Source organism: Oncorhynchus tshawytscha, linkage group LG06 (genome assembly GCF_018296145.1).
Source record: "Oncorhynchus tshawytscha isolate Ot180627B linkage group LG06, Otsh_v2.0, whole genome shotgun sequence".
Taxonomy (NCBI): domain Eukaryota; kingdom Metazoa; phylum Chordata; class Actinopteri; order Salmoniformes; family Salmonidae; genus Oncorhynchus; species Oncorhynchus tshawytscha.
Genome location: NC_056434.1, coordinates 52,346,899 through 52,418,987, shown reverse-complemented (window position 1 = coordinate 52,418,987; position 72,089 = coordinate 52,346,899). Strand labels below are relative to the sequence as shown.

The following is a 72,089-nucleotide window of genomic DNA, read 5'->3' as shown; positions in this document are numbered from 1 at the left end:
AGACCTGGACTAAAGCATCCGCCAACTCCTGGACAGTCTGTGGTGCAATGTGGCATTGGTGGCTGGAGCGAGACATGATGTCCCAGATGTGCTCAATTGGATTCAGGTCTGGGGAACGGGCGGGCCAGTCCATAGCATCAATGCCTTCCTCTTGCAGGAACTGCTGACACACTCCAGCCACATGAGGTCTAGCATTGTCTTGCATTAGGAGGAACCCAGAGCCAACCGCACCAACATATGGTCTCACAAGGGGTCTGAGGGTCTCATCTCGGTACCTAATGGCAGTCAGGCTACCTCTGGCAAGCACATGGAGGGCTGTGCGGTCCCCCCCACACCCCACACCATGACTGACCCACCGCCAAACCGGTCATGCTGGAGGATGTTGCAGGCAGCAGAACGTTCTCCACGGCGTCTCCAGACTCTGTCACGTCTGTCACATGTGCTCAGTGTGAACCTGCTTTCATCTGTGAAGAGCACAGGGCGCCAATGGCGAATTTGCCAATCTTGGTGTTCTCTGGCAAATGCCAAACGTCCTGCATGGTGTTGGGCTGTAAGCACAACCCCCACCTGTGGACGTCGGGCCCTCATACCACCCTCATGGAGTCCATTTTGTGGCCTGCTGGAGGTCATTTTGCAGGGCTCTGGCAGTGCTCCTCCTGCTCCTCCTTGCACAAAGGCGGAGGTAGCGGTCCTGCTGCTGGGTTGTTGCCCTCCTACGGCCTCCTCCACGTCTCCTGATGTACTGGCCTGTCTCCTGGTAGAGCCTCCATGCTCTGGACACTACGCTGACAGACACAGCAAACCTTCTTGCCACAGCTCGCATTGATGTGCCATCCTGGATGAGCTGCACTACCTGAGCCACTTGTGTGGGTTGTAGACTCCGTCTCATGCTACCATTAGAGTGAAAGCACCGCCAGCATTCAAAAGTGACCAAAACATCAGCCAGGAAGCATAGGAACTGAGAAGTGGTCTGTGGTCACCACCTGCAGAACCACTCCTTTATTGGGGGTGTCTTGCTAATTGCCTATAATTTCCACCTGTTGTCTATTCCATTTGCACAACAGCATGTGAAATTTATTGTCAATCAGTGTTGCTTCCTAAGTGGACAGTTTGATTTCACAGAAGTGTGATTGACTTGGAGTTACATTGTGTTGTTTAAGTGTTCCCTTTATTTTTGTTGAGCAGTGTATATTGTACATATGGTTCTGCCTGGATGGAGAGATTTGGCGGGAGGCAACACAGGCAAGTCGGTGCCCTCAAAATCAGTTTTGTCATTGCTTTCCAGGACTGTGAATTGCAGTGTTGTAGTAGTTGCAAGTCATCCATTGCTTTCCTGTCTGATAGGTGTAAACATAAAAAATATACTGTACATGTCAGTAAGTCTCTGGTGTACAGCTGTATCCTGGAGTCCTGCCCAGCAACGAGCCTTCACACATGGCAATTATGACAAAATAACACATTTGTCAACGTCAAACCCAATCAAAGCTTACAGCTCTCCCTTAAATATGTTATGGAGCATTATGTTGAGTGGAATGATGTACAGCACAAACTCGGGTCAGACTTTGCTGCAGGTATACATTATGAAGATGTAATTAATATTGCAACATAATGCTTGTGGCATGAATGATCTCTCATTGAGTCCTTCCCATTTGAAATCTCTAAATGATGTCACAGGCAACTAAAAGGAGCCCCCAGAGCATGTGCTCATGAGCCTGTGCCACCTGAGACAAGGTGAAAGGTCATCTGGACCGTTATCATATATTGTGTAAGTTCAGCTCCAAAGATTAAGGGTCGGGGGTATATTACTTTTGAGGGTTTTCAGATCAAACTGTTTAATTACTTGAAAAACTGAAATGATGTGGCTTATGTGAGGAAACCTTGACGTTTTTGTGGCGCTGCTTCCATGGTCCCCATGGATCCTCTCTTCCCCCTCCCTGACCAACGGTTTGTCAAAGCCTCTGAAATTTCATCCAGCTGATCTTCTCCCAGGCCCCCAGCCCCCCCTTCCAGGGTGCCATCTGCTCTCTTTCTCCCTCTCTCTCATTCTCACCTCCTTCCTCTCTTACTCACCTCCTTCCCCCCGCCCTCTCTCTCTCTCTCTCTCTCTCTCTCACCTCTCTCCTTTCCCTCAACGGCTCAGACACAGCTCTCAAGATGTCCTGGTCGCATGCAACCTTCCTTGTCGCTGTGCTCCTGTCACTGTCCTGTGAGTGAGTCTGCCTGCAGGGGGACTGTAATGTCAGGGAATAATATATACTTACGAGATGTGAATGAATACTTGAGGAGGATGGTGCATGTTATATTTTCTGTGATATCGCTAGAGAAACCTAGAGTGCAGTCTGAGGGCACAGTGACTCTGTTACTAGTGATAGTGGTATGGGAACATTGTGATAGAGAGGTCAACGCTGATCTGATGTTTTGTCCTATGATCATGTACCTCTGAACCCCTGCAGTATCTCAGGAGGTAGACAGTGCAGCTGTCCCCGATGATAAGGGCACTACCAAGGCAACCGACCCGAGAGGTAAGCAGCGCGACCTTCACTGAACCCTCTTTGTCTTCTGCAGCACATACAACCTAATTTCTTGGTGCGGGCTGAGACTTCAAACCTTACTGAACTCTCTCTTTTTTTTGCCTGCTGTTAAATCTACCCTCCTCTCATCTCTTATGCGATTGTAACAGAATGGAAATGTTTTGTTATGTTTGTTTTCCCTGACCTGGGAGCGAACTCACCACACTCTGCATACCAACACAATGGCTCTCAACTCAGTCTTTTCTTTATCTTTTCTTCTCAGGTCCACTGAGAGAGATCTTCATGACCGAGGCCGACGCAGCAAACTTCTTTAGACGCCGCAGCAGAAGAGCTGCCAAGTCGCAGGACGAAATTGACGGTGATTGAAGCTTTCTCTGTTTGGATCTCTTTCATGTTGCTTGGATGTTTTTGGAGTTGTTTTTCCACCAACGGTCAGTGGTGAACTGGCAATGGAGGGTGTGATGTTGCGTGTCTCTGTCTGTGGATGCCTGAATGAAGCATAGCTTGTGTGTGTAGGCATAGATGGATGGTTTGGTCCCACATCTTCTAGATCGATCAATACTTTTTAAGGTCAGCTGAACGTTTTGGTTGCAGAGGTAGCCTACTACTCCACTACGCCAGACTTTATATTACTGGATGGAGTTTATATTGCTGCAGTTGAATACAGCAATGGCTGAAGTCCCAGTGTTTTATCCGTCTTTGCAATGATTCGGTCCTGTGTGGCTCAGCTGGTAGAGCAACACCAGGGTTGTGGGTTTGATTCCCATGTGGGACCAGTAGGAACAAATATGAACATGTATGCACTCACTACTGTAAGTTGCTCTGGATAAGATTCAGCTGAATAGGTCATGTTATGACACTGAGTAAATACCGTTATGGCTGGACTGAGCTGGAGAATAGTGTTTTTACTGTGAGAAGGCTGGCCGGCGACTGGCAGCTGCAAAGCCTAGAGCACTGGACATCTCAGGTGCTATACCTTTGCCAGACCGCCTCAGACCAGAGTTGTGTTCAGTAGGGCACACTGTAGCTAAATGTTTTGCAACAGAAAACCAAACCCAGTGTTCCCATTGGACAAGTTTAGATATGATACCTCTCTGTTTCAAAAGTTTTCCCCCCACTGAACATGACCCAGCTATAAACGGTAGCATATCGGTGGCTGCCGCAGGAGATACAGGGTAGCATGGAGCATTTAGCTTCTCTCCTCCTTTTATCCTACTCAGCTAAAACCGAGGGGTAGACAAAAATCTCCACTTTCACAAGTACATGTATAATGCAGGGAAAGGTGATACTTACTGTAGTAAGTTGCAAAACTGAATGCATTTTCCACAACCCCTCTGAATCAGAGAGGTGCGGGAAACTGCCTTAATTGACATCATCAAGGTCGGGGGAGAAGTTGTTGTGGGGTTAACTGCCTCGTTCAAGGGCAGAACGGCAGATTCTTCCCACTTTAAGGATTTGAACAAGCAACCTTTCAGTTACTGTCCCAACGCTCTAACCGCTAGGACACGAGAGGAGACCTCGTGAAAGTTCCCATAACTGAGATGTTTGATTGTTCTCTTTAACTACTCAGTTGACGGCCAGGTGAGAGTTTAGCTGGAGAAAGAGAGCCGTTGAGAGGCCAGTTACTTAATGCAGAAACCCAAGACAAATTGAAGTGTTAGCTGAAAAAAAGTTAGAGCAAGAGAAGGAAAAAGAGAGAAAGAGAGCGAGGTGGAGTGATGTTTGTATCCAGTCTGGGTATGGAGAGAGCAGTTAGAAGTTGAGTGTGGAATGTGCCAACACATAGGCACAGTGGAGGGAGGGGGGTCAGAGAGATGGACAGAGTGAGAGAAAAACATGTTTACTTTTTGAAAGCCCCTTTGGCAGCCAGATGTTGACACGACTAAACCACAGTAAAGTCATATGAGAAAATGTGGATAAACCTATAGTGTGAGGCGGTCTGTACATCAACATTGCTTGCTGTTTGGGGTTTTAGGCTTGTGTTTCTGTATAAGCACATCTTTATACATGTATTTGATTGATTGTGTGTGTGTGTGTTTTTGGTTTTACGATCCTTGTGGGGATCAGAATTCACCATTAGAATAGTAAAACATGGAAAATGTAGTCAAGAGGGGACGTTTCACCGGTCCCCACAAGGAAAAAGGCTGTTTTAAGCTTCGGGGTTAGGGTTAGAGGTTAGGAGTTAAGGTCAGGGAAATTAGGATTTTGAATGGGAATCAATTGTTTGGTCCCCACAAGGATAGTATAACAAATGTGTGTGTTAGTTTGTGTTATCTGTGTGACCACTGAGTGGTTACAGTGAGGTTCAGCTCTGTTGCCAGGTAGGTATAATCAACATCAATGTGGCTTTCACCTGTATTCAAATGGGTGAACCTGTTTGACTTTGGGCTTTTATGTGGCGAGGTTATGCCAGGTAGAAGTGAGTGGGTGGGTCAAATACTTTGACAGGAGTTAGAAGCATATCACTCATGTGCCCTGTCACATTATCCTCTCGATGTGTAATTAAGTGACGTGCATACAGTGCAGTATCCCAATTGATTGACATAACCCTTGGTTGACGATATTGGTGGTCACCTTTTTGAGTTTTATTTACACTGGGTCATTAGTTCACAGCTCCCTGACCACCGACCTGCGAAGGAACGCTGCAAGCTTTACCATTTCAACTGTTCATCTGATTGTTTTTCCATTTAGTTGTTATTTACAACTACCTGACTGACCTGAATTCCCAAAATCAAATTCGTTATGCAGGCAAAGACCTGTCCCATAAAACAACAATGACGAAAAGGTCAGAGGTTAGGTGCCAGGATTAGGAGAGGATTCCATGGCCCAAACCCAGCGTCTGCCTGTGCTCTGCAGAGATCCAATCCTACGTAATGTTGTCGGTGCAGTTTGACCGCAAGTGATACAATTGAATTGACTTCCTTTTTCTCCTCCCCTATAGCTGAACAGAGGCAGGTGCTGGCTGCAGATAAGCGGAAGAGAGAGAACCATGAGGAACAGAGGAATGAGTTTGAGAACTACGCTGAGGAGGAGCATGACGGTATAATGATACACAGTGTACAAAACATTAGGAACACCTGCTCTTCCCCTAATAATAATGTATTCCATTTCTGTAGCGCTTTTCAAAATCTCAAAGCGCTTCATACAAAAACAAGCAATGCATCACCATGAGTAGCTTTAACTATAGTTAGGTCGACCAATAGGGGCCAGGTCTTTTGAGTTCATGCATCCTCCAAAGATAGAGAGAGGCAGTTCATCATGGCTTGAGAAGAGAAATGTGGTCAGGGAGATGGTTGATGAAGAAAGGGTCTAGTGGCGATCTTATAGAGGGTTGCTCTGGGAACCAGCCTGATTCATGTAGCGACTGGACTTCTCCTCCTTCGTAATGCATGTCACCCACTTGAGTGATGCCTCGGCAGCCAGAAAGCTCACCACACACCGTTCAGAGTAGTAGCTAGTTGTCCTCACTATGAGCCCTCTGCCTCAGCACTGCATTCCTCTACTGCATCTCCCATTCCTCTCACGCTTCAGGTGACTCTTCATTTGATGCTTTCAAAAGATCAGGAACCAGCAACCAAGTGACACAAAAAAGCTGATAGTGTCCAGATGCATCATTCGAACCATTAGCCAGCTAGTTAGCTAGCTAAGCCAAAAAGAGTTGACCTGCCAGTCCATCTGCAAATCTGTGGATCAAAACCACCACAAACATGCAATAAATCTGCAATAAAAATCAATGTTTTCAAAAACAAAACAGCTGATAAAAAAAACAGTACATATTTACAGGAACTCTTTGCTTAGAGGCTGCTACTAGGGCACCATGGCAACTACCATGACATAGACTGACCAGGTGAACACATGTGAAAGCTATGATCCTTTATTGTTGGATCCACTTTAATCAGTGTATATGGGGGGGGCAGTTTAAAGAAGGATTTTTAAGCCTTGAGACACTTGAGACATGGATTGTGTATGTGTGCCATTCAGAGGGTGAATGGGCAAGACAAAAGATTTCAGTGCCTTTGAACGGGGTATGGTAGTAGGTGCCAGGAGCACTGGTTTGACTATGTCAAGAACTGTGGTGCTGCTGGGTTTTTCCACGCTCAACAGTTTCCTGTGTGTATCAAGAATGGCTTGGCACCTTGTCGAGTCCATGCCCCGACGAATCGAGGCTGTTCTGAGGGCAAAAGGGGGTGCAACTCAATATTAGGAAGATGTTCCTAAGGTTTTGTACACAGTGTAATAATACCCTAATATACAGTATAAACAATAACAGGTTATTTTGTATTCTACTCCTGTAACAGTTTCTCTTTTATTGTTGGTGTATAATCAGAGCACAGTATGGCAGTAGCCTATGTGTATCAGTGAACTGATCCAGTAACACTTCATCCAGTAGCGTGATCGGTCTACCCTCGTCATTCCCTCCCATAACTTACCTCTGGCCTTAGAGCAAGACGAGAGGACACGGGAGAGCACCGAGCAGTGGCGAGAGTTCCACTATGACGGCCTGCATCCCCCCCAGGAGTACAACCGCCAGTCTACCTGAGACATCACCGCCCTACTGGAGAACAGTGGTATTACAGCAGGCAGGACACAGAGGGCTACGCCCCCTACTATAATAGTAAATGTAACTTTTTATAATGTCATGTACGCTTCCATAAATACTTTGGAAAGACTTTAGGTAGGTGTTCTCTTTTAGATATACCTTATAAATAATATTTCTAAAGAAACAAATTAATGTTATTCTTCTGTACTAGTTTGAACGTTTGCATGTGTGTTGCATTTTCGCATGTTGTGTGACTATACAATGATGTAGATTTGAACATGTTTATACTTATATACAGCTTTAGTAGGAAGTGTACATACACTTAGGTTGGAGTCATTAAAACTCATTTTTCAACCACTCCACAAATTTCTTGTTAACAAACTATAGTTTTGGCAAGTCAGTTAGAATATCTACTTTGTGCATGACACAAGTAATTTTTCCAACAATTGTTTACAGACAGATCATTTAACTTCTAATTCCCCGTATCACAATTCCAGTGGGTCAGAAGTTTACATACACTAAGCTTGGAAAATTCCAGAAAATGATGTCATGGCTTTAGAAGCTTCTGATTGACTCAAATGATTTCAAGGCCTATTTCAAGGCCTTCCTTCAAATTCAGTGCCTCTTTGCTTGACATCATGGGAAAATCAAAAGAAATCAGCCAAGACCTCAGAAAAACAATTGTAGACCTCCACAAGTCTGGTTCATCCTTGGGAGCAATTTCCAAATGCCTGAAGGTACCACATTCATCTGTACAAACAATAGTACGCAAGTATAAACACAATGGCACCACGCAGCCGTCACACCTCGCAGGAAGGAAAAGCCTTCTGTCTCCTAGAGATGAATGTGCTTTGGTGCAAAAAGTGCAAATCAATCCCAGAACAACAAAGGACTTTATGAAGATGCTGGAGGAAACAGGTACAAAAGTATCTATATCCACAGTAAAATGAGTCCTATATTGACATAACCTAAAAGGCCGCTCAGCAAGGAAGAAGCCACTCCCCCAAAACCGCCATAAAAGAGGCAGACTTCGGTTTGCAACTGCACATGGGGACAAAGATCGTACTTTTTGGAGAAATGTCCTCTGGTCTGATGAAAGAAAAATAGAACTGTTTGGCCATAATGACCATCGTTATGTTTGGAGGGAACAGGGGGAGGCTTGCAAGATGAAGAACACCATCCCAACTGTGAAGCACGGGGGTGGCAGCATCATGTTGTGGGGGTGCTTTGCTGCAGGAGGGACTGGTGCACTTCACAAAATAGATGGCATCATGAAGAGGGGAAATTATGTGGATATATTGAAGCAACATCTCAAGACATCGGTCAGGAAGTTAAAGCTTGGTCGCAAATGGGTTTTCCAAATGGACAATAACCCCAAGCATACTCCCAAAGTTGTGGCAAAATGGCTTAAGGAAAACAAAGTCAAGGTATTGGACTGGCCATCACAAAGCCCTGACCTCAATCCTATAGAAAAGGTGTGGGCAGAACTGAAAAAGCATGTGCAAAAAGGAGGCCTACAAACCTGACTCAGTTACACCAGCTCTGTCAGGAGGAATGGGCCAAAATTCACCCGACTTATTGTGGGAAGCTTGTGGAAGGCTACCCGAAACGTTTGACCCAAGTTAAACAATTTTAAGGCAATGCTGCCAAATACTAATTGAGTGTATGTAAACTTCTGACCCACTGGGAATGTGATGAAAGAAATAAAAACTTAAATAAATCAGTCTCTCAACTATTATTCTGACATGTCACATTCTTAAAATAAAGTGGTGATCCTAACTGACCTAAGACAGGGAATTTTTGCTAGGATTGTGAAAAACTGAGTTTAAATGTATCTGGCTAAGGTGCATATATATATATATATATAAAATTACACACAGTTGAACCTGGATAACCTTCCATTTATTTATTTATTTATATATATATACACATACATATATACATACACACACACACACACACACACACGCACACACACCAGTGAAAAGTTGACACACCTACTCATTCCAGGGTTTTTCTTTATTTTTACTATTTTCTACATTGTAGAATAATAGTGAAGACATCAAAACTATGAAATAACACATATGGAATCATGTAGTAAACAAAATAAAGTGTTAAACAAATCAAAATATATTTTATAATTGAGATTCATCAAAGTAGCCACCCTTTGCCTTGACAGCGTTGCATGCTCTTGGCATTCTCTCAACCAGCATCATGAGGTAGTCACCTGGAATGCATTTCAAATAACAGGTGTGCGTTGTTAAAAATGTATTTGTGGAATTTCTTTCCTTCTTAATGCGTTTGAGCCCATCAGTTGTGTTGTAACAAGGTATACAGAAGATAGCCCTATTTGGTAAAAGACCAAAACCATATTATGGCAAGAACAACTCAAATAAGCAAAGAGAAAGGACAGTCCATCATTACTTTAAGATATGAAGGTCAGTCAACACGGAAAATTTCAAGAACTTTGAAAGTTTCTTCAAGTGCAGTTGCAAAAACCATCAAGCACCATGATGAAACTGGCTCTAATGAGGACTGCCACAGGAAAGGAAGACCCAGAGTTACTTCTGCTGCAGAGGATAAGTTCATTAGAGTTTACCACCCTCAGAAATCGGCAATTAACTGCTTCTCAGATTGCAGCCCAAATACAGTGGGGCAAAAAAGTATGTAGACAGCCACCAATTGTGCAAGTTCTCATACTTAAAAAGATGAGAGAGGCCTGTAATTTTCATCATAGGTACACTTCAACTATGACAGACAAAATGAGAAAAAAAATCCACAAAATCACATTGTAGGATTTTTAATGAATTTATTTGCAAATTATTTGCAAATTATGGTGGTCAATAACAAAAGTTTCTCAATACTTTGTTATATACCCTTTCTTGGCAATGACAGAGGTCAAACATTTTCTGTAAGTCTTCACACACTGTTGCTGGTATTTTGGCCCATTCCTCCATGCAGATCTCCTCTAGAGCAGTGATGTTTTGGGGCTGTTGCTGGTCAACACAGACTTTCAACTCCCTCCAAAGGTGTTCTATGGGGTTGAGATAAGGAGACTGGCTAGGCCACTCCAGGACCTTGAAATGCATCTTACGAAGCCACTCCTTCGTTGCCCGGGCAGTGTGTTTGGGATCATTGTCATGCTGAAAGACCCAGCCATGTTTCATCTTCAATGCCCTTGCTGATGGAAGGAGGTTTTCACTCCAAATCTCACGATACATGGCCCCATTCATTCTTTCCTTTACACGGATCAGTCGTCCTGGTCCCTTTGCAGAAAAACAGCCCCAAAGCATGATGTTTCCACCCCCATGCTTCACAGTATTTATGGTGTTCTTTGGATGCAACTCAGCATTCTTTGTCCTCCAAACACAACGAGTTGAGTTTTTACCAAAAAGTTCTATTTTGGTTTCATCTGACCATATGACATTCTCCCAATCTTCTTCTGGATCATCCAAATGCTCTCTAGCAAACTTCAGACGGGCCTGGACATGTACTGGCTTAAGCAGGGGGACACGTCTGGCACTGCAGTATTTGAGTCCCTGGCAGCGTAGTGTGTTACTGATGGTAGGCTTTGTTACTTAGGTCCTAGCTCTCTGCAGGTCATTCACTAGGTCCCCCCATGTGGTTCTGGGATTTTTGCTCACCGTTCTTGTGATCATTTTGACCCCACGGGGTGGGATCTTGCGTGGAGCCCCAGATCGAGGGAGATTATCAGTGGTCTTGTATGTCTTCCATTTCCTAATAATTGCTCCCACAGTTGATTTCTTCAAACCAAGCTGCTTACCTATTGCAGATTCAGTCTTCCCAGCCTGGTGCAGGTCTACAATTTTGTTTCTGGTGTCCTTTGACAGCTCTTTGGTCTTGGCCATAGTGGAGTTTGGAGTGTGACTGTTTGAGGTTGTGGACAGGTGTCTTTTGTACTGATAACAAGTTCAAACAGGTGCTATTAATACAGGTAACGAGTGGAGGACAGAGGAACCTCTTAAAGAAGTTACAGGTCTGTGTTGTTTGTAGGTGACCAAATACTTATTTTCCACCATAATTTGCAAATAAATTCATTAAAAATCCTACAATGTGATTTTCTGGATTTTCTTTTCTTATTTTGTCTGTCATAGTTGAAGTGTACCTATGATGAAAATTACAGGCCTCTCTCATCTTTTTAAGTGGGAGAACTTGCACAATTGGTGGCTGACTAAATACTTTTTTGCCCCACTGTATATGCTTCACAGAGTTCAAATAACAGACATTGCAACATCAACTGTTCAGAGGAGACTGCGTGAATCAGGCCTTCATGATTGAATTGCTGCAAAGAAACCATTACTAAAGGATGCCAAAAAACACGAGCAAAGGAAATTAGAGCGGTGGAAATCTGTCCTTTGGATTGATGAGTCCAAATTGGAGATTTTTGGTTCCAACCGCTGTGTCTTTGTGAGACGCAGAGTAGGTGAACGGATGATCTCCGCATGTGTGGTTCCCACCATGAAGCATGAAGGATGAGATGTGATGGTGCTTTGCTGGTGACACTGTAGGGTATTTATTTAGAATTCAAGGCACACTTAACCAGCATGGCTACCACAGCATTCTGCAGCGATACGCCATCCCATCTGGTTTGCGCTTAGTGGGACTATCATTTATTTTTCAACAGGACAATGACCCAAAACACACCTCCAGGTTGTGTAAGGGCTATTTGACCAAGGAGAGTGATGGAGTGCTGCATCAGATGACCTGGCTTCAACAATCACCCAACCTCAATCAGAATGAGATGGTTTGGGATGAGTTGGACTGCAGAGTGAAGGAAAAGCAGCCAACAAGTGCTCAGCATATGTGGGAACTCCTTCTAGACGGTTGGGAAGCATTCCAGGTGACTCCCTCATGAACCTGGTTGAGAGAATGCAAAGAGCGTGCAAAGCTGTCATCAAGGCAAAGGGTGGCTACTTTGAAGAATCTCAAATATATTGTGATTTGTATAACACTTTTTTAGTTACTACATGATTCCATATGTGATTCATAGTTTTGATGTCTTCACTATTATTCTACAATGTAGAAAATAGTAAAAAAGAAAGAAAGACCCAAACTTTGGACTGGCACTGTATGTGTGTATACACACACACACACACACACACGGTCAAAAGTTTTAGAATACCTACTCATTCAAGGGTTTTTCTTTATTTTGACTATTTTCTACATTGTAGACATCACTATGAAATGATGTAGTAACCTAAAAAAAAGTGTTACACTTTTTTGGCTACTACATGATTATTTCATAGTTTATGTCTTCACTATTATTCTACAATGTAGAAAATAGTCCAAAAGAAAAACCCTTGAATGAGTAGGTGTTCTAAAGCCTTTGACCGGTGGTGTAATATTTCTGTTTTATTAGTCACTGCTTTGCAATAGCACTCCACAGTAAGCCCCCTGGAGTTAAGTATATTCTTACTTTTTATTAGATTTTATTCAAGAGTTAGTCATCTTGTAGTCCAATTTATCACAACCTATATACACAGTATCTCTCAAACAAAGTGCTTTTCATGCATGTTTGTAAAAGCTTTATATTTCGTGCTTTGTATCATGCTGTTTTTGAAAAGAACATACAGTATTTGTAACGTAGAAAATCAATAAACACTGCAATCCAAGCAAATATGGTTACTGAGATGTATATCTACAAAAGGACAAGAGGATCTACATCTTCATGAACATATATCTATACTCATAGTTTACTGCCCCTGAGAAGTAGTTTTTCAAGTCCTTTTACATCAACATTGCACATTGAGATCTACAATTGTGCTCAACATCAAAACATACTAATTTCAAGCTTTTAAGTTGCATCCAGGGTTGGGGGTCAATACCATTTGAAATAAAGTCCATTCAGAAAGTAAACTGAATGAAATGAAATCTACCCTGGTTCCATACATGTCGAACAGTGAAATATTAAGCAGTGGTATCACAGGTAAAAACGCTTGCTAGACAGATTTCCCTCCTCCTTGCAGGGTGAAGACCGTTCGTTTTGGGAGAGAGGAGTGAAGACAGAGAGTGAGGACAGCGAGAGAGACAGCAACTGGCTGCTAAATTCAAAGGACGGGTATGAAAGTACACTGACCAAACAGTGTGTGAGCACTTCTGGGAACAGCCAGCGCCTGGGGGGGAAGAAGCAAAGCAGCACAGGTAACTAAAGTTGGCTATACTACACAGGCTCCTACAAAATTATTCTGCAATGGAGCACTGATTATCAAATGACTTCAATCTTTATTTCTTAGTTTGTCATATGTGTTTAAATTGAACTCTATTGCAGCGGTCATTGTTATAATACGCATCATTTCAGTCTCATCCCAATGATTATTTAAAAAAAAACAATGCCCCCAAAATGGGATATGTCAAACTGTCCATTCCACGTAAGGTTCATCCCCACCAAATTGTTTTAATTATGAGCTGAACTGTCCTGACGGGACACGTAAGAATATGCAAAGCTTGCTTTAGTCAATACATGCATCATCATCATAAACGTCAACCTCAGCATCATAACTGGGATTTCATTTCATCAAATTGTCAAAGTATCTCCCTGAGAACAGGTCACAAAGCTATGCTATCTTTATGCTAATGATGGCATCACAGTTACATCGCAATTATTCATAAGTAACAACTATACATTTGAACCTTCTACTGACAAAATATTTGACCGTTTATACATTACAACGTAAAAGTCTTGTGACACATTTACAAATTTTCCCCCTGTAAGTAAAGTTCTTACAAGAGTCAGAATAAGAAAATAAATCATTCAATACCTTTCAATCAGGAAAAGTGTACGATGAATGCATAACTGTCACAACCGGCATTACCGTCACAACCGGCCGTCAAAACTGCTCTTGCCAGTTGTCTCACACTAGTAAAGCAGGTGTGTGTATGATTCTGCAGATAGATGTGTTTCTCTGACATTATATATCCAGAAAACATAAAGCAAATATATATATATAACCGCTATGCCCTACAGTTGGGAATAATGAACCAGTGATTTTACTCAACCTTAACTGCAGCTAAAAATTAAAACTAGAAATTAGGATAAGAAGTCATCACTATTTTAGCCTTGAATGCTGTTTCAGTTTCATAAAAGTAACTCCTCACAATGGTTTCAGGGTGCAATTTTGAACACAAGGCATAGAGGGCGTGATGCCCCTGACACTCACAGTCTCAGAATTACAGCAGTCTCAATAACAAAGACTAATAAAAACATGGTGAGTTCCCATAAGGAGAAGAAAACGTAATAATTCCATGCGGCAGCATTTGAAAAGAAACACATTCATTGGACCAGCGCTGTTTCTGATTTTACAGGAGATAAGCATTGAAAACGTGACCAGCGGTTGGGAAACAAGTAGTAAAGTGTCTGTAGCTCATTTGAAAAAAAAACGTTTAAACGAATAGAATGACAGTAAAACAGTTAAGTTATTTGTTGGCTGAGTAGTTAACAGAAATTCTCTACGATTGTGTTTATTTTCCACTTTGATGGCAAACTTTCTGTATTGCTAACATTCACTTCCAGTCATTTTCGCTCCAGCGCTGGTCCAATGAATTTGTTTATATTCGAACGCATCTGCACAGAATTATTACGTTGTCTTAACCTTCTCCATCTTCAACCTAGCATAGTGTGGCCTCATAACACCACCAATGTCCCATACAAAACAGGTCTTCTTGTCTTCTGGAGGACAGTCTTACAACACGGCAGTGTTTGAAGTGGAATGACAAAGATGCCGGTATTCATTTCAGGAGCCAGGCTCATTTTCATTTTACAGTACAATATTTTCAATGTCCGTGTTCATATTTTAGAGTGAACATTCTATAAGAGGTGAACATTTTGTGTTGCAATCCGTACCGAGTGCACCAACCCAATTTAAACACTGGGAAACTAAACCCTCTGGTCAGTAGACAGAGAGAGAGAGAGAGACAGTATTCTTCCTCATCTCTTCACCACCAGACCTGTGGTCCGTTAGGAAGTAGAATGTTCAAATAGGCATGTATCATGTAGAACAGATATGATTGTCTGTTTGATAGAATAGGAAATCCTGTGAGCTCTCTTCATTATATTTCACATCTCTGAATACACTTACTGTGGTTGGGTACAGACAGAGTGCTGCCCTGAGAACGCAGTAAGTGCTGAGCCATGGTAAATAGAAGGGGTCCTCAAGTCCTCAATCCCAACAGCTGATAATGGGCGGGATGGGCAGACTAGGAGAGAAATTCTGGAATTCTGAGGGGCTGAATTAGAATACCAACTCAAAGCTCTGTGGTCTCCCAACTGACCTCCCGCGGAACCTGACGTCATTTAGTCCCCATGTGGATGGTAGTGACTGTGGAGGGGCGTGGACGGAGTGGCTCCACCGCTGCAGCTGTAGCCACAACCTGTAGTTCTGCCTGTGGTTCCCCTCTGATGCTGGCAGGGGCACTGCAGGCTGCAGTGGAGAGAGGCAGAGTGGGCAGAGGTTGTGGAGGACCTGAGGGGAGAAGATCACTAGAATCACTCAAAAGTTACACATCCTTGATAGATCCAAAATACCAGACTAAACCGGTAAAGTAACATAAAGGCGTCATTCAGTTACCATCTTTGCGTGAGAGGGTGGCACAGTCTACAGACATGCTCTTGGCCAGCATAGAGTTCGGTCCCTGTTGGTCAAAGCTCATACTGCTGCCAAAGCTGCTGTTCAGACTACTGCCCAGCTGCAAGCGCCTCATATGACGAATCACTGCCGTGGCGTTAAACGCTTGCTGTGGAGGAAACAGAGAGGGAGAAGGAGGGAGAGGAGGCAGGTGAGGAGAGATGGCGAGAACAGGCATGTAAAATAGGAAGGATAACTATGTTTATGTTGGACACAATTTAAAATGTGTACATTGTAAATTGGTACTTTTTGCATGCTTGGGTGTTTAATATGAATGTGTTATTTAATACATTTCATGTGGGATGGGCCACAGGGGGTGACAGAATCTCCCCCCCCCCAAAAAAAAAGAGAGAAGAGTAAATTGTGTACCCACCCTCCATTTGCTTTTGGCAAAATTTTTCCTCATCTGCCGACTGACTGATTCATGGATGTTCTTGCAGAGAGCCGTGTCCCCAGCAATCCTGAAATACAATGTCTGTTTATTGGTTAAAAAGTATTGATAAAGAACATGTAGTGTGCAGATGTTTTTCTTTTATCATGGTTAAAAAAATCCTGGCCTGAGTACCTAGATAGGATGTGTACTGACCGGTCTCACGTTATATAATACCCACCTGTTACAACCACCCTTTGTGAGTCTATATAAACTCTATCAAGCCACCTGCCCAAGTCACAATAGGCCCAAGACGCAATGGCTCAAATGCAACGGACAGGCATCATTTATCCTGCAGGTTACCGCTGGATTTCTTAAAATGCTACTAACATGAGATTACGTGCACCTGCGGGCTAAACTAGGCTTGATTGCAGCAAAAAACCCACTAAGGATAAACCAGCAGATCAGTTGATCTCTCGTTGTTTCCATATGAATTGTTTATGATACCAGACAGCTAGTCGAGGTTCTCTGTTTCAAATATCGACCTATCAGGAGCATTGGAAAACGTAAGGCTGATGAATGTGAAAATACTTGTAGTAGTCCTATATTTCATTCAAACATTTCACCTTAAATATGGCAAAACAATATAATATATGCCAATCGAATTAACTTTAGACTACATTTTCCTTTGATAAAAAAATAAAATGTTCAATTTACTTGATTTAGTTACGCATTTCAAATAAGGACTGTCCAGGGATATTTTACCCCCCAATCTTGATAAGAATTTACCATATCAGACTATTTTATTTTAAAGACAGTTGTATTTAATGGACTATATAAATTGGAAACAAATGAAAGAACGAGTAGGCTACACCGTCAACATTAGTATTCCGTTTCATACACAGTGTCGGGTAAACTGCCATAGTAGACTTGCCGTGGTAAAGGAGGAAATGCTTCATTTCAGTTGTACGGAATGATTGTCAAATATAGAAATCGTCCTTAGTCTGCTCATAAAGTAGGACTAAGTTGTTCCAATGATAATAACAACCGGAGGGCAAAATTGTCTTGGCAATGTAATCATGACTAAAAAGACAACATCGACATCCCCGTTAGGGAGAGGTAAATCGCTGGCCAATGTTGGTTGCAGTTGAGATCAGCTGTGTGAGTGATTTTAGCACGTATTGATGGTTTAATGAGACATCAGCTGGTAATAACCTGGTGGCTTTTGATGGTTGCAATTTTGCATAATTTGCATCCGTGGGTCTCTGTCTTCCCAACCCCCGACTGATTCCCCCCCAGTCTCAGACCAGGAGAGGAGAGAGTTTAGGAGGAGGGGAGGGAGTCATGGTGACAGATGACAGTGGGAGGACACGCATGGCACTGCTCTACGTAACACCTGCATCATCCAGGCATCCTCTATCTGCGTCAGCTTTCACCATGGTGCATTGTTCCCTTTGATTGTTTGGTCCCAATTCACTTACCACCCCTTCCCATTGTTCCTAACACTTTGATGTTTACAGATCGGTAAGGTGGAAGAGATATGAGGAGGCTTTAACGGGCTCTACCTACCCAGACCCTTCAGATCTGCAAACATCAATGGGTTAGGGCAAAGAGAAAGGGGTATGGAGTAAATTGGGACCAGTATGATGGTGCTCAGTCAGTCTGGTGGCAATCAGACACTCACCAGGGGTGGGCTAGAGCCTGGTCACAGGTGAATCTCTTCTGTGGATCCTTCTCCATCAGAGAGCTGATGAACTCTTTGGCTGTATGTGGAAGATACACACAATCTCACTCATGGGACTGTATACCATGTGCCATTAATTCAAGATTGCAATTACACACAAACAATTGTATACGTGCACACACATTCATATACAAGCCCAGCTATGTCTTACTATACTCGTGTGGACTTTTTGGAGACCAACAATTGATTCCCCATTCAAAATCTTATTTTCCCTAACCCCCTTTCCATTTCCCTCACCCCTAGTCCTTACCCTGACCCCTAAACCTAACCGTAAAATCTCAATTTTACAAGTGAGGACCGGAGAAATGTCCTCACTTCACTGAATTTCAGTTGGTTTACTATTCTTATGAAGACATCGGGTACTGGATCCTGTGTGGCTCAGTTGGTAGAGCATGGTCCTTGCAATGCCAATGTGGTGGGTTCAATTCCCACAGGAGACGAGTTTGAAAAAAAGTATGAAAATATATGCACTCACTACTTTAAGTAGCTCTGGGTAAAAGTGTCGGCAAAATGACTAGAATGGCAAATGAGCATGTGTACAGATGCAAACACACACGGCTCACCTGAATCCGATATATCATCCCAATAGGGTGCATCAAACTCATAGTCTGCCTTGAGTATCTGCTCAAACAACTTAGAGTCATTCTCGTCATAGAATGGAGGGTAACCACACAACCTTGGGGACAGATAACATATCAATATACAGTGCCTACAGAAAATATTCACACCCTTGACTCATTCCACATTGTGTTGTGTTACAGCCTGAATTAAAAATGTAGCTATTATTTCTTTCTTTACATTTACATAAGTATTCACACCTTGTAGCCCATACATGTCAGAATCACCTTTGGCAGTGAATACGGCTGTAACTCTTTCTGGGTGAGTCTCTAAGAGCTTTGAACACCTGCATTGAACAATATTTGCACATTATTCTTAAAAAATATATAAACAAGCTGGTTGTTGATCCTTGCTAGACAGCCAATTTGAAGTCTTGCCATATATTTTCAAGCCGATTTAGGTCAAAACTGTAACTAAGCCACTCAAGAACATTCAATGTCATCTTGGTAAGCAACTCCTGTGTAGACTTGGCCTTGTGTTTTTAGGTTACTGTCATGCTGAAAGGTGACGTTGACTCCCAGTGTCTGTTGAAGAGTGGTAACTCAGTGATGTGTTTTGTTGGATTCACCCCAAACATAACGCTTTGTATTCAGGACATGAAGTTAATTTCTTTGCTGCAGTTTTACTTTAATGCTTTATTGCAAACAGGATGCATGTTTTGAAATATTTGCTATTCTGTACAGGCTTCCTTCTTTTTCACTGTCATTTAGGTTAGTATTGTGGAGTAACTTCAATGTTGTTGATCCATCCTCTGTTCTCTTCCATCACAGCCATTCAACTCCGTAATTGTTTTACCTCTCTGGTCTTTGTGGTTGAATCAGTGTCTGAAATTCACTGCACGACCTTACAGATAAATGTATGTGTGTCGTACAGAGATGAATTAGTCTTTCAAAAATCACGTTAAACACTATTATTGCACACAGAGTGAGTCCATGCAACTTATTATGTGACCTTTTTAAACACATTTTTACTCCTGAATTTATATAGGCTTGCCTTAACAAAGGGGTTGAATACATAGACAAGACATTTCAGCATTCCATTCATTTGTTAAAAAAAGATCTAATCACATCATTTCACTTTTGACATTATGGGGTATTGTGCCTAGGCCAGTGACACACACAAAAAGAAAACGTTGTTATGAGGTACTTACAGAATGTAGGCGATGACTCCGATAGACCAGCAGTCCACTGCCTTGCTGTAGGGCTTCTGAGCCAGAACCTCTGGGGCTGTGGAGAACATCATAAGGTTCAGGGGGAGATTTAGAACATTGAGGCCTTGCATAACAATCCCTGCGTTGAGCTTGTATTGACACTAGCAAAGTATGTTCCAAACATACTGGTGTGGATAGGAAATAAGGCTTCTTCCACATTAACCCCTAAGTAAACAAGGACGCAATAGAAGTAAGGGAGAACCAAAGCTCTGCTGCCATATGTTCTTATGGAGTGTTGTTCAGAAACCACCCACTACTTCACCACTGTATCTACCAAACTCCTATTCATTTTGTTTGGGTGAGGTTTCCTCCGGTCCAATTAGGTGAATTATGTTTAGGTTAACCCAGAAGTAGAGATATGTTTAGATTATGTCACTACTGCAGACTTCCTTATGTCATGTCTTCCTTCCGTTTTACCTAATGAAACCCAGAGCAGGTTGCACTGTAACACGTTACGCTATATCTCAACTAACCCGTTAATGGGCGATAAACTGCAACAAGGCTCAAGATTCAAGGCCTGGTTATTTCATGTTCACGAATGTTGCATTTTACCTAATGAAGCCCATAGCGGGTGGTAACTGTAACAAAAGGTCTACCCGTTAAAGAGATTACGTGCTACACCAGGAAACCCATTGTGAGTGGTAACCGTAACAAAAAAAAAGGTCTATACTTTACTCCAGCATACCCATTACGGGCGGTAACTATAGAAACAAGGTTGCTATATTCACGTCAGGGGAATTTAGTGAAGTGTCATCCTAATCGCAACGCACCTGCTTGTTATTGCATTTCCATTTCCTTTTGAGCGTGTTGCACTTGCATTCAGTAGCGTGTATGAATCACATGATTATGAAGGCATAACTGAAAGCATGCATACTTTTTTTTGTTGCATTTATGTCGTTTTGTCTTTGTGATGTACTTGTCTATTCACATTCTATATTAGGTATATTATGTTTCATGTTCGGTGTGGACCCCAGGAAGAGTAGCTGCTGCTTTAGCAGTAGCTAATATGGATCCTAACAGCCCAGAGGGTAGAGAGAACAGCCTCACCCACATATCCTGGCGTCCCACAGGCAGTGGCCATCACGTCTCCTGTCCCCTCCATCTTAGACAGACCAAAGTCACTGATCATGATCTTGGCCTCGTCATGGGGGTTGTAGTAAAGCAGGTTCTCTGGCTGAGGAAAGAAACGATCAATATTGGGAAATACGCGATTTGAGCTCTGTGTATATGTGTCTTACTCAGTACCTTGAGGTCCCTGTGTACGATGCCCATGTCGTGGAGGTAGTTGACAGCGTCAAGCACCTGTTTAATGAGTCTGCTGGCGTCCATCTCTGTGTAGAAACCCTTCTCTACGATGCGGTCAAACAACTCACCACCAGACACCCTGAGACAGAGACAGAGGTTGAGTCAATCTAACCCAACCGTAACCCTAGCATCAAGTCTATTTCCGGGGTTCAACTTCAACCCTAACCATAACCCTGGCTTCATGTCCAGTTCCTGGTTCAACCCTAGCCTCAACCCCAACCCTTTACGATGCAGTCAAACAGCTTTCGTTCAGATACTTTGAGGAGATTGAGGACTGAATGAACCTAACCCTCACTTAGGGCTGGTTCCCAAGATACTTAAAACACATGTCACCCTAACGAAGCTTCGTGTCGAAATGTTGGTGAATAAATGATTGCATCGGAGCTAGTGTGCAGCTTTTATCTTTTCTTTCAAACTTTTCAGACACTTAATCTTAGTCCTGAATGAAAAGGCTATTTCAATAGAGATTCTCCATTGATCATGCCTTTTTTTAAATCAGTCAAGGCTAAATCCATGTCTGGGAAACTGACCCTAGAGATTCTTTTTAAATTAGTATTTTGCCAGACTGTGTTTGCTACAGTGTTACAACCATGACACAAAAGAAACATAGAAGCAACTCTTTGGGAATGCTTACATCCACACAGGTTTGCTTTTGTATTGCCAAGGCCAAATGCACCTCGATAACCCCTGAACGCCTACTGCAGCAAAACATGATACGTTATCACAGTGATTTGATTTGGACCAGTGCTCACACGGACACAGAGTACCGGCACATCTTATTTTCATTACAGACACCTCTTATAGAAATATGAACACCGGTCCTGCATTATCAGAAAGACAGACAGACATATACAAGATACAGACAGACAAAATGGTGGTTGAGGTACTGTACTCACAACTGCATGATGAGGTATAGGTGGTTGGAGCTCTCATAGATGTCCTCCAAAGCCACAATGTTCTCATGTTTTATCCTGAAGAGGGGAAACTTATTTAATTGGCTTACTGTTTTACTACCCTCTGATCATTTCAATGCACAGCACAATAAAGCACAATTTCCTCACCAAATAGTTTTATTCATTGCATTCATCACAACAAAGCAATGTCAGTCCCAAACAGCACCATATTCCCTATAGTGCACTACTTTTGACCAGAGTCCATTTGAAACGCAGCTATTTTCATGTTAAATTTCTTTGAATCATCAAGTGTTTTCAATTTTCTTTCTGTTCTCAATAGGCCATAGAAAAAATCTGTGTGGGCGAAAAGTGTGTGTGTGTGTGTGTGTGTGTGTGTGTGTGTGTGTGTGTGTGTGTGTGTGTGTCTGGTGACAAGGCAGACAATGAACTTGTTGAAACCTCTACTTCAGTGTTTCACCAGCAGCAAGGAGAAATGTCTTAATCCCAAATTGCACCCTATTCCCCATATTGTGCCCTACTTTTGACCAAAGTCCATTGAGCTACATAGGGAATAGGGTGCTATTTGAGACACACAGAAAGAAAGTCCCTCTGCTCAGAGTTCTAACTAATCATAGGGTGTCCACCCACTCTCCCCAATGTGAGTAAAAAAAGGACTTGGTGATGAAATTTCACTTCCTTACGTTATAAAACACACTTTACCAAGACAAATATGATAATTCATGTTCTGAATCGTTCAGAGGGGTCTTTCTCGAACATTTCATAAACATACCTAAAAAAGTCAGATTTCGTAAACTGATACATCCCATAATAAGCAACGAGCTCTGTTGATAGCAGTGCAGTTTTCTCGGAAAAACTTCAGTCGATTTCATATTTTGTGGTTGTTGTCTTTAAATTTGTTTCTGTGGGTCGCAAAGGGCTAAATCTGTGTGACACGAGCTGAAGTCAATGTAAAAGGCTTTGAAAATAGAAAGCTTAGTATGCGCTCAGAAATGTTAGAAAAACAGGAATTTTAAATTAATCTGAAAAGTGCATCTAGTACTAAAATATGAAAACACTACATGTCATGTCTCAAAATCAATATCCATCTTACCTCTAAATTGTTTAATGTCCTACAGATTCGAGAAGATATATGACAAGTTTATTTAAAATCACTCAAAATCATGGCAAAGCATATTCTGTAGGAGGGGTTAATATCAATTTCTAATAATTTCACAAGATTTATATGAATCGGGTCATGAACATATAGACTTTGAAATTAACATTTGGTTGCTCCCTGCCTATAGGCAGAAACTCAAACAGGAAGTACCCGTGCTAAGACTATGCAACGCTGGTCTGACCAATCGGAATCCACTCTTCAAGATAGTTTTGATCATGCGGACTGGGATATGTTGCAGGTAGCCTCCGAGAACAACATTGATGAATACATTGATATGGTGACTGAGTTTATCAGGAAGTGTATAGGAGATGTTGTACCCACTGTGACAATTAAAACCTACCCTAACCAACAAACGTGGATATATGGCAGCATTCGCAAAAAAACAAGCGAGAATCACCGCATTTAACTATGGCAAGGTGACTGGGAATATGGCCAAATACAAAACGGTGTAGTTATTCCCTCCGTAAGGCAATCAAACAGGCAAAATGTCAGTATAGAGACAAAGTAGATTCGTAATTCAACGCCTCAGATACGAGACATATATGGCAGGGTCTACAGATTGTAACGAAAAACAAAAAGAAAAGAAGCCACATCACGGTCACCGATGTCAAGTTAAACACCTTCTTCGCCCGCTGTGAGGATAACACAGTGCCACAGACGCGGCCTGCTGCCAAAGACTGTGGGCTCTCCTCCTCCAAGGCTGATGTGAGCAAGATATTTAAGCATGTTAACCCTCGCAAGGCTGCCGGCCCAGACGGCATCCCTAGTCGCTTACTCAGAGCATGCGCAGACCAGCTGGCTGGAGTGTTTACAGACATATTCAATCTCTCCCTATCTTAGTCTGCTGTCCCCACATGCTTCAAGATGGTCACCATTATTTCTGTACCCAAGAAAGCAAAGGTAGCTGAACTAAATGACTATTGCCCCATAGCACTCACTTCTTTCATCATGAAGTGCTTTGAGAGACTAGTCAAGGACCATATCACCTCTACCTTACCTCACACCGTAGACCCATTTCAATTTGCCCCAATAGATCCACAGATGATGCAATCACCATCACACTGCACAGTGCCCTATCCCATCTGTACAAGAGGAATACCTGTACAGTAGGAATGCTGTTCATTGACAATAGCTCAGCATTCAACACCATAGTACCCTCCAAGCTCATCATTTAGCTCGAGGCCCTGGGTCTGAACCCCACCCTGTGCAACTGGGTCCTGGATTTCCTGACGGGCCACCCCCAGGATGTGAAAGTAGGAAACAAACCTCCACTTCGTTGATTCTCAACACTGGGGCCCCACAAGGGTGCGTGCTCAGCCCCCTCCTGTACTCCTTGTTCACCCATGACAGCGTGGCCACGCAAGCCTTCAACTCAATCATCAAGTTTGTGGACGACAACAATAGGCCTGATTACCAACAATGACGAGACAGGCTACAGGGAGGAGGTAAGGGTCCTGGGAGTGTGGTGCCAGGAAAATAACCTTTCACTCAACGTCACCAAAACAAAGGAGCTGATCATGAACTTCAGGAAACAGCAGAGGGAACACCCCCCTATTGTCATCGACCGGACCGCAGAAGAGAAGGTGGAAAGCTTCAGCAGCGTACACATCACTGACACACTGAAATGTTCCACTCACACAGCCAGTGTAGTGAAGAAGGTGCAACAGCGCCTCTTCCACCTCAGGAGGCTGAAGAAATTTGGCATAGCACCTAAAACCCTCAAATATGTACAATTGAGAGGATCCTGTCGGGCTTTATCACCTCCTGTTAAGGCAACTGCACTGCCCGCAACCGCAGTGCTCTCCAGACACATCACCGGGGGAAAACTACCTGCCCTCCAGGACACCTACAGCACCCGATGTCACAGGAAGGGCAAAAAGATCATTAAGGACAACAACCACGAGAGCCACTGCCTGTTCACCCCGCTATCATCCAGAAGGTGAGGTCAGTACAGGTTGGGACCAAGAGACAAAGCTGGGGCCGAGAGACTGAAAAACAGCTTCTATCTCAAGGCCATCAGACTGTTAAACAGCCATCACTAGCACAGAGGCAGCTGCCCTATATCCATAGACTTGAAATCACTGGCCACTTTAATAATGGAGCACTAGTCACTTTAATAATGTTTACATATTTTCCATTACTCATCTCATTTGTATATACTGTATCTTTATCTATGCCACTCTGACATTGCTTGTCCAAATATTTATGAATATATTTTTTGACCTTTATTTAACTAGGCAAGTCAGTTAAGAACACATTCTTATTTTCAATGATGGCCTAGAAACAGTGGGTTAACTGCCTGTCCAGGGGTAGAACGACAGATTTGTACCTTGTCAGCTCGGGGATTTGAACTTGCAACCTATCAGTTACTAGTCCAATGCTCTAACCACTAGGCTACCCTGCCGCCCCAATATTTTAATTCGATTCATTTAGATTTGTGTGTATTGTTGTGAAATTGTTAGATATTACTTGTTAAATATTACTGCACTGTTGGAGCTAGAAACACAAGAATTTCCCTACACCCGTAATAACATCTGTTAAACACGTGTATGTGACCAATACAATTTGATTTGGATTTGATTTATAGGATATTCCCTCCATCGCGACACGGCTGCCCAGTTGAAGAGCTTGTGATCTCCATGCAGCACCACAGCACCATTCGCCTTCGGAAAAGCAACCCTCAGCCTCAGAAGATGCCCTTCTGGAGGCATGCATTCATTGTCATTATACCCCAATGTAGGCCTATTTGCCTGCTAGCCAAATAAAGCGCAGAAAATGCATGATGCGCGCAACTCGTCAATCCAACCCTCTGTTCCCCCTCATGTCTTTGTCAGAGATTGTTTGTTATTCAGTGTTGTATTGGTGTGCGTCGGGTCCTCGTACCCACTTTGTTTATTGTTACATTTAGTGTTTGGAGTATGTTTCGTTTATTGTTATTAAATAACTCCATTACACTCAGTTTGATTCTCCTGCACCTGACTTCCCTGCCACCTAAAACACATGACTCTGACAAGCACATGCAGTGGCTGATCGGGAAAACAGATCTCGCATTAAGAATAGGCTACAGATGGTCTTGACCATTTGGGACCCCTTGGCTATTTCGCTCAGGACAGGTTACAGCCTAGACTTAATCAATATTTTGTTTTGTCTCATTTATTGAAATGGATATATAGCCTCTGTGTGACGGGGTTGTGCAACGAAAATGGCTATAACAAACCTACATACAGAGTGGAATTCATTAATAAAACAATCAAAACGCCTAATACAAGGCCTAGAGTCTGTTCTCCCAAATACAGGAAAAAGTACGATTCATTAGGTATGCAATTATATGGCCATTAACTAACACACAACAGCATGGCATATTTAAAAAGCGGAATAAGCCTAAATAATATTTACTTTCTATTTTGCAGCTTGGGCGGTTATTCTAGACAAGGCTCTTCTGTGTCTTTATCATTCTCACACAAGTCATTTGCTGAAGGCCCAAGCTTATACTATGTCATCTACTGGTATAGCGTAGTTATTGAATGCACTTCTAAAACAAGCTCAAGACTTTTAATTTGCAAATTAAACCGGAAGCTGCAAAGCTGCAAGAGTTGCTTTAACTAGCTAACTTTGACTAGCTACATACAGTTCATGTCCTTTGCAGATGGCACATTACTGAATAAAGTTTGTCCGCACAAAAAAGATCTGTCACCGAGTAAAGGGAGACGTGAAGTAAGAATTGAACGTGTAAATATTCATTAATAGTTGTAACATAGGGTTTTGTACGTTTACAGATCTATTTTAAAAGTTTACGTTTTATGTTTCTTGCATGGCTTTTCTCACGATCCTAATAATTTACGTATAGATATTCTTACGGTCCTAATAATATGTACGTTCAACCTTTTGACAGGTATTTGACTCCATACCTGAAGTCAGAAGTTTACATACACCTTTGCCAAATACATTTTAAAACTCAGTTTTTCACAATTCCTGACATTTAATCCTAGTAAAAATTCCCTGTTTTAGGCCAGTTAGGATCATCACTTTATTTTAAGAATGTGACAAGTCAGAATAATAGTTGAGAGAATGATTTTTGATCTTTTATTTCTTTCATCACATTCCCAGTGGGTCAGAAGTTTACATACACTCAATTAGTATTTGGTAGCATTGCCTTTAAATTGTTTAACTTGGGTCAAACATTTCGGGAAGCCTTCCACAAGCTTCCCACAATAAGTTGGGTGAATTTCGGCCCATTCCTCCTTCCACCTTGACTTTGTTGTCCTTAAGCCATGTCGCCACATTTTTGGAAGTATGCTTGGGGTCATTGTCCATTTGTAAAACCCATTTGCGACCAAGCATCAACTTCCTGACTGATGTCTTGAGATGTTGCTTCAATATATCCACATAATTTCCCCTCTTCATGATGCCATCTATTTTGTGAAGCGCACCAGTCCCTCCTGCAGCAAAGCACCCCCACAACATGATGCTGCCACCCCCGTGCTTACGGTTGGGATGGTGTTCTTCGGCTTGCAAGCCTCCCCCTTTTCCCTCCAAACATAACGATGGTCATTATGGCCAAACAGTTCTATTTTTCTTTCATCAGACCAGAGGACATTTCTCCAAAAAGTACGATCTTTGTCTCCATGTGCAGTTGCAAACCGTAGTCTGGCGTTTTTATGGTGGTTTTGGAGCAGTGGCTTCTTCCTTGCTGAGCGGCCTTCAGGGTCTGTCGATATAGGACTCATTTTACTGTGGATATAGATACTTTTGTACCTGTTTCCTCCAGCATCTTCACAAGGTCCTTTGCTGTTGTTCTGGGATCGATTGGCACTTTTCGCACCAAAGCACCATCATCTCTAGGAGACAGAAGGAGTCTCCTTCCTGAGCAGTATGACGGCTGCGTGGTCCCATGGTGCTTATACTTGCGTACTATTGTTTGTACAGGTGAATGTGGTACCTTCAGGCATTTGGAAATTGCTCCAAGGATGAACCAGACTTGTGGAAGTCTACAATTTTTTTCAGAGGTCTTGGCTGATTTCTTTTTGCTTTTCCCATGCTGTCAAGCAAAGAGGCACTGAGTTTGAAGGTACACCTCCAGGCTAATTGACATCATTTGAGTAAATCAGAGGCTTCTAAAGCCATGATATAATTTTCTGAAATTTTCCAAGCTGTGCCAGTCAACTTATTGTATGTAAACTTCTGACCCACTGGAATTGTGACACAGTGTTAAGTTAAGTTAAATAATCTGTCTGTAAACAGTTGTTGGGAAAATGACTTGTGTCATAAGCAAAGTAGATGTCCTAACCAACTTATAAAAACTATAGTTTGATAACAAGAAATGTGTGTAGTGGTTGAAAAACACGTTTTAATGACTCCAACCAAAGTGTATGTAAACTTTCGACTTCAACTGTATACTATGTACCTGGTTTAGAGTAGTTAGCGAGGTAACTTTGGTCAACTCTGGAAAACCGAGTTGGAAAAAAGGTGCTTATGCATTGATAAACACACTAAAGGTGGCATCAACAATAAGTAACACATTAGCCTGCTGAGTTAGTAAGATAACTTTTTTCTCATTTTGATGTCGGCACAAATGATAATGTGGCACCCAGGGATTGGTGTTTCAGTATTGTCTCAATGAAGAGTCCGGCGTTCGACATGCACACGCAGTTACAAGCCTGCGAGAGTTAGTGGCAGGCGGACAAGCAATATCCACCGTCGTAATATGGATGAAGCCTGAGCTAGAATGTGAAGCTAACTGAAGCTGGCTTGCTTAAGAAAACCCTGAGTAAATCTAGCTTGCATTGTAGTCTCCCACTCTGGTGTCCAAGCAACAAGGTGTGGGTGATCAAAAACACAAACACCATGGAAAAGAGAAAATTACGAGCCTCGTTTAGAGAGACAGGTGGGTGAATGAGGGGCAGGCGGAGCGAATGTGTGCTGACGGCATTAGACGTATGTGTGCTGGGTCATTAGATAAAGGAGCAAGAGAAACAACCACTGGCGAGAAGGAAGAGAGAAAGAGAGGATGGCAGGGTGGAAGGATGGCAACCGTAACCAAGCAACTACCTCCCCCCTTTGATCCCCCTCAGGACGCCCGGTACCTACTTCCTAAGCACGGCGATTTCATTCTCAATGCTGGTCTCTTTTCCCTTCAGTGCTTTCTTAGGGATGCACTTCACTGCAACCATCTTCCCTGTGGCCTTCTCCCTGGCCATGATCACCTCAGAGAACGCACCACTGTGGAAACAGAGGGAAAGGGAGATAGAGGGGAGGGGGGAGAGGGAGAGGGGTAGTGTTAAAATGGCGCCGGAAGAAATGGCAGCAGTTTTACGGGCGCCCAACCAATTGTGCTATTATGTGGGGGTTTTTCACGTTATTTGTAACTTATTTTGTACATAATGTTTCTGCAACCGTATCTTATGGCAAAAAAAGAGCTTCTGGATATCAGGACAGCGATCACTCACCTCGGATTAGATGAATATTTTTTCTTCAACAAGCAAAAAGCACAGGACATTCTCCAAACACCCGACAGTGCCAACATCCCCGTTATTTAGGAGACGATAGGAGGAGACGCAGGTATAGAGGACACAGAGCGGGATGCCTCGTGAGGTCCCACAGAAGGCGAGTGGGAAAGCTGCCGTTACTGTCAATATTACTCGCCAACGTGCAATCATTGGACAATAGACTAGACGAGGTACGATCACGAATATCCTACCAAAACTTTTTCAAAAACTGTAATATCCTATGTTTCACAGAATCGTGGCTGAATGACAACATGGATATTCAGCTAGCGGGATATACGCTGCACCGGCAAGATAGAACAGCACACTCCGTCCGGTAAGACGAGGGGGAGGTCTGTGCATATTTGTAAACAACAGCTGGTGCACAAAATCTAAGGAAGTCTCTAGATTTTGCTCGCCTGAAGTATATAAGAGTATATTGTGATAAATTACAGGCCACACTACTTGCCTAGAGAGTTCTCAGCTATACTTTTCGTGGCTGTTTATTTACCACCACAGACAAATGCTGGCACTAAAACCGCACTCAGTCAGCATGTACTCTGTATAAGGAAATAAGAAAACAGGAAACCACTCACCCAGAGGCGGCACTCCTAGTGGCCAGAGACTTTAATGCAGGGAAACAAATCAGTTCTACCAAATTTCTATCAACATGTTAAATGTGCAACCAGAGGAGAGAAAAAAATTCTAGATCACCTGTACTCCACACACAGAGACGCGTACAAAGCTCTCCCTCTCCCTCCATTTGGGAAATCCGACCACAACTCTCTCCTCCTGATTCCTGCTTACAAGCTAAAATTAAAGCAGGAAGCACGAGTGACACTACATCAGTCACTGGCTTTATCAATAAATGCATCGAGGACATAGTCCCCACAGTGACTGTACGTACATACCCCAACCAGAAGCCATGGATTACAGGCAACATTCACACTGAGCTAAAGGGTAGAGCTTCTGCTTTCAAGGTGCGGGACTCTTACCCGGAAACGTACAAGAAATACTGCTATGCCCTGCGACGAACCATCAAACAGGCAAAGCGTCAATACAGGGCTGAGATTGAATCATACTACACCGGCTCCAACGCTCATCTTATGTGGCAGGGCTTGCAAACTATTACAGACTACAACGGGAAGTACAGCCTCGAGCTGCCCAGTGACACAAGCCTACCAGACGAGCTAAATCACTTCTATGCTCACTTCGAGGCAAGCAACACTGAGACATGCATCAGCTGTTCCGGACGACTGTGTGATCACGCTCTCCGTAGCCGACCTGAGCAAGACCTTTAAACAGGTCAACATTCACAAGGCTGCAGGTCCAGATGGATTCCCAGGACGTGTGCTCCGGGTATGTGCTGACCAACTGGCAGGTGTCTTCACTGACATTTTCAACCTGTCCCTTATTGAGTCTGTAATACCAACATGTTTCAAGCAGACCACCATAGTCCCTGTGCCCAAAAACACAAAGGCAACCTGCCTAAATGACTACAGACCCGTAGCACTCACGTCCGTAGCCATGAAGTGCTTTGAAAGGCTGGTCATGGCTCACATCAACACCATTATCCCAGAAACCCTAGACCCACTCCAATTTGCATACCGCCCAAACAGATCAACAGATGATGCAATCTCTATTGCACTCCACACTGCCCTTTCCCACCTGGACAAAAGGAACACCTTTTGAGAATGCTATTCATTGACTACAGCTCAGCATTCAACACCATAGTGCCCTCAAAGCTCATCACTAAGCTAAGGATCCTGGGACTAAACACCTCCCTCTGCAACTGGATCCTGGACTTCCTGACGGGCCGCACCCAGGTGGTGAGGGTAGGTAGCAATACATCTGCCACGCTGATCCTCAACACTGGAGCCCCCCAGGGGTGCTTGCTCAGTCCCCTCCTGTACTCCCTGTTCACACATGACTGCATGGCCAGGCACGACTCCAACATCATCATTAAGTTTGCAGACGACACAACATTGGTAGGCCTGATCACCGACAACGACGAGACAGCCTATAGAGAGGAGGTTAGAGACCTGGCCGGGTGGTGCCAGAATAATAACCTATCCTTCAATGTAACCAAGACTAAGGAGATGATTGTGGACTACAGGAAAAGGAGGACAGAGCACTCCCCCATTCTCATTGAAAGGTCTGTAGTGGAGCAGGTTGAGAGCTTCAAGTTCCTTGGCGTCCACAACACCAACAAATTAGAATGGTTCAAACACACCAACATGGTCGTGAAGAGGGCCCCGACAAAGCCTATTCCCCCTCGGGAAACTAAAAAGATTTGGCATCGGTCCTGAGATCCTCAAAGGGTTCTACAGCTGCAACATCGAGAGCATCCTGACTGGTTGAATCACTGCTTGGTACGGCAATTGCTCTACCTCCGACCACAAGGCACTACAAAGGGTAGTGCGTACGGCCCAGTACATCACTGGGGCTAAGCTGCCCGCCATCCAGGACCTCTACATCAGGCGGTGTCAGAGGAAGGCCCTAAAAATTGTCAAAGACTCCAGCCACCCCAGTCATAGACTAGGAGTCTAGGACAAAAAGCCAAGTCTAGGACAAAAAGGCTTCTCAACAGTTTTTACCCCCAAGCAATAAGACTCCTGAACAGGTAATCAAATGGCTACCCGGACTATTTGCAAATTGTGCCCCCCCAACCCCTTTTTCACACTGCTGCTACTCTCTGTTTATCATATATGCATAGTCACTTTAACCATACATCCATGTGCATACTACCTCAATTGGCCCGACCAACCAGTGCTCCCGCTCATTGGCTAACCGGGCTGTCTGTATTGTGTCCCATCCACCAACCCCTCTTTTACGCTACTGCTACTCTCTGTTCATCATATATGCATAGTCACTTTACCATATCTACATGTACATACTACCTCAAACAGCCTGACTAACCGGTGTCTGTATGTAGCCTCGCTACTGTTATTCTTCACTGTTGTTTTTATTTCTTTACTTACCTATTGTTCACCTAATACCTTTTCTGCATTATTGGTTAGAGCCTGTAAGTAAGCATTTCAGTGTAAAGTCTACACCTTTTGTATTCGCCGCACGTGACAAATAAACTTTGATTTGAGAGAGACAGAGGCGGCAGAGAGAGGAAATGAAAGAGAGAGTACCTAGGTCCTCTTTGGACTTTTCCGAAGGATCATGCCATTGCCCCGACTCCCCAAATACCCTCTGGACATCCCACATCTCCTGCCAAGTCACCACACCTTAACTCCCTCTGATAATCACCATTCCTCTGGTATAAAGTAGCCTGTGTTTCCGTAGTGTTTGTTCAGTGTGTGGTGGCATGGGGCGGCCCAAGTCCTTTGTTGTGCGTCCCTCACTCTTAAGTAAGTGCCCTTTATGTGTACGGAGAATTGTACAATGCCAACTTTCTAGCCTGTATGTTTATCGCCAATCAGACCATTTATGATGCTATACTTTCCTTAGAATACTTCCTATGTTGTCTTGCATATCCTGTTCCATAGATATTGCGAAATGCCCTTTGATTGGTTAGCGTGCAGCCTCCTATCATAATTTGTATCACAAACTTACCTACCAGCCTTACAAGCCATGTCCTTGTGCTGTGCAGTTTAAAGTTAGTTAATAAAAACCCTGCATTGATCGTGTAGCCAGCTTCCTCCATTGTCTTTCCTCTCCTTCCCTCTCTGGCTTGCCCTTTCTCCCACCTATACTCGCGCTTACTTTTCTATATTCCCTTTACTTTTGTGTCATTTTCTTCTGTCTTCCCTGCTCTTTAACCACACAACAGAAATAAGTGCCTGAATGTTAGTCATTATCATACCCCTATACACACCATCCCTTCACACACACACACACACACACACGCACACACACACACGCACGCACGCATACGCACACACCAGAGCAACCTCCGTGGCACTGCTTTTTTTAAAGCCTTGGCTCCTGTCGAGGGTCTATTATAGGGATGGACCACTGGCTGTAGGCCAGCGGGTCAATCCAACCCCACTGCAAAAACGACGGGGTCTCAACTTATTATTGAGAGTAGAATACACCAGGAGCAATTTCGAAATGTGGTTGTGCATCAGCAGTTTATTTTATGTCAGTCACTGAGTCACTCAATTAGCCCATGTCAGCATTTTTGACCTTTTATTATTTGGTTAGTCTAGCCAGCTACCTAAACTTGTAATCATGGTCGAATTACCAATCGTAGGGCTCCCATTGATTTTGTTACTCACTAAGATACCATATTTAAAAACTGCAAGCGTTCCTCTCCACCCTGTGGAGAATTTTTTTTCTCCGCCTCATGGCAAAATGAGTATAATTGCATCAAACCTGCAACATTTTCTCTATGCCCCATGGCAAAATATGTAGAATTGTAGGAAAGTAATTAGAAAACTTTAGCTGTCAAGAGGAGAGCTACTAAAATGTTTTGATCGCAAGGTGTGTGTGGGGGCACCCAAAAGGCTAGCGCTGACTCTGACTTCATGTGTGGGTATGAATGTGTGTGTGCAGACCTGCGAGCCACTGTGTGTGTGTGTGTGTGTGTGTGTGTGTGTAAATCGGCTCCTTTCAGCAGGCTCTAAACTCAGCTGAAGTCGGGCCTGCTAAACCTCCCCTGGTCATCAAATCCATGCTAATCCTGCTCTCCTCTACACACTCCATAGATCATAGATACAGTAACACACACACAGTCACACACCCTCCAGATACACATGCACGCACACACACAAACACTGCACAGCAACAGGCTGGCCTCTACAACCATCTAATAACCCTCCTACAACCCTCTACCATTTTCTCTTTGCTGCAGCATTGAGACTTAGTGAGAAAGAAAATCTGACTCATACGCAACTGCGTGAATGTAATGTGTGTGTGTGTGTGTGAGAAAGGTGTTCCGTGCATGTCTTTACCAGAGCATCGTATAGCTTGCGCTATGCTGCAGTCAGAGTGAAAGGAACACAATGATTAAAACCACAGGAAGCTTGGAGGGGATTGTTACAACGCACAGAAGCAAGCGTTCACCACACATACGGTTAGAAGACGGTTGCTGCAGTGCATTCTACCTTCACCTCGCACAGGGTGAGCCAGCGTCATTTCCTGCTGGTAACTAAGAACGCCGCAGAGACTTTTGTCTCACTGCCACTACATGACACACACACGGTACATGATACACAATAGGGGCACCCACAATATAGGCAACTCTTTACGGGTGGAAGTAAGGACGCATATTTTCTTGAGGTTAAAAGAAAACATTTGGGCGTACACACAGTCAGACGAGAGAGCGACTACGTTTTTTACTTGACACCTTATGTGACTGACTCAACCCTGTTTGACTATAATCCAAGGTGTGAGCTGGAACGTAAGCGCAGCATTAATTGAGGAGAAAAGCTTTTCTAAATTTGGCTCTTGAGTAAAACTCCTTTCAATCCATTACTGGATTTAAAAATGACAGCGTGGCTCTACGAAATGGCTTTGAATAAGTGTCACAATCTAGTAGTGCTGTCAGTGTGTGTATGTCATAGACTAGTCGGCTTTGACCTTGAGCGCTTTACTGCCATGAATACGCTGGCTCTCTTTTGCTCTGCTTTCGTGGAATAAGTAGCTGATTAGCTCCTAGTCGGTTACCTCAACAGGTCCTTCCAGAGTGAACAGGTACTTCCCTCTGTGAGCTACACTTGCAGGATAAGAAATCTTGTCTGAGACCTGAAGACTTACGTTGGCTTCCCGGGCTAACGCCTCGGGCTTTAGCAGAGTGGCCTAACCCAGTCTTGTGACACACGAGATCCAGTTCCAAACCACAGTGGGTCACACCTGCATTGTTGTGTACGATTTGAGACCAGGCTACGATGCTGGCTAAGCTGACGAATGGATATTCCTCCTCTGTGAAACCCATTTGACAGCTGCTGTAGGCAATAAGCCTGTAACAAGACACCTAACTCATCCAGTACTCTCAGGCTCAGGGCACTCAAACATGAAAAGCACGTGCACATCCTAAGATTCCTTTAGCGAGTCTGCTTAGGAAATGTTTCAAATGTAACTTTAGAGAAAGAAAAAACCTGAGACGGGTGCAGTGTGACGGTTTTTCATTTTCTCTAAAGAGCACGGGGCACTCGCATAATAAACCATTGGCAATTATGCGAATATAGAGTGAGTTTAAGTAAATGTTAAAAAGTGTGGAGTGGTTTTGGGGGTCACAGGGACCGAGCTAGGCTAGAGTTGGTGTGTGTGTGTGTCTGCGTGCATGCCCTAGTCATGGCCTGTGCTGCTGCAGTAGCTGCTGAGTCAGAGTAAATCACAGAGAATCATGTTGTGTAAGACGCATTAATGCTCCGCTTATGTCATCTATTGGATGGAAAGTCATTGCCAGCCAGGCCAGATAATCCAGATGGGGTAGAGCATGTACCGGTCTAATGGAATTACAATTCCCTTTTAGGGGTCGAGTTCATGGTCATCGTTCGACTGCAGAACAGTCCACGGACCACAACCTTGCTCGAGTACGGTCACTGGCGTCCTTGTCCCGTCAGGACTATTCAGTTACCCAATACACAGCGTTATATGCCGACAGTCACCAAGACGAGCAACGTCTAAGGCGTATGACACGTCATGTCTCTCCAGTAGGACATTTACAAAGCGGTTGTGATTTAGTCAGGATCACAATGAGATGATAATGTTGTTATAAGCGGACACGCATGCTTATGACAGGTCTTACAGTGTATTGTAACTGAATCATAATAGCTGCAGGCTAAAGTGTTGCCAAAATTCCCTCAAAGTGATGATTACTGCCATGCTGTCTAGCAGCTACATCAATATTAGTGGGATGTCAAAGTTGGAATCCGTTGCGGTGAAACTGCCATGTCCATTTGCGATATTCCATCAACAGACATTATTTCAAGCAACAGACACTGTGGGGCGGCAGGGTAGCCTAGTGGTTAGAGTGTTGGACTAATAACCGGAAGGTTGCAAGTTCAGATCCCCGAGCTGACAAGGTACAAATCTGCCCCTGAACAGGCAGTTAACCCACTGTTGCTAGGCCGTCATTGAAAATAAGAATTTGTTCTTTTTATTTTAATTTTTTAATTTTACCTTTATTTAACCAGGTAGGCAAGTTGAGAACAAGTTCTCATTTACAATTGCGACCTGGCCAAGATAAAGCAAAGCAGTTCGACAGATACAACGACACAGAGTTACACATGGAGTAAAACAAACATACAGTCAATAATATAGTATAATCAAGTCTATATACAATGTGAGCAAATGAGGTGAGAAGGGAGGTAAAGGCAAAAAAGGCCATGGTGGCAAAGTAAATACAATATAGCAAGTAAAACACTGGAATGGTAGTTTTGCAATGGAAGAATGTGCAAAGTAGAAATAAAAATAATGGGGTGCAAAGGAGCAAAATAAATAAATAAATTAAATACAGTTTGGAAAGAGGTAGTTGTTTGGGCTAAATTATAGGTGGGCTATGTACAGGTGCAGTAATCTGTGAGCTGCTCTGACAGTTGGTGCTTAAAGCTAGTGAGGGAGATAAGTGTTTCCAGTTTCAGAGATTTTTGTAGTTCGTTCCAGTCATTGGCAGCAGAGAACTGGAAGGAGAGGCGGCCAAAGAAAGAATTGGTTTTGGGGGTGACTAGAGAGATATACCTGCTGGAGTGTGTGCTACAGGTGGGAGATGCTATGGTGACCAGCGAGCTGAGATAAGGGGGGACTTTACCTAGCAGGGTCTTGTAGATGACATGGAGCCAGTGGGTTTGGCGACGAGTATGAAGCGAGGGCCAGCCAACGAGAGCGTACAGGTCGCAATGGTGGGTAGTATATGGGGCTTTGGTGACAAAACGGATTGCACTGTGATAGACTGCATCCAATCTGTTGAGTAGGGTATTGGAGGCTATTTTGTAAATGACATCGCCAAAGTCGAGGATTGGTAGGATGGTCAGTTTTACAAGGGTATGTTTGGCAGCATGAGTGAAGGATGCTTTGTTGCGAAATAGGAAGCCAATTCTAGATTTAACTTTGGATTGGAGATGTGTGATATGGGTCTGGAAGGAGAGTTTACAGTCTAACCAGACACCTAAGTATTTGTAGTTGTCCACGTATTCTAAGTCAGAGCCGTCCAGAGTAGTGATGTTGGACAAGCGGGTAGGTGCAGGTAGCGATCGGTTGAAGAGCATGCATTTAGTTTTACTTGTATTTAAGAGCAATTGGAGGCCACGGAAGGAGAGTTGTATGGCATTGAAGCTTGCCTGGAGGGTTGTTAACTTCTTGGATATAGGGGGCGCTCTTTTAATTTATGGATAAAAAAACATGCCCATTTTAAGCGCAATATTTTGTCACGAAAAGATGCTCGACTATGCATATAATTGGCAGCTTTGGAAAGAAAACACTAATGTTTCCAAAACTGCAAAGATATTATCTGTGAGTGCCACAGAACTCATGCTACAGGCGAAACCAAGATGAAACTTCAACCAGGAAATGTGCAGAATTTTTGAGGCTCTGTTTTCCATTGTCTCCTTATATGGCTGTGAATGCGCCGGGAATGAGCCTGCCCTTTCTATCATTTCTCCAAGGTGTCTGCAGCATTGTGACGTATTTGTAGGCATATCATTGGAAGATTGGCCATAAGAGACTACATTTACCAGGGGTCCGCCAGGTGTCCTTTGTCTAAATTGGTGCATAATCTACAAGCTGCACGCAGTCATCCAGTGATTGAGAGGAGAGAGGAGGCTTAACGAACGATATATCATGAAGAGATATGTGAAAAACACCTTGAGGATTGATTCTAAACAACGTTTACCATGTTTCAGTCGATATTATGGAGTTAATTTGGAAAAAAGTTCGGCGTTTTGATGACTGATTTTTTTTTTTTTTTTGGTAGCCAAACGTGACGCACCAAACGGAGCGATTTCTCCTAAACAAATAATCTTTCAGGAAAAACTGAGCATTTGCTATCTAACTGAGAGTCTCCTCATTGAAAACATCTGAAGTTCTTCAAAGGTAAATGATTTTATTTGAATGATTTTCTGGTTTTTGTGAAAATGTTGCCTGCTGATGCTAAAGCTAAATGCTACGCTAGCTGCGCTAGCTGTTACACAAATGCTTGTTTTGCTATGGTTGAGAAGCATATTTTGAAAATCTGAGATGACAGTGTTGTTAACAAAAGGCTAAGCTTGAGAGCTAGCATATTAATTTCATTTCATTTGCGATTTTCATGAATAGTTAACGTTGCGTTATGGTAATGAACTTGAGGCTGTATTCACGATCCCGGATCCGAGATGGCTCGACGCAAGAAGTTAACACAGTGTCCAAAGAAGGGCCGGAAGTATATAGAATGGTGTCGTCTGCGTAGAGGTGGAGCAGAGACTCACCAGCAGCAAGAGCGACCTCATTGATGTATACAGAGAAGAGAGTCGGTCCAAGAATTGAACCCTGTGGCACCCACATAGAGACTGCCAGAGGTCCGGACAGCAGACCCTCCGATTTGACACACTGAACTCTATCAGAGAAGTAGTTGGCGAGGCAATCATTTGAGAAACCAAGGCTGTCGAGTCTGCCGATGAGGATGTGGTAATTGACAGAGTCGAAAGCCTTGGCCAGATCAATGAATACGGCTGCACAGTAATGTTTCTTATCGATGGCGGTTAAGATATCGTTTAGGACCTTGAGCGTGGCTGAGGTGCACCCATGACCAGCTCTGAAACCAGATTGCATAGCAGAGAAGGTATGGTGAGATTCGAAATGGTCGGTAATCTGTTTGTTGACTTGGCTTTCGAAGACCTTAGAAAGGCATGGTAGGATAGATATAGGTCTGTAGCAGTTTGGGTCAAGAGTGTCCCCCCCTTTGAAGAGGGGGATGACCGCAGCTGCTTTCCAATCTTTGGGAATCTCAGACGACACGAAAGAGAGGTTGAACAGGCTAGTAATAGGGGTGGCAACAATTTCGGCAGATAATTTTTTAGAAAGAAAGGGTCCAGATTGTCTAGCCCGGCTGATTTGTAGGGGTCCAGATTTTGCAGCTCTTTCAGAACATCAGCTGAATGGATTTGGGAGAAGGAGAAATGGGGAAGGCTTGGGCGAGTTGCTGTTGGGGGTGCAGTGCTGTTGACCGGGGTAGGAGTAGCCAGGTGGAAAGCATGGCCAGCCGTAGAAAAATGCTTATTGAAATTCTCAATTATGGTGGATTTATCAGTGGTGACAGTGTTTCCTATCTTCAGTGCAGTGGACAGCTGGGAGGAGGTGTTCTTATTCTCCATGGACTTTACAGTGTCCCAGAACTTTTTTGAGTTAGTGTTGCAGGAAGCAAATTTCTGCTTGAAAAAGCTAGCCTTGGCTTTTCTAACTGCCTGTGTATAATGGTTTCTAGCTTCCCTGAACAGCTGCATATCACGGGGGCTGTTCGATGCTAATGCAGAAAGCCATAGGATGTTTTTGTGTTGGTTAAGGGCAGTCAGGTCTGGGGAGAACCAAGGGCTATATCTGTTCCTGGTTCTAAATTTCTTGAATGGGGCATGTTTATTTAAGATGGTTAGGAAGGCATTTAAAAAAAATATCCAGGCATCCTCTACTGATGAGATCAATATCCTTCCAGGATACCCCGGCCAGGTCGATTAGAAAGGCCTGCTCGCTGAAGTGTTTCAGGGAGCGTTTTACAGTGATGAGTGGAGGTCGTTTGACCGCTGACCCATTGCGGATGCAGGCAATGAGGCAGTGATCGCTGAGATCTTGGTTGAAGACAGCAGAGGTGTATTTAGAGGGGAAGTTGGTTAGGATGATATCTATGAGGGTGCCCGTGTTTAAGGCTTTGGGGAGGTACCCTGGTAGGTTCATTGATAATTTGTGTGAGATTGAGGGCATCAAGTTTAGATTGTAGGATGGCTGGGGTGTTAAGCATGTTCCAGTTTAGGTCGCCTAGCAGCACGAGCTCTGAAGATAGATGGGGGGCAATCAGTTCACATATGGTGTCCAGAGCACAGCTGGGGGCAGAGGGTGGTCTATAGCAGGCGGCAACGGTGAGAGACTTGTTTTTAGAGAGGTGGATTTTTAAAAGTAGAAGTTCAAATTGTTTGGGTACAGACCTGGATAGTAGGACAGAACTCTGCAGGCTATCTTTGCAGTAGATTGCAACACCACCCCCTTTGGCAGTTCTATCTTGTCTGAAAATGTTGAAGTTTGGAATTAAAATTTCTGAATTTTTGGTGGTCTTCCTAAGCCAGGATTCAGACACAGCTAGAACATCCGGGTTGGCAGAGTGTGCTAAAGCAGTGAATAGAACAAACTTAGGGAGGAGGCTTCTAATGATTAACATGCATGAAACCAAGGCTATTACGGTTACAGAAGTCGTCAAAAGAGAGCGCCTGGGGAATAGGAGTGGAGCTAGGCACTGCAGGGCCTGGATTCACCTCTACATCGCTAGAGGAACATTGTCTCTAGAAACATCATTGAAACCAGGAGATGTCATTGCATGTGTGGGTGGTGGAACTAATAGGTTGATAAGGTATAGTGAGCAGGACTAGAGGCTCTACAGTGAAATAAGCCAATAAACACTAACCAGAACAGCAATGGACAAGACATATTGACATTAAGGAGAGGCATGCTTAGTCGAGTGATCAAAAGGGTCCAGTGAGTGGAGAGGTTGGTTGGGGGTCACTAGAAACAGCTAGCCAGGCCAGGTAGCAAGCTAGCATAGGATGGAGGTCTGTTGTTAGCCACCTCTTAGGTTTGGATCAGTAGATTAGTGGGGTTCCGTGTGGTACAGTGGATTAAGCCAAATCACACAACAACAACAAAAATAAAAACAATAGATATATTTATAGAGGCCCAAGAAGAAAACTTAATAATAATAAAAATAAATAAATTGTCCGATTGTCTATTCAGGGGGCAGCCGGTAAGACAGCTAACGGTTAGCAGGCCGCAGATGGGCTGTTCAGGCTCCTAAGGGAGATTAGTGGGGAAGGCGGGGTAGAGGGAGGGAGGGCAAAGGGAAGGCAACAAAGGGAGGGAAGGTGGGCAAGGGAGGAAGAGAGATATTTATAGGGCCAAGAAGGGAAAACATAATAATAATAAAAATAAATAAATTGTCCGATTGGCAAGAGATAGGAGGGTAAGACAGCAGGCGAGAGAGGGCAGGGGGAGAGGGGGAGGTAAGTTTACGAAGGAGCCAGCCGGATCTCCTTCGGGTAGATAACGTCGGCAGTCCAGTTGTGAAGGCCCGGTGGGGCTCCGCGTAGGCAGTAAAACGGGTCCGGATAGGTGACTGCAGCCCAGGAGTGATTGATGGAACTCAGGAGTGATTGACAGAGCTGGCTAGCTCCGGAATAATTGATGTTTGCTCCGGAATTGACGAAAGCCGATAGTCACACAGATAGCAGCTAGCTAGCTGTGAGATCCAGGTATGAATGTCCAGAGAGCAGTTGAAATCCAGGGACATGGAGAGAAAAATTCTTAACTGACTTGCCTAGTTAAATAAAAGGTTAAAAAAATAATAATTCCCTTGGACAGTACTGCACGTGCGTCACAAGAACAAGAGCAGAGAATGTATTATGATTTGAACATTGCTAGATACTCATCTCCTTTTCAAAAATGTATTTTTTTTTTAAATGCGCCTGGGGCAACCAGTGACACCTACATGTTGGCCTACATGCTGTTATGAGCTCTCATGAATTGAAATAGAATTGAAGCCAACACTGTAGACAGTGTTATGCCAACATTCACCAAGACAAGCAAAAGGCACCATCTCATCTTAAGACTGGCAATGTGGCATAGGCTTTCATAGGCGTGTCAATATACGACGTGAATCAGGTTATGATCACTTTAAAACAGGCATTATACATACTGTACAGCAAATTCTGTTTTGGAAAATGTTGCCTCTATTATTCCTGTTAATAATATAACATTCTCTCATACTGATGATTACTAACAACTTCTGTCCAGTGTCTGCTACTGCATCAACACGGGACGTTAGGCCTGCATGTTGTTGTTATGAGCACTGGCTAGGGCCTGGGGTTGCTTTCCTGGAATGTAAGCTCTGTGCTCGGCTCGCCAGACTCTTGATTAAATGGGAGAAATAATCATTCTAATCTTTCTTTCCTGGAGGTTAGTTCGGCTGAGGCGAGAGAGAGAGAGAGAGAGAGAGAGGGCTGGCGGTCGGGCGGTCGGGATGGAGGGCGGGCGAGAGTGAGGGCAGGCGAGAGAGAGGGAGGGCGGGCAAGAGAGAGGGCAGGCGAGGGAGGGAGGGCAAGAGGGAAGGCGGGCGAGAGGGAGGGAAGGTGGGGGAGAGGGAGGGAGGGAGGGAGGGAGGGCGGGGCGGGCGAGAGAGAGGGAGGGCGAGAAGGAGAGCGAGGGCGAGAGGGAGGGAGGGCGAGAGGGGAGCGAGGGCGAGAGGGAGGGAGGGCGAGAGGGAGGGAGGGCGAGAGGGAAGGCGGGCGAGAGGGAGGGAAGGTGGGCGAGAGGGAGGAAGGGCGGGCGGGCGAGAGAGGGGGAGGGTGGGCGAGAGAGAGGGAGGGTGGGCGAGAGAGAGGGAGGGAGGGAGGGCGGGCAAGAGAGAGGGAGGGTGGGCGAGCAGGCGAGAGAGGGCAGGGGAGAGAGAGGGAGGGTGAGCGAGAGAGAGGGAGGGGAGAGAGAGGGCAGGCGAGGGAGGGAGGAGAGAGTGAGGGCGAGAGAGAGGGAGGGAGAGGGCGGGCAGGGGAGGGAGGGCGGGCGAGAGAGTGAGGGCGAGAGAGGGAGGGAGAGAGAGAGAGGGAGGGAGTGAGAGAGAGGGAGAGAAAGAGAGAGGGGGGCGACAAAGAGGGGGGTGAGAGAGAGGGGGGCGAGAGAGCGGACAAGAAAGAGACTGTAACTCGCCAAAATCTATTCTAAAGATTGCAGCTAAGCCTGAAATTCCATGTAAGTGTCCGACTGTTACTGTTTTGATAATACAATAACTAAATTACGAACCTTGTTGGATTAGCCACGGGAAAAAAGACAGCTAGCCATGATTGGCTGAGATAAAGAGTGGGCAGGACATGCCAAGAGATTAATTCGGATCGGTCTGCCATGTAGCATGCTTCTGTCTGTAATAAGCTGGTCAGTATGTGTATGTAATCCTTTATATAGCTTTTTAAAAATATATGAAGTAGTAGAACTGCATAAGTGTTGCTCTCCACTTTCTGGAGGACCTAGTTTTGAAATCAGTGGAATTAGAGTGTGATAGCTAAGGAGATAAAAACTCTGCCGTTTGATAGCAAATATGCAGCGGAGTAGAAAAGAGTACACACAGAAGGCTGGTGTTGTATAAAACACCTGTCTCCGGATTACATCTTTAAACTAAGAGCAAGCATGGTATCCGTGACAGAGGGAGAAGCGTCCATCCATGTGTACGGTAAGAGAGTCTAGCTAGCTACATTCAGATAGACATTTCTAATTTTGTCAGAAAGTCGTTCTAATTTCAAGTTGAAGTTTACTGTTAGCTAGCTAGTTAACGTTGGCTGGCTGGCTGGATAGCTAGCTAACGTTAAGTGTATGATCTGTGTAGTAATATTATTTGTATCTCAGGTCCATTTGAATTGCTCGTTATAGCCTAATGTTATCTAGATTACATTGAACCTGGTTGGTTAGCTACCTGCAGATTCATGCAGGGTAGTAACGAGTTGGGATGATGCTTCATTGTTTAGCTAGCTAGCTACATGTCTTAACAAAAGACTCCACTATGCAAGTAACTATTTCAATAGAATGTTTATGTTGTCACTGCGACAATTGTTGCTAGACGTAGCTGGTAAATTCACTTTGGTTATCTATTCCGATTTCAGAGCACTCGTCTGAGTGGGCCAGAGAGCAGAATAACTGACAAATTTACAAACGCTCAACACCTGTTGAATATGGCCGGTGTCAGTAAACGTTGGCAAAAAAGCGTAATTAAATTTGCCAGCAGCACAGTTGCAGTCAGCAACGCTTTGGTTAACACAAAAACAGCCTAACCAGCTCTGCTAGGGCGGGTAAAATGGTCAGATTGAGCTGTTCTCTCATTTGTGTCTGGAAGAAGCTAGCAAGCTAGCCAACGTTAGCCAGTTAGCTTGACTGCTGCTGTTAGGTCAGAACGCTCAGATTAACGCTACACCTCGGCCAGACCGTCAAGTGTGCTCTATGAACGCTCTGAGAGCGAAACACTCGGAATTCACGAAATACAAATCTGACTAACGCTCTGAGTTTATGAACACCCAGAACACACTCTGGCACTCCAGATTAAATTCACGAACACACCCGTAGTATATACACCAGACTTTAGGTCTCGAAATCTTTGGTTGCTTAGTACATAGCCTCACATGTGAATCCTTAAAGAGATTGGTGGGGTTAAAGCGTAAGAGGGTGTGAATGATGCTGAATGGGTGTAGAAAAGAAGAACTCTCCAGTAGGTGTACCAAAACACTTAAGGGCCATTTTCTCAAAAGTGAGATTACAGGTTTATCAACTTTCAAAGCAGAATTACTTTTGTTCCTCAATTGTAGTGTATGATATACCATTTTCTAGCTGAGTCTTTACTCGTAAAAAAAACATTGGATATTTTGCCTCAAGACGGAATCGAGACGGTCGGTCACAAATGTGGAAAGTCAAGGGGTATGAATACTTTCCGAATGTACTGTAAATGATGTGTATGTATTATGCAGGTACCTGATCTGAGCCGTAAGGGAGACTAAGCATCTACAATATCAGATGGGGGGCTGCAATGTAGCCTATTTGAAAATCACCATCATGTTTAGAAATCACCATCACCCACTAATAAAACTTATCATTTTTGCAAGATTAAGTGTATGAGCTAGTCATGTATCAATGTTTACGAATTAGGTATGACATAGCCAATGAATATGTAGCACAAGTTTGGATTTCACCCCTCAAAATGAAATGGTTTTGACCGTTTGAAAGAATTATGAGCATATTTTCTTCTCCCACATTGGCCAACCAGTGCGCCTCATAAAAGTGATTCCGCATGATAAATGTATCAAATTTACCCTGTATATCTAAAAATAACAATATTGACTGTTTAAAGCAAAACTACCAAAACTGATGGTGAATCTTAACAATCGAAATAAAATCAATTGTAAACACTGTTCAGCAAGTATAGCCAAATGAGAGTTGTTTCTGGTAGCTTACTTTTATTCCGGTAAAACAATTTTCAGCAGCCCATAGATACGAATAACTTAGCAAATTACATACAGTGCCTTCAGAAAGTATTCATACCCCTTGACTTATTCCATATAATATTGTGTTACAGCGTGAATTCAAAATGGATTAAATAGATATTCTTCCTTGCCTATCTACACACAATATCCCATAATGACAAAGTAAAAACAGATTTTTAGAAATGTTTGCAAATTTACTGAATATGAAATACAGAAATCTAATTTACGTAAGTATTCACACCTCTGAATCAATATGTGTTAGAATCCCCCTTGGCAGGGTTTACAGCTGTGTGTAACTAGGCCACTCAGGAACATTAAATGTTGTACAGTGTACAGTATATTTGTCGTTGTATTTTAGATTATTGTCCTGCTGAAAGGTGAATTTGTCTTCCAGTGTCTGTTGGAAAGCAGACTGATGAACCAGGTTTTTCCTCTGGGGCTTTGCCTGTGCTCAGCTCTTTTCCATTTATTTTCATCTTTAAAAAACGAGTCCTTGCCGATGACAAGCATAGCCATAACATCATGCAGCCACTCTGTCATTTAGGTTAGTATTGTGGAGTAACTACAATGTTGTTGATCCACCCTCAGTTGTTTTCTGCCATCACAGCCATTAATCTTTAAGTGTTTTAAAGTCCCCATTGACCTCATGGTGAAATCCCTGAGAGTGTATTGATACACCATCCATAGTGTAATTATAAATTCATCATGCTCAAAGGGATATTAAATGTCTGCTTTTTTTTGTCTTTACCCATCTACCAATAGGTGCTCTTTTTGTCTTTACCCATCTACCAATAGGTGCTCTTTTTTTTGTCTTTACCCATCTACCAATAGGTGCTCTTTTTTTTGTCTTTACCCATCTACCAATAGGTGCTCTTTTTTTTGTCTTTACCCATCTACCAATAGGTGCTCTTTTTTTTGTCTTTACCCATCTACCAATAGGTGCTCTTTTTTTGTCTTTACCCATCTACCAATAGGTGCTCTTTTTTTGTCTTTACCCATCTACCAATAGGTGCTCTTTTTTTTTTTGTCTTTACCCATCTACCAATAGGTGCTCTTTTTTTTGTCTTTACCCATCTACCAATAGGTGCTCTTTTTTTGTCTTTACCCATCTACCAATAGGTGCTCTTTTTTTTTTGTCTTTACCCATCTACCAATAGGTGCTCTTTTTTTGTCTTTACCCATCTACCAATAGGTGCTCTTTTTTTGTCTTTACCCATCTACCAATAGGTGCTCTTTTTTTTTGTCTTTACCCATCTACCAATAGGTGCTCTTTTTTGTCTTTACCCATCTACCAATAGGTGCTCTTTTTTTTGTCTTTACCCATCTACCAATAGGTGCTCTTTTTTTTGTCTTTACCCATCTACCAATAGGTGCTCTTTTTTTGTCTTTACCCATCTACCAATAGGTGCTCTTTTTTTTGCGAGGCATTGAAAAACCTCCCTTGTCTTTGTAGTTGCATCAGTGTCTTAAATCCCCTGCTCAACTGAAGGACCTTACAGATAATTGTACCTGTGGGGTTTATAGGTAGTCATTCAAAAATCATGTTAAACACTATTATGTTATTATGCATGCAACATATGTGACTTAAGCAAATGTTTCATCCTGAACTTATTTAGGCTTGCCATAACAAAAGGGATTGAATAACTTGACTCAAGACATTCCAGCTTTTTATTTTTAATAATGGGGTGTGAATACTTTCTGAAGGCACTTTAGGTTGTGAACTAATGCTGCCTAATATCACACAAACTATTTTAGCATTTGAATGCTGAACGTGTTGCTCAGATGAGCAAGATCAGGAACAGGCCACCTACCACACATTGGTCTGCACGCGAAGCTGGCACAGTCCACAGTTTGACTAGGTTACTGATATTCCCTAGGTTGTTGGGTATGACTGTCAAGACAGTTATATTCTTAGTTTGACCATGAACGAGAGAACACATCAGTTGTACAAAAAAATTATATTTTTTGGAAGGTAGAAACAAAGAAATAGGAGCAAAACATTTGTGAATCTGTGTATCGTAACTTTAATACATTTTCTGACCAATGCATGCTACATTTGGATCGGGGGCCGCGGACCTGAATCGTTAAATCCCTACTATTATCTAGACCCGTGTTTCCAGACCCAAACCCGAGCCAGCTCCCCTTACTATATCCTGTACTACTATCACGTCTGGGCGTCGTTATAAAGCTTCTCAGAGCAGGAGTGCTGATCTAGGATCAGGTGAATAAGTCCTATGAATACAGGACCAGATTCAAGTAATCAGGGATTCAATGAATGCATGAGGCAGAGACACTTCTGCACCCACATACGGACACACGTACACTTACAACAGCCACAGCCACATCTAAAGGGTCCCCATCATCATACCAATTTCCTAGCTGCAGCTCAACTCAATCCCCTCTCCCCCAAGAGCCAGCCACTCGTTTGAGGACCGACTGTGTACACACACACACACACACACACACACACACACACACACACTTTACTCCACAATCCCTCAGTGCCTGCCTGAAAGGAGACTAGCTACACTACATAAGTACTGGGTAAAGGAAGGTAATAAGAGAAAACCCTTTAAAGTGGTCTTAACGCTACAGAGCAGGCCAGTTACAGTGAATATGGTTATGGTGATCTAATTGTCCTGCACAGATGTGATAAGTAAAAGCGGGAGGCACTGTAGAAGTATTTGTTTGTTTCTGGTACTAAATGCATCTCTGACATCATCATTGAGAGCACCATCATTGAGTGCGAGCGAGAGCGAGATGCCGGCCAGGCAGCAGTGGATCTGACTGACTGATGTCGACAGGATCTGTGCGTGGGTAAAAATTCCTGGGGAAGCCAAGACAGAACAAAAGCCTTATTACAACCTGTGTGTTCTATAACAACCCATGTGTTCTTATTACAACCTATTCGTTCTTATTACAACCCATGTGTTCTATAACAACCCATGTGTTCTATAACAACCTGTGTGTTCTATTATTACAACATATGTGTTCTTATTACAACCTGTGTTCTTATTACAACCTGTGTTCTTATTACAACCTGTGTTCTATTATAACAACCTGTGTTCTATAACAACCTGTGTTCTTATTACAACCTGTGTTCTTATTACAACCTGTGTTCTTATTACAACCTGTGTTCTTATTACAACCTGTGTTCTTATTACAACCTGTGTTCTTATTACAACCTGTGTTCTTATTACAACCTGTGTTCTTATTACAACCTGTGTTCTTTTTACAACCTGTGTTCTATTATTACAACCTGTGTTCTATTATTACAACCTGTGTTCTATTATTACAACCTGTGTTCTATTATTACAACCTATGTGTTCATTTGTTCTATAACCTGCTAATTCATATATTTTGCCACTGTGATTTATAGGCCTAAGGTTAGAGACAATAAGACATAGCGGCATAATAAATTCAACCACACCTTTGTTTCATCATAAAACCATCCACAAAGCATATCGCATGTAACAAGTAGACTGAAAAGATTTGGCATGGGTCCTCAGATCCTCAAAAGGTTCTACAGCTGCACCATCGAGAGCATCCTGACGGTTGCATCACCGCCTGGTATGGCAACTTCTCGGCCTCCGACCACAAGGCACTACAGAGGGTAGTGCATAAGGCCCAGAACATCACTGGGGCGAAGCGTCCTGCCATCCAGGACCTCTGTATCAGGCAGCGTCAGAGGAAGGCCCTAAAACTCCAGCCACCCTAGTCATAGACTGTTCTCTCTGCTACCACATGGCAAGCGGTACCGGAGCACCAAGTCGAGGTCCAAAAAGCTTCTTAACAGCTTCAACCCCTGAGCCATAATACTCCTGAACAGCTAATCAAAGGGCTACCCAGACCCCTCTTTCTTCACTGCTGCTACTCTGTTTATAATCTATGCAGTCACTTTAACTCTACCTACATGTACATATTACCTTAATTACCTCAACTAACCGGTTCCCTCGCACATAGACTCTGTACCGGTACCCCCTGTATATAGCCTCGCTTGTTATTTTACTGCTGCTGTTAAATTATTTATTACTTTATTTTTCACTTAACTTGTTTTTTTCTTAACTTCTTAAAGCATGGTTGGTTCAGGGCTAAGCATTTGGCGCATGTGACAAATACAATTTGGAATACCTGGAATTCTATCCATGAGCACACTTCCCCAGAATGCCAGTGACCATCAAAGGTGAGCATTTGCCCACTGAAGTTGGTTACTGCAGTCAGGTTAAGACCCTGGTGACGATGACGAGCAAACCCACAGTTTCATCAGCTGTCCGGGTGGCTGGTCTCAGACGATCCTGCAGGTGAAGAAGCCAGATGTGGAGGTCCTGGGCTGGCGTGGATACACGTGGTCTGCGTTTGTGAGGCCGGTTGGACGTACTGACAAATTCTCTAAAACGACGTTGGAGGCAGCTTATGGTAGAGAAATAAACATTAAATTATCTGGCAACAGCTCTGGTGGGCATTCCTGTAGTCAGCATGCCAATTCAACACTCCACCAAAATTGAGACATCTATAGCATTGTGTTGTGTGACAAAACTGCACATTTATGGGGTGGCCTTTTGTCCCCAGCACAAGGTGCACATGTGTAATGATCCTGTCATTTAATCAGCTTCTTGATATTCCACACCTGTCAGGAGGACTAATTATATTGGCAAAGTAGAAATTCTCACTGACGGGGATGTAAACAAATTCGTGCACATTTGAGAGAAGCTTTTTGTGCATTGGAACATTTCTGGGATCTTTAATTTCAGCTCATGAAACATGGGACCAACACTTTATATGTTGCACTTATTTTTGTTCAGTGTGAGATATATATATATATATATATATTTTTCATTCAAAGAGCACACATCAGATGTTTGTTTAACACAACTTTTATTCTATTGTAATCCAAATCTAAGCTCATCTATCCTTCTGTTTGTATTGGGAAACAAAATGGATTACACCTGCCTGCCAAACATTCAATTGAGCTGTAGTAAAGGAACAATATTAGAAAGTAGATGTCAGGGTCCGTGGATCAATAGCAGATTCTCCCTCTCATAGCTATGCATTGCTGAAGGGTAACAAGGAAAAGACTATGGCCTCATCCAGAAGCAGCCCTATTAACCATAAGGACTTCACCTCGATTCTTAAAGGTTTGAATAGGTATGTGCAATATGGTGGTAGTTCCACATTTCCCTCTGGTAGGCTAGTTGGAATTTCTAGGGAAGCCTGAAATGAAGGAGGGGAAGGAAGAGGGGTAAGAGAAGAGAATCTGGGTCTCTTCCTGTCCCGCACTCCTTTGATAAGTCTATTCTTAATTCCCAAGCAAAGGGTCTAGGCTGAATGAGGGATTGGGAAGAGGAGGAGAGAAGACCGTGCTGTGTGTGTGGGTGCTATAGCTGCAAGGGCTGACTCACCCTGAGTGACCCGACCACGACACCAGCTCAGCAGGCAGCTAGCTGACTGAATACACCACACCGCACACCTGCTGTCTCTGCTTATACACAACACAGCAGGAGCCCCAACCAGGGCCTCTGCTGTGTTGGCATGGGAATGTGTGTGTGTGGGTGTGGAAGAAAGTTTTACAGAACAAAACTGAGCACGACCGAGCTACAGCAGATGTAGGTGGGCAGACTGGCAGAGGCATGGTGAGCTGTTATGTAGAGATGACTGGTTTTCAACCTATCGACTGTTCAGACAGTGAATCATTATGACGACATTCACAGGTAACAATAAAAAGAACAGATGAGGGCATCGTAACCTTCTGCCGTTACGATCGCCCACTCCATGAATACTATACGACAGGTTCCACTGTACTTACAGTGGGGCAAAAAAGTATTTAGTCAGCCACCAATTGTGCCAGTTCTCCCACATAAAAGATGAGAGAGGCCTGTAATTTTCCTCATTAGGTACACTTCAACTATGACAGACAAAATGAGAAGAAAAAAAATCCTGAAAATCACATTGTAGGATTTTTAATGAATTTATTTGCAAATTATGGTGGAAAATAAGTATTTGGTCAATAACAAAGGTTTTTCTCAATACTTTGTTATATACCCTTTGTTGGCAATGACAGAGGTCAAATGTTTTCTGTAAGTCTTCACAAGGTTTTCACACACTGTTGCTGGTATTTTGGCCCATTCCTCCATGCAGATCTCCTCTAGAGCAGTGATGTTTTGGGGCTGTTGCTGGGCAACACAGACTTTCAACTCCCTCCAAAGATTTTCTATGGGGTTGAGATCTGGAGACTGCCTAGGCCACTCCAGGACCTTGAAATGCTTCTTACGAAGCCACTCCTTCATTGCCCGAGCGGTGTGTTTGGGATCATTGTCATGCTGAAAGACCCAGCCACGTTTCATCTTCAATGCCCTTGCTGATGGAAGGAGGTTTTCACTCAAAATCTCACGATACATGGCCCCATTCATTCTTTCCTTTACACGGATCAGTCGTCCTGGTCCCTTTGCAGAAAAACAGCCCAAAAGCATGATGTTTCCACCCCCATGCTTCACAGTAGGTATGGTGTTCTTTGGATGCAACTCAGCATTCTTTGTCCTCCAAACACGACGAGTTGAGTTTTTACCAAAAAGTTCTATTTTGGTTTCATCTGACCATATGACATTCTCCCAATCTTCTTCTGGATCATCCAAATGCTCTCTAGCAAACTTCAGACGGGCCTGGACATGTACTGGCTTAAGCAGGGGGACACGTCTGGCACTGCAGGATGAGTCCCTGGCGGCGTAGTGTGTTACTGATGGTAGGCTTTGTTACTTTGGTCCCAGCTCTCTGCAGGTCATTCACTAGGTCCCCCCGTGTGGTTCTGGGATTTTTGCTCACCGTTCTTGTGATCATTTTGACCCCACGGGGTGAGATCTTGCGTGGAGCCCCAGATCGAGGGAGATTATCAGTGGTCTTGTATGTATTCCATTTCCTAATAATTGCTCCCACAGTTGATTTCTTCAAACCAAGCTGCTTACCTATTGCAGATTAAGTCTTCCCAGCCTGGTGCAGGTCTACAATTTTGTTTCTGGTGTCCTTTGACAGCTCTTTGGTCTTGGCCATAGTGGAGTTTGGAGTGTGACTGTTTGAGGTTGTGGACAGGTGTCTTTTATACGGATAACAAGTTCAAACAGGTGCCATTAATACAGGTAACGAGTGGAGGACAGAGGAGCCCCTTAAAGAAGAAGTTACAGGTCTGTGAGAGCCAGAAATCTTGCTTGTTTGTAGGTGACCAAATACTTATTTTCCACCATATTTTGCAAATAAATTCATGAGAAATCCTACAATGTGATTATTTTGGATATTTTTTTTCTCATTTTGTCTGTCATAATTGAAGTGTACCTATGATGAAAATTACAGGCCTCTCATGTTTTTAAGTGGGAGAACTTGCACAATTGGTGGCTGACTAAATACTTTTTTGCCCCACTGTATATGACTGTGACACATATTACTTCTTAACTGTATACTAAATTGTGTGTCTTACGTGCCCCCGGAAGCACAATGAATTTCCCCGCCAGGACAATGGAACGGAGTGAATTACGTAAGGTCTCTTGGCGTGACCCAAATCAATGTGACTGAGCATTGATGTTTTCAATGGTGACCAATTTGGGCAATACTGTTTCAATTTAACTAGGCAAGTCAGTTAAAAATGTGTTCTTGTGCTAATATAGTGCTAGTTCCACATTTACCTCTGATAGGCTAGTTGGAATTTCTGCCATATTGCTTATACCTAATAACCAATCCAATCCGTTCTGAAGTAAATGTGTCTATGGGCTAGTGGGTAAATTCGAGGGTCGGGGGAAGGGGTTGAAGGTTATTCAGTCAGGGAGACCTAAAGTGAATGAGTGAGAAGGGATGATCCCTATTGGACACTGATGGGAAAGCCCAAAGTAGAGGAAGGGAAGGAAGAGGAGGAGAAGAGATAATCTACATCTCTCTGTCCCTGTCACCTCCTTCCTATATCAGTCTATTCTTAATCCCCAAGCAAAGCGTTGAGGCTGAGCGCTGAACAAGGGGTCGGGAGGAGAAAAGACAGCGCTGTGTGTATGTGTGTGCTAAACCTGCCAGGGTTGGCTCACCCCGAGTGAACCGCCTGCTGTCAGCCTGTGACAGCAGCTCAGCAGGCAGCAAGCTCACTGAATACAACACACTACACACACCTGCTGTCTCTGCTTATACACAACACAGCAGGAGCCCCAACCAGAGCCTCTGCTGTGCTGACATGGGACAGTGTGTGTGTGTGTGTGTGTTAGAAAAAAAGGTTTTCAATAGAACAAAACTGAGCACGACCGAGCTACTGAAGACATTGGTGGGCAGACAGCCAGAGGCATTTTTAATTCATTTCTTTTGTTTTCATTTGAACCTTTAAGTAGGCACTTTCGGTTACTGGCCCAACACTCTAACCACTAGGCTACCAGCCGCCCCTGGCATGGTGGGCTGTTATGTAGAGATGACTGGTTTTCAACCTACAGACTGTTTAGACAGTGACTCGTTTTTTTTCACCTTTATTTAACCAGGTAGGCCAGTTGAGAACATGTTCTCATTCACAACTGCGACCTGGCCAAGATAAAGCAAAGCAATGCGACAAAAACAACAGAGTTACACAAACAAAACGTACAGTCAATAACAAAATAAAAATATTAAAATCTATATACAGTGTGTGCAAATGTGGAAGAGTAGGGAGGTAAATGCAATAAATAGGTCATAGAGGCGAAATAATTACAATTTAGCATTAATACTGGAGTGATATGTGCAGATGATGATGTACAAGTAGAGATACTGGGGGGCAAAAGAGCAAGAGGGTAAGTAATAATATGGGGATGAGGTAGTTGGGTGTGCTACTTACAGATTGACTGTGTACAGGTACAGTGATCGGTAAGCTGCTCTGACAGCTGATGCTTAAAGTTAGAGGGAGATTTAAGACTCCAGCTTCAGAGATTTTTGCAATTTGTTCCAGTCATTGGCAGCAGAAAAAAATGGAAGGAAAGTCGGCCAATGGAAGTGTTGGCTTTGGGGATGCCCAGTGAAATATACCTGCTGGAGAGCGTGCTACAGGTGGGTGTTGCTATGGTGAACAGTGAGCTGAGATAAGGCGGGGCTTTACCTAGCAAAGACTTATAGATGACTTAGAGCCAGTGGGTTTGGCGACGAATATGTAGCGAGGGCCAGCCAACGAGACCATACAGGTCGCAGTGGTGGGTAGTACATGAGGCTGTGGTGATAAAACGGATGGCACTGTGACAGCAAATTGGATGTAGTCTGAGTAGAGTGTTGGGGTCTATTTTGTAAATGACATCGCTGAAGTCAAGGATCGGTAGGATAGTCAGTTTTACAAGGGTATGTTTGCAGCATGAGTGAAGGAGGCTTTGGTGTGAAATAGGAAGCCGATTCTAGATTTAATTTTGGATTGGAGATGCTTAATGTGAGTCTGGAAGGAGAGTTTACAGTCTAACCAGACACCAAGGTAATTGTAGTTGTTCACATATTCTAAGTCAGAACCGTCCAGAGTAGTGATGCTAATCAAGCGGGCGGGTGCGGGTAGCAATCAGTTGAAGAGCATGCATTTAGTTTTACTAGCATTTAAAAGCTGCCGCAGGCCACGGAAGGAGTGTTGTATGGCATTGAAGCTCGTTTGGAGGTTAGTTAACACAGTGTCCAAAGAAGGGCCAGATTTATACAGAATGGTGTCGTCTGCGTAGAGGTGGATCAGAGAATCACCAGCAGCAAGAGTGACATCATTGATATACACAGAGAAAAGAGTCGGCCCGAGAATTGAACCCTGTGGCACCCCCATAGAGACTGCCAGAGGTCCTGACAACAGGCCCTCCGATTTGACACACTGAACTCTATCGGCGAACCAGGCGAGGCAGTCATTTGAGAAACCAAGGCTATTGAGTCTGCCGATAATAATCCGGTGATTGACAGAGTCGAAAGCCTTGGCCAGGTCGATGAAGACGGCTGCACAGTACTATCTTTTATCGATTGCGGTTATGATATCGTTTTGGACCTTGAGCGTGGCTGAGGTGCACCCATGACCAGCTCGGAAACCAGATTGCATAGTGGAGAAGGTACGGTGGGATTTGAAATGGTCGGTGATCTGTTTGTTAACTTGGCTTTAGAAGACTTTAGAGAGGCAGGGCAGGATGGATATAGGTCTAACAGTTTGGGTCTAGTGTGTCTTTGAAGAGGGGGATCACCGCGGCAGCTTTCCAATCTTTAGGGATCTCAGACGATATGAAAGAGGTTGAACAGGCTAGCAATAGGGTTCGCAACAATTTTGGCGGATAATTGTAGAGAGGGTCCAGATCGACTAGCCCAGTTGATTTGTAGGGATCCAGATTTTGCAGCTCTTTCAGATCGGGGGCAGCCAGGTGGAACGCATGGCCAGCCGTAGAAAAATGCTTATTGAAATTCTCGATTATCGTAGATTTAATCGGTGGTGACAGAGTTCCCTAGCTTCAGTGCAGTGGGCAGCTGGGAGGTGGTATTATTCTCCATAGACGTTAGTGTGCCAAAACTTTTTGGAATCAGTGCTACAAAGATGCACATTTCTGTTTGAAAAAGCAAAGCTAGCCTTAGCTATCCTAACTGACTATGAATATTGGTCCCTAAACTCATGATGACACTCACAGGTAACAATAAAAGAAGAGATGAGGGCATTGAAACCTTCTGCCGTTACGATCTTGAATACAACGGGAGCCTGCAAGGAAATAGTTGAATGGAATGGAGTGAATTACGTAAGGTCTCTTGGTGTGACCCAAGTCAGGGGTTACAATCACACTAAAGCCATGTGTTCAAATCAAGAGGCTGATGGGAACATTGAGCTCCTCTCCTCCCTGATGGTAATGAGAGGCACAGCCTGTACCTCAGGAGGACAGGGTCGAACACAGATCCATATGGGTTTAGGGGGGAGGCCATTAGAGGACATTAAGGGCTTTCACGCTGCATGTTCTTTCTTAGCCCTGGGCTAAGCCAAAAAGTGTGCAGACCGAATGTGACTTAGCCTAAGAGATGTAGCATATTGAGAATGATCTTAGACTCTCAACAACAAATAGGATATGTCGTGATGAAGGGATTCCATTTATTTCCTGAATTGACTGAATCAAAATGGAATTGACCCCAATCCTGATCCCCATATTGTCCAAGTTAAGAGTGGCCTACCTTTCCAGCTTGACACCGTTCTCCGAGGGCTGGCCAAAAACAGCCCCCGAGAATTCCCTTCTCCGACACAGGCTTCCTACAATACCCGATCAAATGACATTCTCCCCAAAAGAAGGAGTGCTGATGCATGTGTTGCTGCTTACATTGGAGGAATTAAATAGAAGAAAAAAAACATCTGAAGGTCAAAGGACTTCAAAGTCTCGTTTCCTATAATACACAGCTTATCAATTCAACCTCTATCAATCATGTTGACAGATTTTCACTTCACGTTCAAAACACACAAAAAAAACAACTAGTTAGCCGAACCAAATCAAGCTTTATTTATACAGCACATTTCAGACACGAAATGCAAAGCAATTTGCTTTACAGTAAAAAAATGTAAATAAAAGCTGAAATATGTAATACACAAAAAGACAAAAAGATAAAACAAAAAGAACGGCAGGTTATTCCAGAAGCTGAGGGCATAATAACTAATAGCTGCCTCTCCCTGCCTCTTGGTCCTAGACGTTGGGAAAGTTAAAAGGCCAGAGGACCTGAGGGACCTACTGGGTACATAGCTTAAAAACATGTCTGACATGTGTTGGGGTGCACAATCGTGGATTGATTTAAAAACCAATACAATAATCTTAAAATGAATTCTAAAACCAGTGAAATGTGTTCTCCGCCTGGCCTCAGTCAGTGCCCGTGCTGCAGCATTCTGTATGTTTTGCAGTTGCCCAATGTCTTTCTTGGGTAGACCAGACAGGAGAGCATTACAGTAGTCAAGCCTGCTTGATATAAAAGCAAGGATGAGTCTCTCTGTATCAGCTGGAGAGAGAAACGGCCGCACCGTGGAAATGTTCCTCAGGTGGTAAAAAGCTACTTTGATCACATTCCGAATGTGTGAATCGAAATTTAGTTCAGAATCTCAAATAACACCTAGATTTTATACCTGGTGTTTTATCTTTGCCTGTGAATTAAAAAGTGTGGCTAGATTATCACTCTGTGCTTTGGCTCCAACAACAAGTAACACCTACAGTATGCTTGTAACACCCAGGCCATTGATGACAATGTCTTGACAATGACAATGTCTCCAGTCTTCCATTTGGGGAATATGCCCTTCAAAGTGAGCACTAACATGCTCCCTGTGTGCATCATAATAACGCAGCCACAGCAGAGCGGGCTTAAGTCGAGCGGCACTAACTGTAGGGCAGAAATAAACTCTGCTAGAATGTGTCTGCACTGAAAAAAAGTGTAGTAGTTCAAGCATGAGAGAATACGTTGCGAGAATAACAGAACTGTGAGCTGGACTTTTGTCCCAAGTACAACAAACAGTACTAACGGGATGAAACCCTTCCCCATATCTGTGTGTCTGTTTCGTTTCCCAGTTCAATGGTCAATCTAGCTTTAATAAAATAATCTCTTGGAGTGCCCCAGTAGCTATACATTCGAGATGTCCACAATGAGTATGACGTGCCTCCTCTAATGCCCAGGAAGCTCCGATTCAAACTACCATTAGACAGCTCTGCAAGCATGTTTGCAACACGTTTGTTGCTCAATTATAGAGTTTCGCTGAGAAACTATCTTAATTTACTCCGGTTATGGCCAACGCTTACATCCAAAAGAGGTCTAAATAAAACTGTTTACAAGCAACCAAATAAAAGCCTTTTCAGCACCTCTAATGTTTTGAGCTGTTGTAAACCTCTGACCTGTGAGACCGTAATGAGTGATTTACATTGAGGAGCAAAATAGGCATTTTTTTCCCCAGAGTTGCTTGCACATTTTTATTTAGACATTTTTTTTTAGAAGTATATAACGGACGTAAATGAAGATTGTTGCTCAGCAAAACTTCATAATTAGTGAGTAATAAGTATTTTGACATAACGCTTGCAAAAGCTGTCCAATGGGAGTTTGAAATCAGAGCTTCCTGGGCGTTAGACAGGAGACACATCATACTCATCTTCGACATCCTGAACACAGATTCTGGGGAATTGAACACCAGAGATCTGAAGTGATAATGAAAATGGTACATACGCCCAGAGTGATCTTAAAATCGCCAGGTAACTTAGACGATAGATGAAGTGATAGCAGTGCTTTCATGACTGCTGATGAAGAGGATAACATTACATGCATTGATTGACATTAATGGTTGACTTATTGCCTGGGGAAAGTGACCTGCGCACTGAGCAGTCTCACGAGTTGTGCCTGTTCTAAAGTTGCTCTATGTGGGGCAGGTAATAATTTTTTACTGACAAACAAAATGCAAATAATTCCAGTAGTCTGCTCCAGACCTGGCACCAGGATACATTGCCTAAGGGGGCAGTGGAAAGGGGACAAACATTTTCAGGGTGCTTACATTCGAATGACATTGGATTCTGCTTACATCAAGCTATACCACAATAAACATAGAAGTTCAAATGCCGAGACTCAGAGATCAGAGTGCTTTTGAAGTGACAGGTTGGCGTGAAATCTGTAGCCCATATCCACTGCACTCTATAAGCATAAAACAGGGTCCTTCTAGCAGTCGGAAGAAAAAAGATTCAGCAGGAGGCAGATGTGCAAATGAGTGTTGGATTTATTTACACAGAGCTGGTGTTTAAATGTCACCATCATATTTGAAAGTATGTTTTATACCCCTTCAAATAAGTGGATTTGGCCATTTCAGCCACACCCGTTACTGACAGAGGTATAGAAATCGAGCACACAGCCATGCAATCCCCACAGACAAACATTGGCAGTAGAATGGCCTTATTGAAAAGCTCAGTGACTTTCAAGGTGGCACAGTCATAGGATGCCACCTTTCCAACAAGTCAGTTCCTCCAAATTTCTGCCCTGCTCCAGCTGCCCCAGTCAACTGTAAGAGCTGTTATTGTGAAAGAGAAACATCTAGGAGCAACAACGGCTCAGCTGTGAAGTGGTAGGCCACAGAACAGGACAGCTGAAGTACGTAGTGCCCTGTGCCCAAAGCGAGGTCTATATAGAAATGAATGGTTTGTCGAGATTGGTGTGGAAGAACTTCACTGGCCTGCACAGAGCACTGACCTCAACCCCATTGAACACCTTTGGGATGAATTGGCATGCCGACAGCGAGCCAGGCCTAATCTCCCAACATCATTGCCCGACCTCACTAATGATCTTGTGGCTGAATGGAAGCAAGTCCCTGCAGCAATGTTCCAACATCTAGTGGAAAGCCTTCCCAGAAGAGTGGAGGCTGTTACGGCAGCAAGGGGGTGGGGGACCAACTTCATATTAATGCCCATGATTTTGGAACGAGATGTTCAACGAGCATGACTTTTGGTCATGTAGTGTGCATACATACACACGCACACACACACACGCATACAAGGGTCTGATTTAAGAATGTCAGCATTCAAAAGAAAAAGCCTTTCATTAGGCAAAACCGGTCTTAACCAATAAGCTACAGATACAACCTTCCTTTGAGTTACCCAAAGGTGAACTAACTAGAACATCCCCAAACACTTAAATACATTTGGCAACACCTAGTCTTGGCACGCAGGCCAGGTATATGTATGCATGTACAGTGCGTGCAGTCACACAACATTAAACATGGAGAAACCAGACACACTCTCTCCAAACAAAGACTATGAAGAAATTGACAGTAAACTGGTAAAAGCAATTAAATTAACCAAAAGTTCAATTGTTGCGCGGTTTTGAGCTCTCCAAAAAATGTTTCCACTTGGAGAATGAAAATGTTAGGAATGTATTATATTTAATGAATGATCAAAACGACCATAACCCAACAATTGACACAAGTAAACAAATAGTGTGCACGAATTGGAGTGAGTTGGAAAAGTGGAGAGAGAGACGTGCCTATAGCGCATCTTCGCCACACAACCATACCCTTATTCTGATCGACATTTTAAGAACTGTTTGAGACAACTTCCTCACACGAGCAGTAACCTCATACATTGTCAGGATGTATCAGTGGTCATTTTCCCATCAACTGAAGTAATTACGGTTCAACCACCCCATTAAAAACTCACACTAGCCAAACATGTGACAGCAAGGCAGAATGGCACATTCCAAATGAGCACTGGGTACATCATACATATTGACTAGAGGTCGACCGATTAATCGGAATGGCTGATTAATTAGGGCCGATTTCATATGTTCTAAGCAAGGAAGTCAAACGTTAGCTTTTTTACATGGCACATATTGCTCCAACACTTTGTTTTTGCATTATTTAAACCAAATTGAACATTTAATTTTTGAACATTTATTTGAGGCGAAATGGATTTTTATTTATGTATTATATTAAGTTAAAAATAAGTGTTAATTCAGTATTGTTGTAATTGTCATTATTACAAATAAATAAAAATTGTCCGATATCGGCTTTTTTAGGTCCTCCAATAATCGGTATTGGCGTTGAAAAATCATAATCGGTCGACCTTTAATATTGACCAACATGGTATGTTCATTTGGTGAATGTAGATTAGTGGAGCAAATAAAGGAACATCATAGCAGTTTCCCCAAGGCAGATGAAGACTTTGCCCAGGCCCTAAACACTGTCCACTAACCTTTTGGCGATGCGGGTATAAACTTCCCTGCATGGGCCTTTGTTGAAGCAGGTAAGGGAGCATTCTCTGCATAAATGATGCACAGTGGACACGGGTTGTCTCCCGTTCTCCCCAATTAAGGTCCCACTAACCTCCTGTGCTTTTGTGTTATCATAAATGAAATACGGCATAGACATGATCATAAATCAGCACCAGGACAAGATTAGAATCTTCTGCATATATTCAATGTTATTAACGTTGTTTCTGCTTATAGACTCAATTTGATGTACATGAATAAAGAAAACCTCAAGAGAATCTATTCTGTAATCCAGGTGCATTGAGCTGAGGCCCCACCTTGGGCAAGCGCCATAACCTACCAGAACTAATCTCGGACCAAAATAACCTTCTATTCTATGAGAGATAAATTTAGATGTCGTATTATATACGGTCGTGTCCGATTATCCGTCAAACACCTGCCACCATAGAATATACCAATTATTTACCGTTTTCGCACGTGCGTCGAATAGTTGCATCCAGAAAGTAACTTTCGATTTCATAAACATTTGTAGGAAATCATAAAAGCATAATTAACATTTGTAAAAAAAATAATCGCAGGTAGGCTGGCTATTGGTTATCACAAGCCATATTGTCTATACATCGTTGACAACAGTGGAAATCCGACTGGTTCATCTAATGTGCAACAGAACACGAGGACAATTGCATTTCCGCTACGGTTACATTGTATCACTGCCTTGTCTGTCAAGTAAACTGAGTCGACGACAAAAGTTAAGTGTAACACCCTAGGGTTCTAGAACTGATTAGGATAAACCACGTGACTCACGTTCCAAGGACTTCTTTGAACTCGAATACATGCTTGATATCGTCGACATTCTTCTTCCAAGATCCATCCCCGCCCGACTCTCCGTTCTCCCTCGCCATGTCGCCGCCAGGGAAGACCGAAGTGATTAGATTAGAGACACCGTTTTTCACCTCCTTGTGCTGACTCAGTGAGGCAATACCGTCCCCCCGTCTAGTGCCGACTGAAGTCGGACTGATATCACAGAGTTTCTTCCTGAGTGTCGCCCAATTCTACCTTGCATCGCTCAGCCAATCCGTACAACCCGCTGCGCCGCCAATACAGTAGCCCTACCACCAATCACGCGTAGCAGCCTACCTGCAGGTTATCAGAATAGTCTAATCTCTTTGACGTAATTGAACGGGAGCTTCCTCGTTATCCCGTCTCTTTTTGGTTTAGAACAATTAATTCTACCTCTTCAGATTATGTTTAGGCTATGCTACTTGATCGAAAGATGACTCCGGTTGGTGTGTGTGTGGGTGTGTGTGTGAACTGAACCGCTATTCTAGTGAGTCACGCTGCCTGCTGGCCGCCCCCTTTGTTGTTACCAATAACCGGGAGTGGGAGGCTGCTCTCCTCTATTGTCCATGTAGCCGGCAGAGTGCGTGGGGATGAGGAGGGGTAGGCTACGAGTGAACGATTGGTGTTCGCATTGCACCAAATCCATCACCCACTGACTTGCCAAGTTAAATAAAATATTAAATAAAACATTTAAAAAATTGTAGTACGTAATGGCTATAGTTGACATGCAAGTGGGCTTTTCCATGAATACAACTATGGTGACAGTAAACTAACTCCTAACAACATGATTGCTCTGATCCCCCAGCATTGCCTTATGATGCCCTTCTCTACTATACCATTATGAGACAGATACTTTTTATTTCCCCAAAGCAAAAGGGACATCGCCATTGCTGTTAGCTGAGATGGTTACATAGAAAACCAATTAAATCTGTTAATTAAAGTGTCAGAGATTCTGAAGGAAGTGCAATTGGTCTTCTTGCCATTACAATGTGTTAATGCGATGGTGGAGCCTCAACGGTTGGTCTCCCTGGACAGACTGGTTAATCTCGGAGCGGAGCACTGAAGATCACAAATCAATCCTAATGTAGCATCCTTAAGCTTTAGGCCTGACACACCATCCTGACCACTGCACACAGTTTAATAGCCAGAGAGATCAGGATGGCCGAACAAGGCTACCTTGTCCCTGTCCAAAACACGACCTCTAGCCCCTAAAACCAGGGTTTTGCATATGCACAAAAAGCTTATTTCTCTCAAAATTTGTGCACAAATGTATTTACATCCCTGTTCGTGAGCATTTCTCCTTGGCTAAGATAATCCATTCACCTTACATTTGTGGCATATCAAGAAGCTGATTAAACAGCATGATCAGGTGTACCTTGTGCTGGGGACAAAGGCCAAGCTAAAATGTGCAGTTTTGTCATCACACAATGCCACATATGTCTTAAGTTGAGGGAGTGTGCAATTGGCATGCTGACTGCAGGAATGTCCAGCAGAGCTGTTGCCAGAAAATGTAATGTTAATTTCTAGGGATGCACGATATAACGGAATAGGCTGATATTAGCTAAAAATGGCAACATCGGCTCTATGTGTAGTTTAACGCCGACGTGCAAAACCCATGTCAAGGCTGACGTGCATACCTGTATAACGTAGGTAGATGACGTACTGACGGCACGAAAAAAACAGCGCTGCACGTGCGAAACACAGCATTCCTAACCTTGCCCACAATGTCTGCTGTGTGGATATATTTAAGTTTCAAAAGGAAGATAACAAAAAGGCCATATGCAAAGTTATTCTGCTAATTATTTCCCGAGGGGAGAAAGTGAAATCTTTCAATACCACAAATCTAATTACTCATTTGAAAGTGCATCACCCCCAGACGTTCAGCAACTACTTAGAACAAAAGCAGAAGAAAACTAAGCGCTCACGTCCAACAACTAAACAAGTTAAAGTCGAGCAGTCACTTGAAAGAAAAATACAAATTCAGCGAGACACCTCAAAGGCGAAATCCATTAACGTCAAGATAATGAAAATCATTGCCTTTGACAATCAACTGTTCTCTGTCGTGGATGATGTTGGCTTTCGCTGACTGGTTGAGTATCTCAAGCCCCGGGAACACACTACCAAGTAGGCTCTATTTTTCAGATGTTACCCTACAGGAGTTACACAGTATAGTTGAAATGAACATCCTTGAGCTACTTGCTATGGGAGTCACTGCTATAAGCTTCACGACTGACATTTGGACCAGCGATGTCAGCCCCATGAGCATGCAGAGTCTGACAGCACATTTCGTACTGAGGAACGCTGTATTGCATGCTCAAGAATGTGCTGGTTCTCATACCGATGCTGCCATTTCAATGGCATTTGAGAACATGTTTGAAACTAGGAAAATCTCCAAGAACAAAGTACACATGGGCTACGTGATAATGCACGTAACATGACAAAGGCTTTGGAAGAATGCGGAGTCGCCAATTTGCCATGCATGGCACACGCTGCAAATGAAGGTGTTTTGGCTCAACGCAGCATATCTGACACAGTGGCAACAGGAAGGAAGATAGTGGGTCATTTTAAACACTCACCGCTAGCTTACAGGAGCAGCTTGGAATGAAAACGAAAAGGCTTAAGCAAGACGTTTCCACCAGGTGGAACAGTACTTTTTACATGATGGAGAGCCTGCTGGAACAAAAACCGAGTGCTTGGCGTGTACTCAGCCACCTAGGAGTTACAGGCAACAATCAGTACAAACCAGTGGACTCTCATTGAAAACAAACACACCCCCCTAGCTCCAACTGACTCGAGAAATAACCTCATCAACTGCGTCTGCAGCAGATGTGATACCCTCTGTCAAGACATTGAAACACCTGCTCAACAAAACTGCTGACACAGACCGTGGGGTTAAACCTTGCAAAAGAAGTCCACAAGAGGATGTGAACAATCGATTTGTTGGCAGTCTCTCTGAGCTTCTTGACAGGGTCGCCACCATGCACGATGCTAGGTACAAGGACCACTACTTCGATGCAGACAAGAAATGGGGTTTACGTGAAATGTTAGACACAGCTGGACAAGATGGAAAACGGACACACTGACAGTGCGCAATGAGGAAGAAAGGCCATGGACAGACAGAGCTGAAACTTCACTGCTTGACATGTATGATGAAATCCTGGCTGAGAAAGAACAACGAAACTGCACAGCAAGTAAGTGAAATAAATAGGTTGATTACATTTTACTGGTAATGGGGACATACATAAATGCCAACAAAATAACTTTTTGGTCAGCGTATTTAAGTCAGAAGTTTATATACACTTAGGTTGGAGTCATTAAAACTCGTTTTTCAACCACCCCACAAATTTCTTGTTAACAAACCATAGTTTTGGCAAGTCGGATAGGACATCTACTTTGTGCATGACAAGTCATTTTTCCAACAATTGTTTATAGACAGATTTCACTTGCTTACCTTTAGGTTCTAAATATCAGAGTAAGAAATTGACAGACACTATGTAAGCTCCAACCAAGTTTATTCACCCATTGGGTCAATACAGCTGCATAAGACAAAAACAATTTCCACCAGTGGTAATAAACTCAGCAAAAAAAGAAACGTCCCTTTTTCAGGACCCTGTCTTTCAAAGAGAATTGGTAAAATTCCAAATAACTTCACAGATCTTCATTGTAAATGGATTACACACTGTTTCCCATGCTTTTTCAAGAACCACAAACAATTAATTAAGCTTACAGACGGTAGGCAATTAAGATCCGTTATGAAAACTTAGGACACTAAAGAGGCCTTTCTACTGACTCTGAAAAACACCCCAAAAAAAGATGCCCAGGGTCCCTGCTCATCTGCGTGAATGTGCCTTAGGCATGCTGCAAGAAGGCATGAGGACTGCAGATGTGGCCAAGGTAATAAATTGCAATGTCCGTACTGTGAGACGACTAAAACAGCGCTACAGGGAGACAGGACGGACAGCTGATCGTCCTCACATTGGCAGACCACATGTAACACCTGCACAGGATCGATACATCCGAACATCACATCTGCGGGACAGGTACAGGATGGCAACAACTGCCCGAGTTACACCAGGAACGCACAATCCCTCCACCAGTGCTCATACTGTCCGCAATAGGTTGAGAGAGGCTGGACTGAGGGCTTGTAGGCCTGCTGTAAGGGAGGTCCTCACCAGACATCACCAGCAACAACATCACCTATGGGCACAAACCCACTGTCGCTGGACCAGACAAGACTGGCAAAAAGTGCTCTTCACTGACGAGTCGCGGTTGTGTCTCAGCAGGGGTGATGGTCGGATTTGCGTTTATCGTCAAAGGAATGAGCGGTACACCGAAGCCTGTACTCTGGAGCAGGAGGGTCCGTCATGGTCTAGGGCGGTGTGTCACAGCATCATCACACTGAGCCTGTTGTCATTGCAGGCAATAGCAACACTGAGTTACAGGGAAGACATCCTCCTCCCTTATGTGGTATCCTTCCTGCAGGCTCATACTTACATGACCCTTCACCATGACAATGCTACCAGCCATACTGCTCATTCTGTGTGTGATTTCCTGCAAGACAGGAATGTCAGTGTTCTGCAATGGCCAGTGAAGAGCTTGGATCTCAATCCCATTGAGCATGTCTGGGACGTGCCTTGGTGGAAGAGAGATTCCCCCCCCCCCTTTGTTCAGGGACACATTATTCAATTTCTGTTAGTCACATGTCTGTGGAACTTGTTCAGTTTGTGTTTCAGTTCTTGAATCTTATGTTCATACAAATACTTACACATTAAGTTTGCTGAAAATAAACACATTTGACAGTGAGTTAACTTGTTGCTGAGTTTATGTATCTCCTCCTCTCTAAACATGACATCTTTATTGCTAGGCAGGAAGTTAAGTGATACGGGCAATAAACTGTTCCTTCTTCCTTAATGTGAACTGACCTCGACCCCCATTTCCTCACTAATCCACAGCTCTCCACCCTTATCGTGTGTGCCTGCCAACATGTGATTGTCTTCCCTGAACTCAGTACATTCCAAGCATAATTGCTTCTACCATTCACAATCCTCCTCCAGATACCCATTAACTTCTGGTGTATAAACCAGACTATGGCACACAATTCCTTCGACCTCATGGCTTGGTTTTTGCTCTGACATGCACAATCAACTGTGGGACCTTATATAGACAGCTGTGTGCCTTTCCAAATCATGTCCAATCAATTGAATTTACCACAGGTGGACTCCAATCAAGTTGTAGAAACATGTCAAGGATGATCATGGAAACAGGATGCACCTGAGCTCAATTTCAAGTCTCATAGCAAAGGGTCTGAATACTTATGTAAATACTTATGCAGATTAATGAGGCATTAAAAAAAAAAAAATCTATTTTAGAATAAGGCTGTAACTTAACAAAATGTGGAAAATGTCAAAATAAAATAAAAATAAATATTTTCCGAATGCACTGTATGGTAGCCCTTTTCTTGAACCACAATATGAGCATACAGAGCAATGGCATTGGTTTCTTACCACTTTAAATAGTAAGTTAGAACTCAAATCCAGTGGTAGTCAACTTTCACATATTTTTGAAATCGTACCTGCAGCAGTAAAGACAGAATTCACAACAAACGCAACCTTTTGAAATGAAAACAGAAATGTTAAGACCGAACCAATATAACTACCAAGTTACCTTGTAGAGAAATGGTAACCCTTACTTTTCTGCAGAAATATGAAATAGTTGTGGTGCTAATTTGTGCAGTTGTTGTTCAGAAATATTAGTGTTGTTTTTCTTTCAAATCTAAAACAAAATTAGAAGCTTTGAATTTCTACACAAACAAAAATAACCAAAATAATATTTCCAACATTTTAACAATATTTGGACTGATGTTGATTTAAACAGTAAAAACTATAACACCTCGTGAAGAGAAACACTAAAGAATTCCTCAGCCCCCAACCTGAGCCAATCTTCTACTTTGAAGATAAACTAGATGATAGGTCACAGAAATTAAATCATAATACTCTGATGTATGGCTACATATGAGCAACTAAAAGTGCCTTTATAATACGATAAATGTTGTAAACTTAAGTGTCTAAGGCAGGGGTGTCAAACTCATTTTGTGCCATGGTCCGCATTTGGTCCTCAACGAGGTCTGGAGTGCCGCGCTGAAAATGTATTACATTCAGCGATGTAGTGGTAACAAAAAAACAAAAAAAAATGTTGGTGGGTAAACTCTGTTCGCCAGTCACGGTGAAGAAAGTAAGGCTCCCAACACTTTCAATGCATTTTTCCTCAAAAAGGTGGGTATGCCGATAATCATTTCTACACAGTTTTGATTTGGTTTTAGTCATTTGAAAGAATATTGAGTTCGTCTTCAAAATGTTATATGATTTAGTAATTGTTTAACTCAAACCACCCACCCATTATGTTTGACACCCCTGACCTTGATTTAAACTTAGAGCGCAACCAAAATATGGTTATTTCTCAGTACGGCCCCATATCTACACTGAACAAAAATAGAAACGCAACATGTAAAGTATTGGTCCCATTTTTCATGAGCTGAAATAAAAGACCCCGAAATTTTCCATACGCACAAAAAGCGTATTTCTCTCAAATTTTGTGCACAAATATGTTTACATCCCTGTTAGTGAGTGTTTCTCCTTTGACAAGATATTCCACACCTGTCAGAGGGCTGGATTAGCAAGAAGCTGATTAAACAGCATGTTTATTACACAGATGCACCTTGTGCTGGGGACAATAAAAAAGGCCACTCTAAAATGTGCAGTTTTGTCACACAAGGCCACAGATGTATCAAGTTGAGGGAGAGTGCAATTGGTATGCAATCTGCAGGAATGTCCAGCGCTGTTGCCAGAATTGAGTGTTAATTTCTCTACCATAACCCTACGTCGTTTTGGAGAATTTGGCATTACGTCCAACCTGCCTCACAACCACTCGTATGGTGTTGTGTGGGAGAGCGGTTTGCTGATGTGAACAAAGTGTGGTGTTTTGGTATGGGCAGGTATAAGCTACGGACAAACACAATTGCATTTTATCGATGGCAGTTCGAATGCAGAGATGGTGACGAGTTCCTGAGGCCCATTGTTGTGCCATTCACCTGCCGCCATCACCTCATGTTTCAGCATGATAATGCACAGCCCCATGTGTACAGATCTGTGCTTGCGTCAATTCCTGGAATTCCTGAAATTGTCCCAGTTCTTCTATGACCTGCATAATCACCAGGCATGTCAGCCATTGAGCATGTTTGGGATGCTCTAGATGGACGTGTACACCGGTGTGTTCCAGTTCCCGCCAATATCCAGCAACTTCGCACAGCCATTGAAGATGAGTGGGACAACATTCAACAGGCCACAATCAACAGCCTGATTAACTCTATGTGAAGGAGATGTCGCGCTGCATGAGGCACATGGAGGTCACAACAGATAATGACTGGTTCTGTTCCATGCCCCTACATTTTTTATTTTAAGGTATTTGTGAGCAACGGCTGTATATCGTATTCCCAGTCATGTGAGATCCATAGATTAGGGACTAATGAATTTATTTCAATTGACTGATTTCCTTATACGAACTGTAACTCTGTAAAATCTTTTAAATTCTTGCATGTTGCGTTTCTATTTTTCTTTCAGTACAGTAAATTGAATGCAATCATATTGCATGTGAATCTAACTTTTGCATTAAGTTAAAAACATTAAGAATTAAAAATTCAATTTTACAATAAAAATGAACACTCAGGGCAATATTGAGTTGCTTTACAATGCAATCTCAGACCATTTACATCACATTGTTTTTAGACAGCTACAGCTCCATTTCATAATGCGCAATAAAACAGCCCTTCCAAACCATCAAACAGTCTTGTTCCACTCAGTACCTGAAGCCCCCTCCACATTGAAGAAGCAGCCTTTAGCACTAGTGTTTTTGAGAACATTTAAACATACAGGAAGAAAAGAGATCCTGGACTCATTATTGTTTCATCTCACCAATTCATAGAAAGTTGAGTGAAACAAATGTGAAACAGATAAATTCAGCCTGGAAGTCCAGGCTAGAGAAGAGATGTAAATGTGGTTTTACTGGAGGGAGGGAGGGTGCATCCATTCTGGGGCCCACGGGAGCAGCCATCTTGGGGCCCGGTGGCTCAAGAGGAGAAGGTGGCAGTGAGGATGGCCTCATTCTGCTGGTGGTGGAGCGTTCCGATGCCCACAGCCGGGGCGGGCAGAGTAGGCCGACTCACCAACCGGAGCTGGAGGAAGAGTAGAGGGAGAAAGAAGGTGGACAAATGGAAATGGTCGGTTAATATTTTATTTTTTAAATCAACCCCAGTCAAATATACAGTGTACAAAACATTGGGAACACCTTCCTAATATTGAGTTGCACCCCCTTTTGCCCTCAGAACAGCCTCAATTCGTCAGAGAATGGACTCTACATGGTGTCAAAAGCTATCCACAGGGATGCTGGCCCATTTTGACTCCAATGCTTCCCACAGTTGGGTCAAGTTGGCTGGATGTCCTTTGGGTGGTGGATCATTCTTGATACAGACAGAAAACTGTTGAGCGTGGAAAACCCAGCTGCGTTGCAGTTAACACACTCAAACAGGTGCGCCTGGCACCTACTACTATACCCCATTCAAAGGCACTTGCCCATTCACCCTCAATGGCACACATACACAAATCATGTGTCAATTGTTAAAAATCCTTCTTTAACCGGTCTCTTCCCCTTCATCTACACGGATTGAAGTGGATTTAAGTTGACATCAATAAGCACTCATAGCTTTCACCTGGATTCACCAAGTCAGTCTGTCATGGAAAGAGCATGTTTTGCACACTTAGTTTATTGTGCATGTTTGATATCCACTACATTGCAGTCGGAATGTGCAGAATCACTGATCTACAAATCACCTTGCATCCCAAATAACAACTCATTATCTGATCAAATTGAGCAATTCTGAGCCTCCCCTTCCTTGCTCAAACTGATCCCCTCAAACACAAACAGTTTTTCTCTGATCATTCTCTGATCATCATTCAGGCAGGACTCACCTTGCAGGCCAGCTGCTTCTCAAACCTAGGGGCCACGAAGGACCAGGGGCCCATGTTCTGGGGCTCCTCCTGGCTCCAGACAAACTCTGTATGGGACACAAACACATGAAGAAGATTACATTAAAAAATGATCTTGAAGATGGCAAAATACTAGGGGACAGTTAAATCAAATATCTTAAATAATATCATTACATTTTTCAAATTGTAAAATAATTTCAAAATGCCCACCCCTACCAAATACAGTTCACAAAATGATGAATTGATCCGATGCTGCTGCACAATCTCTGGTAAACAGTGTTGAACAGTAAAAGCCTAATCCTGGAATAAAAAAGCATGCTAAATGGAGAATCTCCATTTTTAAACCAGGGTTAATGTGTGTCTGGGAAACAGGCCTATAGTGTCTGTGGTAAGAAGTGAAGAACAGTGCAGGCCAGGGGTCACTTAAATACATTTGTTGTTTGTATACTTGGATAAAAGCGACTGCAAAGTGGCATTTTAGATATTAGATGTTTGAGGAAAATAGGGACCAGGTCAGGTATAGCCTACCATTGGCATTGGTGTACTTGGTGAGCTCCTGCTGCAGGGCTTCCAGAGGGAAGGGACACAGCTCCTCCAGTCTGATCAGTGCAGTGGTCTGAGTGGCTGCGGATGCCTCCCTCTGCTTCAACAGGGCATAGTAGTGCTTCCCTGAACACAGCACCACCCGCTGGACACTACAGGTATAGCAGGAAAGGACCGTTTTTAAAGCAGTTGGGTACATACTGTAATGGGTTGGGTCGATTGCATTTGAGTTCAGCCAACCCTGGAAGGTGCAGCATGTACAGATGTAGCTACACTTTACTATTTGATCTCGTAAATAAAGTGACACCATAACACAAATGACAACATTTTTAAATGGAGATACAC

General features: G+C 43.2%; 3 protein-coding genes across 5 annotated transcripts in view; 1 reads left to right on the top strand and 2 right to left on the bottom strand.

Annotated features, from left to right (window-relative positions):
• Nucleotides 1-2,096: 2,096 nt before the first annotated feature.
• Nucleotides 2,097-7,452, top strand: LOC112253392 (unique cartilage matrix-associated protein-like). Its single transcript, XM_024425374.1, has 5 exons — nucleotides 2,097-2,206; nucleotides 2,454-2,522; nucleotides 2,794-2,889; nucleotides 5,473-5,571; nucleotides 6,974-7,452. The coding sequence occupies exons 1-5, from the start codon at nucleotides 2,155-2,157 to the stop codon at nucleotides 7,069-7,071; spliced, it is 414 nt and encodes a 137-aa protein (XP_024281142.1). The 5' UTR covers nucleotides 2,097-2,154; the 3' UTR covers nucleotides 7,072-7,452.
• A 5,150-nt stretch (nucleotides 7,453-12,602) lies between these two features.
• LOC112252710 (calcium/calmodulin-dependent protein kinase type 1D) lies at nucleotides 12,603-62,667 on the bottom strand. 3 transcript variants are annotated; one of them, XM_024424204.2, is made up of 11 exons: nucleotides 62,128-62,666; nucleotides 29,118-29,249; nucleotides 21,857-21,931; nucleotides 20,901-21,039; nucleotides 20,703-20,829; nucleotides 19,596-19,671; nucleotides 18,391-18,503; nucleotides 17,768-17,846; nucleotides 16,087-16,174; nucleotides 15,657-15,822; nucleotides 12,603-15,551 (listed from the first exon to the last, which is right to left on the bottom strand). In XM_024424204.2, exons 1-11 carry the CDS (start codon nucleotides 62,223-62,225, stop codon nucleotides 15,379-15,381), a joined length of 1,266 nt encoding a protein of 421 aa, XP_024279972.1. In that variant the 5' UTR covers nucleotides 62,226-62,666; the 3' UTR covers nucleotides 12,603-15,378. The 3 variants fall into 3 exon arrangements, with proteins under 3 accessions (XP_024279972.1, XP_024279973.1, XP_024279974.1); XM_024424205.2 differs by lacking the exon at nucleotides 62,128-62,666 and adding an exon at nucleotides 61,790-62,020; XM_024424206.2 differs by lacking the exon at nucleotides 29,118-29,249 and having other exon boundaries at nucleotides 62,128-62,667.
• Nucleotides 62,668-69,519: 6,852 nt separating this feature from the next.
• The window catches only part of LOC112253499 (probable 2-oxoglutarate dehydrogenase E1 component DHKTD1, mitochondrial), a 14,606-nt gene continuing 12,036 nt past the window's right edge, over nucleotides 69,520-72,089 (bottom strand). Inside the window, exons 15-17 of the mRNA XM_042323376.1 lie at nucleotides 71,730-71,896; nucleotides 71,184-71,269; nucleotides 69,520-70,390 (exon numbers count right to left, since the gene is read on the bottom strand). Of these exons, the coding sequence (XP_042179310.1) occupies nucleotides 70,286-70,390; nucleotides 71,184-71,269; nucleotides 71,730-71,896 (358 nt within the window). The 3' untranslated portion in view covers nucleotides 69,520-70,285. The remainder of the gene's footprint in view (nucleotides 70,391-71,183; nucleotides 71,270-71,729; nucleotides 71,897-72,089) is intronic.

Coding starts and splice junctions, on each gene's coding strand:
- LOC112253392 (XM_024425374.1), top strand. CDS start 2,155: ATGTCCTGGTCGCATGCAACCTTCCTTGTCGCTGTGCTCCTGTCACTG. Junction 2,523..2,793: donor CAAGGCAACCGACCCGAGAG/GTAAGCAGCGCG, acceptor TTTTCTTCTCAG/GTCCACTGAGAGAGATCTTC. Junction 5,572..6,973: donor CGCTGAGGAGGAGCATGACG/GTATAATGATAC, acceptor CTCTGGCCTTAG/AGCAAGACGAGAGGACACGG.
- LOC112252710 (XM_024424204.2), bottom strand. CDS start 62,225: ATGGCGAGGGAGAACGGAGAGTCGGGCGGGGATGGATCTTGGAAGAAG. Junction 21,932..29,117: donor GAAATCGCCGTGCTTAGGAA/GTAGGTACCGGG, acceptor TCCCCTCTTCAG/GATAAAACATGAGAACATTG. Junction 16,175..17,767: donor CAGGCTCTAGCCCACCCCTG/GTGAGTGTCTGA, acceptor ATTGTATTTCAG/GATTGCTGGGGACACGGCTC.